This window comes from Bos mutus, chromosome 18 (assembly GCF_027580195.1).
Source record: "Bos mutus isolate GX-2022 chromosome 18, NWIPB_WYAK_1.1, whole genome shotgun sequence".
Lineage (NCBI taxonomy): Eukaryota > Metazoa > Chordata > Mammalia > Artiodactyla > Bovidae > Bos > Bos mutus.
The window spans coordinates 61,974,890-62,046,978 of NC_091634.1; the positions used below are offsets into that span (position 1 = coordinate 61,974,890).

General features: G+C 39.7%; 1 pseudogene; it reads right to left on the minus strand.

The window, feature by feature from the left end:
• Positions 1 to 39,420: 39,420 nt before the first annotated feature.
• Positions 39,421 to 40,446, minus strand: LOC102284914 (COP9 signalosome complex subunit 3-like; annotated as a pseudogene).
• Positions 40,447 to 72,089: the final 31,643 nt, after the last annotated feature.

Genomic DNA, 72,089 nt, shown 5'->3' on the forward strand with positions numbered 1-72,089 from the left:
ATTTATCAGTTGCTGCTAAAAGGCAAGAGTCACTGTTACAGATGCTTGCTGACAATTTCAAATTCTATGAGGTCCCCACAAAAAATCTTATTGTTTGCATCACCAACAGCCTTTCTTTCTTTTGAAGATTAAAGGCCTCTTTTTGGAGGCTGATTATAAGATTTGTCTGCAGTGAATCTCAAGGCCACAGCCACAGAGGCCTTTAGAAAAAACCTGGGACCTTGCCAGACTCAAAGGCCAGATAGTCTCAAGGGTAGTTAATTAGGAGAACAGATGTGGAAGTGCAGACAGGCAGAGTGCCAGCACTGAACTACATTACTATCCTCTTACCCCTACTCTCTGTTGCCTCGCCTCTCGCTCCTCCCTAGGCTCCAACTGTTATTAACATTCAGATTTTGGAGGTAATGGTCTAATTAAACTACTATGTTGTTTACTACTGTTTTGGAAATTTGCTAATTAATCTTTATGTAATTGTTTTATAATGGTTGTACAGCAAAAGTTCTTAAATTCTAAGTTGAAGTTCTCACAGAGAATCCAATTTCTAATCAGATTCCCATTAATAAGAAACAATTGTGAGGAAAAATTCACCATTTAAATTTCCTGAAGATAGAGGTTGTCTATCTTCAGCATGTAAGGCTGACTGTGCTGTGGAGAGCCCCATATTGACCTCTTCATTTTGATGGTGCTGATGGACTTGCTGATGTCCATATATGAAGACAATGGTCCTTCCTCTACCTTAATTAGGGGTCCCCAGGTGGCTCAGTGGCAAGGAATCCACCTGCCAATGCAAGAGACATAGGAGATGCAGGTTTGATCCTTGGATCAGGGAGATCTCCTAGAGAAGGAAATGACAATCACTCCAGTATTCTTATAGGAATAGTCCCATGCACAGAGGAGGCTGGTGGGCCTCAGTCCATGGGGTCACAAAGAGTCAGACATGACTGAGTATGCTTGCATGCACTACCTTAATTAACATTAAAAGACAATGTTATGTATATGTAGAGACTATTTCTGTGAAATGTTTATTCCTTAAAGATACCTAAGGCCATCCTTTGTAAAATGCTAGGCTTCCTCTCCTACTAGAGAAAGTTTGCAAAAGGTCTGTGGGAATCACATCTACTGAACTTTGGAAACAGTGAGAGACTTTATTTTCTTGGGCTCCAAAATCACTGCAGATGGTAACTGCAGCCATGAGATTAAAAGATGCTTGTTCCTTGGAAGAAAAGCTATGATAGACCTAGACAACATATTAAAAAGCAGAGACATTACTTTGCCAACAAAGCTCTGTATAGTCAAAGCTATGGTTTTTCCAGTATTCATGTATGGATGTGAGAGTTGGACCGTAGACAAAGCTGTGTGCCAAATAATTAATGATTTTGAACAGTGGTGTTGGAGAAGATGCTTGAGAGTCCCTTGGACTTCAAGATCAAACCAGTCAATCTTAAAAGAAATCAGTCATGAATATTCGTTGGAAAGACTGATGTTGAAGCTAAAACTCCAATACTTTGGCCCCCTGATGCGAAGAATTGACTCATTAGAAAAGACCCTGACTCTGGGCAAGATTGAAGGCAGGAGGAGAAGGGGATGACAGGGGATGAGTTGATTGGATGGCATCACAGACTCAATGGACATGAGTTTGAGCAAGCTCCGGGAGTTGGTGATGGACAGGGAATCCTGGCATGCTGTGGTCCACGGGGTCACATGAATGAGCAACTGAACTGAACTGAACTTTGAAAATGAGCGAAAAGCTGTTGAACGATATCTCAGAGTATCCCTCAATATGTGATGTGAAGTGTGGAACATTTTTCAAGGATATTAGAGGTAGTTGGTTTTTTTAATTTCTAAAATAAGAACCAAGAACTTCCAGATGTACAAGCTGGATTTAGAAAAAGCATAGAAACAGGAGATCAAATTGTCAACAGTCACTGAATCATAGAAAAAGCAAAAGAATTCCAGAAAAAACATCTACTTCTTCTTCATTGACTATGCTAAAGCCTTTGACTGAGTGTATCATAACACAGTGGAAAACTCTTAAAGAGACAGGAACACTAGACTGCCTTACCTGACTCGTAAGAAACCTCTACGCTGCTCAAGAAGCAGCACTTAGAACCAGACATGGAAAACAGACTGGTTTAAAATTGGGAAAGGAGTATGTCAAGGTTGTATATTGTCACCCTACTTATTTAACTTCTATGCAGAGTACATCATGTGAAATGCCAGGTTGGATGAAGCGCATGCTGGAATCAAGATTTCTGGGAGAAATATCAACAACTTCAGATATGCAGCTGATACCACCCTAATGTCAGAAAGTGAAGAGGAACTAAAGAACCTCTTGATGAAGGTGAAAGGGCAGAGTGAAAAAGCTGGCTTGAACCCCAACATTCAAATTGCTAACATCATGGCATCTGGTCCCATCACTTCATAGTAAATAGAAGGCGAAACAATGAAAACAGTGACAGACTCTATTTTCTTGCGCTCCAAAATCACTGTGGACAGTGACTGCATCATGAAATTAAAAGATGCTTGTTCCTTGGAAGAAAAGCTATGACCAACCTAGGCATCATATTAAAAAGCAGATACATTACTTTGCCAGCAAAGGTCCATATGGTCATACTATGGTTTTTCTGGTAGTCATGTATGGATGTGAGAGTTGGACCATAAAGAAAGCTGAGCACTGAAGAATTGATGCTTTTGAACTGTGGTGTTGGAGAAAACTCTTGAAAGTCCCTTGGACTGCAAGATCAAACTGGTCAATCCTAAAGAAAATTCACCCTGAATATTCATTGGAAGGACTGATGCTGAAGCTCCTGTACATTAGCTACCTGGTGTGAAGAGCTCTCTCATTGGAAAAGACTCTGATGCTGGCAAAGATTGAGGGCAGGAGGAGAAAAGAGCAACAGAGGATAAGATGGTTGGATGCCATTTTAGAATCAAAGGAAATGAGTTTGAGAAACCTCCAGGAGATAACGAAGGACAGGAAAACCTGGCGTGCTGCAGTCCATGGGGTTGTAAAGAGTCGGACACGATTGAGTGACTGAACAACAACAAGAATGCTTTCTTAGGAGATGTGTCCCAGCAAGATAAGTAAGGGATAAAAGAAAGTAAAGCACAAGGAGAGACAGGAAATAAAAGATGGTAGGTTACCAAACGGAACAGTTTCTCAAGAACTCCAGCAGGTTGCACAGTCTCATGGAATGTCTCCCAGAGGGCATGTGAAAACACTGTGTCAAAACAGCCCATGTTGAGGGGAGTTTGGAGGAGAATGAATACATGTATATGTAGGGCTAAGTCACTTTGTTGGGCACCTGAAATTAACACAACATTGTTATTCAGCTATACTCTACTATAAAATTTTTTAAAAAGAAGAGAAAGAGCAGGCTATTTTAGGGGAGAAGGTCACACAATTTATCTTCTAGTCTCTTTCCATTTCCTGTCTCTTATTGCTCAAAATCCACCTCACAGGTCTTCAATGTCTCCACATATCCAGGTTGTGATAACTAACCCCCTTGTATCTGGACAGCCACTGAAGAAATCAAAGCCTCCAATAATCCAGTGGAGTTGAACTATGGTACTCAAACTGCTCTAGCTCCTGCCACAGCAAGTGCAATGGGGACCATGCATAGCCCGGTACACTCCTCAGGAGAGGCTGCACCCAATAGAGTGTGCAGGAATGCTGTGACAGGCAGAGGCCTGGCAAGTGGCCAGAACTCAGGAAGCTGAAATTGTTGAGAGGATCTGGGTAGCTCATAGACTGTCTACAGTGCAATTGGCATGTGGTATAAAAAACCCTTTTGACAATCAGAGTTTGGCTGAGAAACAACTTGGTATTAAAGTCTGTCTCATTTCTTTCTCATTTTCATCTCCCATTCCTATTTCCCTAACTTTTTGTTGCAGTGCAGGTATCACACCTGCCCAGAGTATACAGTGCACTCTTAAGTCCTCACCCCAGGCCTTGCAAAGTCATAGATCCACACAAAGAAGCACAGCATGGCCAGTGGTTCCGGCATTTAGAGACTCTGGTGCTGACATCCAAGCTCTCTCTCTGCTTCATCTCTTACTCTATCACTACGCTCTAGTCAACAAGCTTCTACCTGCTATGTCCTGCCCACTTTTTAGGCCTTATCTCATGCCCATCTGCGTGTCACCTAATGCTATCTGGCCACTCTGTCCTTTTTCAGCTGTCAGAAAAGAATAATTTCTGTACATTATTCCTTCCCTTCTGGGAAGACATATCTATGCCTCTTTGCTTGGCTAACTCCTGCTCATCCTATAGAATGAGCTTCAGAAAGAGCTTCCTGGGCCCCCAAATAAAAAATAGGTCTCTGTTGTACATCCCATTCTCATAACCTTTCTCCATCTATGGCAAAATATTTATTAGGGTTATTTTTGGATTCACTTCTATGTCTTCCACTAGGCTATAAACCCCAATAAGACAAGGGTTAGGATTGTTCTGGGTTGTAATAGATTTTACACACAGTCACAAACAAAAGGAGAAATGAATGAGTTGGTGAGCAACCATATCTTTTGATTTTTTGACCCTTTGTCTCAATGAGTCTTGAAACTGACAATCTAATAATTCCCACAGGATGAATGGGGCCTGCTATCATTTTCTTTAATCATCATGATGGCCTTTCAGAAAGTAATTGACTTAATTATGCCCTAAGCTGACCTTTAGGATGGAACTGAAAGATAACTGAAGAGAGAAAAATGAATCAGAATGACTCTGTTGGGTACAATAATCAGTAAAGAAAGTGATTGAGAATTAGATCTAGTTTATCCAGGGCTCCTCAGCATGAACCATACTGTCTATTCATCCTGCCTGTCCCATGCCTTATCTGTGCTTTTGGGAAGCTGTCTGCCTGCTATTCACGCCTATTTATTTACCTTCCATGAAAGGGCTTGTAGGAAAAGATTCAGAGCTTAGGAAATACACTGGGAATTCTAGGACCCAGAGTTTATACAAATGAGAGCGCTTAACCCTCTATAAGTGACAAAATATACACTTCTCTGGGTTTTAGAGTTTAGGAGTTACTGGAGGATCCTTGATTATGGGGTCAAAGTTCTCCTCTGAGGATGTCAGTTAGAGAGTTAATTCTTAGGTAGGTTGATAAGAGTCCAAGGCACCTGAGGAGGAGAAAGGGGCCTGGGACTCTCAAGGAGGAGAAAAGGACAAACTTCTTTTTTCTACATTCCTTCATCTTAGTCACATAAGATTTTTTTTTCTTAAACTCTGAGTTGTTATGAAAACAATCTTTAAGAGTAACTTTAAGGCCAGAATTAATGATTATACAACAAAACAACTCATCTTGCTCAAGTGTATGTTTTTTCTTAAGCTCTGTACTAATGATTATATAACAACAATGTATCTTGCTTGAGGACATGCTTCTCCTTCTTAACAGGAAACTTCTAGTAACAAACTAATCTTGCTATCTTAAGACATATGTTGTGGGAGTGGGTCTGGTAAGAGTTTTCTATTGTTAGTAAGCAATTGAAAAAGTATGTAAGGAATGATAAGACTAGTGAGTGGGACACTCTGTCCCCTTCTGATGTCTATGTCAGAAATTTTCTCTGTCCCTTTTTCACTGTAATGAAACTTTTGAAACACAAAACTCTGAGTGACTGAAGCTGAGTCTGGTCCCGAAGCGAAATTCTCTCCCTCAGAGATCACGAATCTGACACCATTCACTGTAAGCGATCATCTTGGGGGCTCGTCAGGGATCTTCAGGACAAGGTAAGGACACTCAGAGCCCTAGCTTCTCTGCCTTCTCAGTATACACGCTTTCTGCTTTACTTTACTGACTCTATGATGTGCTTGTGTGTGCTTGATTGAAAGCCTGAGATACATCCTGTGCAAAGTGAGTGTTGAGCTCGGCTTTGTGGTTCCATGGTGCCTTGTAATGGCTGAGTGCAGCCACGCAAGGGGAGCCTGTTGGAGGTTTATATCGACCTGCCAATGCCAAGAGACACCCAACGTCCCTGTGAGGAGAGTGGCCAGAAATGGGCAAAGGGTGTGGACTGAACTTTCCTCTCTTGGTCACCTTTTCCTAGTCTCTTTGACCATTTCATAACTGCCTGGGCAATTAGGACTACTAACCTAATCTGTCAGATCATAGACTTTCAAGGGACTTGTGATCCATGATATTACTGTGTGCTTTTACTTAGACCCCAAACTTGGAATTGTCACAAGGCGCCCAGCCTTACTACATACAGGAACTAAGTGGAGTTCTAGCTCTAGGAGCACGTTCAAGGTTGAGGTGGAGCTCTAACTCCAGGAATGTCTCTCTTTTGGCTGTTTCCATATGGCAACCCACTCCAGTACTCTTGTCTAGAAAATCCCATGGATGGAGGAGCCTGGTCCATGGGGTTGCAAAGAGTCGGACATGACTGAGTGACTTCACTTACTTACTTACTTATACGGGACCAGAGCCTCAGAAGCAAGACCTTGCCATAGCTGTGCCTCTGAACTATATGGATGAAAGCACTGCTAGCAAGTATGAGGTTTCCAAGAACATAGGCTAGGTTTCCCAAATTGGAAGTACAGTGGGCTTCTTCCTTCTTCCTCTTAGCAGACCAGATAAAGCTCCCCAGTGGCTTCTGTCTCAACTCCCTAGATATTCCTTTCGTGGAATCTGTGTAAATGAACTGGGATGATTTGCCTTAGTAGCTAGAGGACAAAAATCACTTTTTTTCTCACTGGAAAACACTCTACCACCTCTTTTGCTATCACATATACTGGCATGGTGACACAGAGAAGAGATATTTTGTGTTTTTTTTGTTTGCCCTTTTATGACTCATCATTTCTACTGTGTCAGGACTACACTAATACACTATGCGCATAGGCACATAGAAAATGGATGCTTTCCCTAGTGGTCCTAGCTTGGGAAACATTCTGGAAAGCTACTCTCCTCCACCCTGGCTGGTGCAAAGGAAGAGTGAAAATCAAGCCAAGGTCTTAATGGTGAGGAACTGGAAATCAATTTGGGATGCCATCAGGTCTACCCCTGGTGCATCTCCACCCCACTTTGGTGGTAGAATGAGGAGGGCTGAAGATGACTGCATTGGTAAAGGACAAACTAAGGGCAACCAGGGAAGGAAAGCTTCTGGTGGAAAATCTGTCTCCACCCCCATCTAGAGCAGGGATGGATGACTTTGGTAGAAAAAAGCCACAGCTGTGGATGCTGATTTTTGTTCTCTTACAGATAGGAGCTAGCAGTTCCAGAACTACCCTTTTAAAATGTGTTTTGAAAAACTGGGGTAAGTTCGATCCCCAAAGCTTAACCTTACTTGGAGAGATGTAATGTATATCATAAGACAGATGCTGACTTCTGACTCAAAAAAACTCAAGTTTTGGGGGAAGTTACTACTTCTGGAGATGAATGGCTTGAAGATGAGGCAAGGGGAAAGAGGGAACATAGAATAGCCCACCTCCCTACACAAGCCAAGCAGTCCCCATAACAGAGCCACTCTGCTGGATATATTCTTGAAGGACTCGAGTGAGCCCATGCTAAGACTTTAAACTATGCTAAGTTGGCTGACATAGAAAAGGAGAAGAAGGAAGCTCCTGGTAAATTCCTAGATAGACTATGGGAGGCTCTCCACAAGTTAATGACATTGATCCAGAAAGTACAGATGGAAAAATGATCTTAAAACATAGATTTCTCACTCAGTCAGCTCCAGACATCATAAGCTACTAAAACAGGTGTATGGACCAAGCCAAATTTTAGGCTATTACAGCTGGCTTAGACATTTTATTACAGAAGAGGATACAAGGAGGAAAAAAATAAAACCCAACAATATGTTGAGGCTCAAACAATGGCTATTATATCCGCTTTGAAACAGCCTGAGGAGAAAAATGCCCAGAGGGATCCAAGTATCAGGGGATGGGCTTACTATTACTGTAGAAAGGTGGAGCACCTCAAGCAGAATTGCTCTCAGGTGTCTAAGCCACTCCTGGCTCCATGTCTGATCTCTAAAGGACCACACTGGAGGAGAGATTGCCCTCAGAGGTGTAGGGCCCAGGGGTCAGACTCTCAAGACAATCAGGACTTAAGGTCCCCAGGGGTCCCCACACAAGCCGCCATCCTAATAACATCTGAGGAACCCTGGGTAATAATAACTGTGGGAGGCCAATCAGTCAGTTTCCTTTTAGACACTAAGGCAAATTACTCTGCGCTTACTGAAGCCCCTGGCTCACTTTCCACCCAATCCACTACTGTAACGGGGCTGTCTGGATGAGCCAAACATTATTTCAGTCACCCTCTAAGCTGCAACTGGGACTCTGTTCTATTTTCTCATGAGTATCATGACTAGTTGTGCCAGAGTCTCCCTCACCCCTTCTGGGGAGAAATACAGTGAGGAAGGTCCAAGCCTCTGTTTTCATAAATATGGAAACCACTCTTTCTCTTTCATTAGTTAAACAAAATGTAAATCCTAGAGTGTGGGTTGATGGAAAAACTGTGAGTCAAGCAGAAAATGCTGCTCCTGTCTTTATCAAGCTCAAAGACCCTCACCATTTTCCACATCAAAAGCAGTATCCACTAAAGCCTGAGGTTAAGGAAAGGGTAAAACACATCACTGAAAATTTAAAGGAACAAGGGCTATTAACTCCCTGTAACAGACCATGCTGCACTCTTATTTTGGGTGTAAAAAAGTCAAATAATAAATGTTGGAGAGGGTGTGGAGAAAAGGGAACCCTCTTACACTGTTGGTGGGAATGCAAACTAGTACAGCCACTATGGAGAACAGTGTGGAGATTCCTTAAAAAACTGGAAATAGAACTGCCTTATGATCCAGCAATCCCACTGCTGGGCATACACACTGAGGAAACCAGAAGGGAAAGAGACACGTGTACCCCAGTGTTCATCGCAGCACTGTTTATAATAGCCAGGACATGGAAGCAACCTAGATGTCCATTAGCAGATGAATGGATAAGAAAGCTGTGGTACATATACACAATGGAGTATTACTCAGCCCTTAAAAAGAATTCATTTGAATCAGTTCTAATGAGGTGGATGAAACTGGAGCCTATTATACAGAGTGAAGTAAGCCAGAAGGAAAAACACCAATACAGTATACTAACGCATATATATGGAATTTAGAAAGATGGTAACAATAACCCTGTGTATGAGACAGCAAAAGAGACACTGATGTGTGGAACAGTCTTATGGACTCTGTGGGAGAAGGAGAGGGTGGGAAGATTTGGGAGAATGGCATTGAAACATGTAAAATATCATGTATGAAACGAGATGCCAGTCCAGGTTCAATGCACGATACTGGATGCTTGGGGCTAGTGCACTGGGACGACCCAGAGGGATGGTATGGGGAGGGAGGAGGGAGGAGGGTTCAGGATGGGGAGCACATGTATACCTGTGATGGATTCATTTTGATATTTGGCAAAACTAATACAATTATGTAAAGTTTAAAAATAAAATAAAATTAAAAAAAATAAGTTAAAAAAAAAGTCAAATGGTAAATGGAGATTAGTTCAAGATTTATGAAAAATAGAAGAGGCTGTGGTTCCTTTACACCCCATGGTGCCTAATCCTTGTACTTTTTTGCCTGAAATTCCAGAATGAGCTAAATATTTTTCAGTCATTGATTTGAAGTATGCTTTCTAGACTTAAACCTCTACTAAATCATCCTCTACCTATGCCTTTAAGACAATTGATAGTATTCTTGGGCATTACAGGATATTGCCACATTTAGATTCTGGGTTATGGGGGACTTTCCCAGGCTTCATATAAAAGGGCAAGACTGACAAGCTGGTTTGGTCTCCAGAGACTCAAAAGGCTTGTAAGACTTCAAACTGCTCTCCTGTAGGCTCCTGCTTTAAGCCTGCCCACAGGGTCAGAATTTAATCTGTTTGTTACTAAAGAAAAAAACAAAGAATGGCCTTGGTGGTGATGACACAACCCCAAGGGCCTCACCAACAACCTGTGGCTATATTGCTTTGCTAGTGCCTGAAGCTCTTAAGTTTACCAATGGGAGAAATCTCATTGTACTGACTTCTCATAATGTGAGCAGAATCTTAAACTCTAAAGTTCAGAGTGACAATGACTCTGCCTTTAAAGCTGCTGTAACTCAAGGGTGTCAAAAGCTCTAGGGATAGAATATCACTTACACTGTTCCTAGAAACCCCAGTCTTCAGGAGAGGTTGAAAAGGCTAATGACATTTTTAAGTGGCACCTGTGTAAGCTAACTCAGGAAACACAAGACAGTTGTTTTAAAGTTTTATCCATAGCTTTACTGAGGGCTCAAACTGTCCCTAAGAAGAAGGGGCTGTCTCCTTTTGAATTGTCTCTATGGCAGACCATTTTTTGCACACAGACATTGTCATAGATCCTGAAGTCTTAAAATTAGCTATGCAACTCAGTTTTCAGCTTTTCAACAGACATTACAGGAACTCTGGGAGGTGACTCCTGACCCAGCCTCTGACTCAGACAAGCCATTGTTTGAGCTAGGAACAGAAGTCCTGATAAAGACATTGGAGTCTGGAGGACAATCTCCAGAGCCCTTCTGTGAAAGCCCCTACCAGGTTATTGCTTCTTCTCTTACAGCTGTCAAAGTGCCAGGAACTTATTTGTGGATGGGCCACACTCGAATTAAAAGCTTGCTCCCTAAATGAGACTGATGTCATTTTTATGTCTTTAGTCTCTATGCTTTTACTTTTTACTTTTCAGATGGGCCTGATAACTTATGAGGGCTTTCTTCTGCTGAGTCCTAAAATCCTGAGTCTTCCATGTGACACTCAGGACCCTCAGGACACTACCTTCCTGTCCCAGGCTCACTCCTACACTGCATTCCACAATTGGTCTAATTGCTGGGTCTGCAACTGCTTCCCTTCTTCCTCAGTTGGAGGCTTCCCAAGGTGGATTTCTCCACTTCAACGAAAGGACTTTCTTCAACTCTGTGAATACCTTCATCAACAACAATCATATGTGATGCCTCTTCTTGATCTGATGACATCTAACGATCCTAAGATGGACTGGTGTAACACTTTGTACATTAACTATAAACATAATGTGACCTTTAATTTTAAGTTACAAATGATTGTTCATGCCCCTATGTTTTTTTACCACCTCCTCAAACTATTATTTGGGGCCCCTGGATTAGAGACTCTCAATATGAGGGTAAGGAGAATATACTGCCTCAACAATTTAGGTTCTGTGCCCCTGGCCAGCAGGAAGTAGCTACAGAATGAGAGGTACACCCCTTTTCCTTTGGCAGCCATATTTTCCAAAAAGAAAAGGGGGAATGAGAGAGTTAATTATTAGGTAGGCTGATTAGGAGTCTGGGGCCCTTGAGGAGGAAAACAGGGTCCAAGGACCTCATGGAGGAGAAAGGTGTCCAAGGACCTCATGGAGGAGAAAGGTGTCCAGGGACCTCAAGGAGGAGAAAAGGACAAACTTATTCTTCATTCCTTCATCTTAGTCCCATAAGATGATTTTTCCTTAAACTCTGAGTTGTTATGACAACAGTCTTTAATACTAACTTTCTTTAAGGCCAGAGCTAATGATTACACAACAAAATAACTCATCTTGCTCAAGCTATGTTTTTCCTTAAGCTCTGTACTAATGATTATATAACAACAATGTATCTTGCTTGAGGACATGTTTCTCCTTCTTAACAGGAACCTTCTGACTAATCTTATCTTAAGATGTATGCTGTGGGAATGGGTCTGTTAAGACCTTTCTATTGTTAGTAAGCAATTGAAAAAGTATATAAGGCCTTATAAGACTAGCCAGCAGGCACTCTGCCCCCTTTTGATGTCTGTGTCAGAAGATTTCTCTGTCCCTTTTTCACTGCAATGAAAGTTTTGCCACATGAAACTCTGAGTGACTTAAGCTGAGTCTCTGGCCTCAAAGCAAAATTCTCCTTCAGAATTCACGAATCCAACACCATTCATAAGCTTTCATAAGTATGGTCTGCATAGGAAAAAATGGAGAAATGGTCATAATGGTCCAAGAGTGACTCAAGGGACAGAACCAAGTGTGGATACAGTATCATCTCTTTGACTGCTAGATAGCAATGAGAGTCCCTACAGCATGGGGTTGTAATTAGTGCCTGTAGAGGGAAATAGATATATTTTTTGGTGAATGTTGCCTTAGTCAGATGACTCTGGGTTCAGAGCTTCATGGGAAGCTTCAAGTCTATACCCACAAAGGGCAGTTTAACTGTCTGGAACTTTAGGCTGGTTGTGCTTTCTGTTTCTTACTCATCAGGTTCCATGCATCCAGCTCTGTCTGTTTTGCAAGGAGCACTCTGTTCTTTCTCTCAAACTATATGGGACTCTAGGGCAAGCTTGCTGTATTCTTACTTTATTCCTCTGGTCAAAGAAACCTCAGTAGTTGGTTCAGATGCCTGAGTCACTTTGCTATGAGCACCAGAAGTTCCAATAAGATCTACTCTCCCCATTCCTCCCTCCAAACGCTGTCTTTAGCTTGAACTCAGGAAAGTTGGAAGCTGTGTATGTTCCCTTGCATGATTCCAATGGGTGTGCAGAGTGGTGGTTGTTCTGTTCAGTTTTGTTTTTTAAATGCTAGGGAAGATTGATACCTGTCATTTTCTCTGCTTTAAAGTGGGCTGTCCTTTGCACTCTTTTTAGGAAAAATCCCTTTACAAAGAATCCTCAGGAGAATGTCCTAAATCTCTGCCCACTTTCACCATTACTATTCAACATAGTTTTGGAAGTTTTGGCCACAGCAATCAGAGCAGAAAAAGAAATAAAAGGAATCCAAATTGGAAAAGAAGAAGTAAAACTCTCACTGTTTGCAGATGACATGATCCTCTACATAGAAAACCCTAAAGACTCCACCAGAAAATTACTAGAACTAATCAATGATTATAGTAAAGTTGCAGGATATAAAATCAACACACAGAAATCTCTTGCATTCCTATACACTAATAATGAGAAAACAGAAAGAGAAATTAAGGAAACAATTCCATTCACCATTGCAACGGAAAGAATAAAATACTTAGGAATATATGTACCTAAAGAAACTGAAGACCTATATATAGAAAACTATAAAACACTGGTGAAAGAAATCAAAGAGGACACTAACAGATGGAGAAATATACCATGTTCATGGATTGGAAGAATCAATATAGTGAAAATGAGTATACTACCCAAAGCAATTTATAGATTCAATGCAATCCCTATCAAGCTACCAACGGTATTCTTCACAGAGCTAGAACAAATAATTTCACAATTTGTATGGAAATACAAAAAACCTCAAATGGCCAAAGCAATCTTGAGAAAGAAGAATGGAACTGGAGGAATCAACCTGCCTGACTTTAGGCTCTATTACAAAGCCACAGTCATCAAGACAGTATGGTACTGGCACAAAGACAGAAATATAGATCAATGGAACTAAATAGAAAGCCCAGAGATAAATCCACACACATATGGACACCTTATCTTTGACAAAGGAGGCAAGAATATACAATGGATTAAAGACAATCTCTTTAACAAGTGGTGCTGGGAAAACTGGTCAACCACTTGTAAAAGAATGAAACTAGAGCACTTTCTAACACCATACACAAAAATAAACTCAAAATGGATTAAATCTCAATGTAAGACCAGAAACTATAAAACTCCTAGAGCAGAACATAGGCAAAACACTCTCTGACATACATCACAGCAGGATCCTCTATGACCCACCTTCCAGAATATTGGAAATAAAAGCAAAAATAAACAAATGGGACCTAATTAAACTTAAAAGCTTCTGCACAACAAAGGAAACTATAAGCAAGGTGAAAAGACAGCCTTCAGAATGGGAGAAAATAATAGCAAATGAAGCAACTGACAAACAACTAATCTCAAAAATATATAAGCAACTCCTACAGCTCAACTCCAGAAAAATAAACAACCCAATCAAAAAATGGGCCAAAGAACTAAATAGACATTTCTCCAAAGAAGACATACAGATGGCTAACAAACACATGAGAAGATGTTCAACATTACTCATTATCAGAGAAATGCAAATCAAAACCACAATGAGGTACTATTTCATACCAGTCAGAATGGCTGCAATCCAAAAGTCTACAAGCAATAAATGCTGGAGAGGGTGTGGGGAAAAGGAACCCTCTTACACTGTTGGTGAGAATGCAAACTAGTACAGCCACTATGGAGAACAGTGTGGAGATTCCTTAAAAAACTGGAAATAGAACTGCCTTATGACCCAGCAATCCCACTGCTGGGCATACACACTGAAGAAACCAGAATGGAAAGAGACACGTGTATCCCAATGTTCATCACAGCACTGTTTATAATAGCCAGGACATGGAAGCAACCTAGATGTCCATCAACAGATGAATGGATAAGAAAGCTGTGGTACATATACACAATGGAGTATTACTCAGCCATTAAAAAGAATACATTTGAATCAGTTCTAATGAGGTGGATGAAACTGGAGCCTATTATACAGAGTGAAGTAAGCCAGAAAGAAAAATACCAATACAGTATACTAACACATATATATGTAATTTAGAAAGATGGTAACAATAACCCTGTATATGAGACAGTAAAAGAGACACTGATGTATAGAACAGTCTTTTGGACTCTGTGGGAGAGGGAGAGGGTGGGATGATTTGGGAGAATGGCATTGAAATACATATAATATCATATATGGAACGAGTCGCCAGTCCAGGTTTGATGCACGATACTGGATGCTTGGGGCTGGTGCACTGGGACGACCCAGAGGGATGGTATGGAGAGGGAAGAGGGAGGAGGGTTCAGGATGGGGGACACATGTATACCTGTGGCGGATTCATTTCGATATTTGGCAAAACCAATACAATATTATAAAGTTTAAAAATAAAATAAAATAAAAAGCAAGAAATTAACTGAATCATACATCAAAAAAAAAAAAAAAAACAGTTTTGAAAAGGTAAGAAGATATTTCAGTTTCAGTTTCAGTTCAGTCACTCAGTCGTGTCCGACTCTTTGCGATCCCATGAATCGCAGCACGCCAGGCCTCCCTGTCCATCACCAACTCCCGGAGTTCACCCAGACTCATGTCCATCAAGTCAGTGATGCCATCCAGCCATCTCATCCTCTGTCATCCCCTTCTCCTCCTGCCCCCAATCCCTCCCAGCATCAGAGTCTTTTCCAATGAGTCAACTCTTCGCATGAGGTAGCCAAAGTATTGGAGTTTCAGCTTTAGCAACATTCCTTCCAAAGAACACCCAGGACTGATTTCCTTTAGAATGGACTGGTTGGATCTCCTTGCAGTCCAAGAGACTTTCAAGAGTCTTCTCCAACACCACAGTTCAAAAGCATCAATTCTTCGGCGCTCAGCTTTCTTCACAGTCCACCTCCCACATCCATATATGACTACTGGAAAAACCATAGCCTTGACTAGACAGACCTTTGTTGGCAACAGTAATGTCTCTGCTTTTGAATATGCTCTCTAGCTTGGTCATAACTTTCCTTCCAAGGAGTAAACGTCTTTTAATTTCATGGCTGCAATCACCAACTGCAGTGATTTTGGAGCCCCCAAAAATAAAGTCTGACACTTACCTTAATGTAAAAGAAAGTGTGATTGACAGAGATCCTGTAAAGACAATATATCTGAGATTTAGAATTAATAGAGTATAATTTTTCCCCTCAGTTTTTGAGAAAGGATTCCTTACCTACAGAGGATTCTGTGCCTAAGAACATCTCCAAGGAGATGACAGTGAATAGACTCACAAATTTATCCTTGTCCTTTGGGGAAGGAGGTGTACCATAACATTTTCATGCTATTAACAAGTTCCCCAGATTACATAAGAGATATAATAAACCTCACATGTACAAATCAGTTAACTTCAATGCTATTGATGAATGGCCAACTTTATTTCACCTCTGTACCAATCTACATCCCATACAGTGTCACAGACCATTCTGAAGCAACTCTAGATTTCTGTCACTTTATCTATAAATATTCCAGTCTATTTCTACAGGTTCTAAAAGACTTGTTTTGATCATTACAACCAAAATATACCTACAGAAGATGAGAGGATGAGCTCATTGGATGGCATCACAGACTCAATGGACATGAGTTTGCGCAAACTTTGGGAGTTGGTGATGGACTGGGAGGCCTGACATGCTGCAGTCCATGGGGTCACAAAGAGTCGGATATGAGTGAGCAACTGAACTGAACTGAATAGCATCAAACAAGTCAGTGTTTACATTTCCTCAATTGTATTGTGAATGTTTTTAAAGTTTTAAAATAGTTTGAATATGAATCCAAAACTGCTTCAGACATTGTGATTGACTGGTATATCTTTTATATTTCTTTTGTCTTCTCCCTCTGTCTATGTTTCCTTTCTTATATTTTTTTTGGGTGGTGGTTATTTTTATTGATATTACTTTTGTTGGAGAAACTGGCTGTTTTGTCCTTGGAAAGGCCCAACAACCTAGATTTTGTGATTAATACCCTCATGGCATAATTTTTAGCATGCTAATTTGTCCTATGCATTTTCTATATATTGGTAGTTAAATCTATCAATAGATGCTTGGTCAGATTCAGATTTGGTGTTTTTTGGTAAGATTGCTTCAGATTTGATGTTTTTTTTGGTAAAATAGTATCACCAGGAAGCTATAATATCTTCTTGCTTCCCTTCATGTGATGTTAGTAGCCACTGATGATCATGCCAAGATCTCCTACTTCATAGGAGGTTACAAAGGGAGATATTCTAATGTATCATTTACTTGTTAGCTGGAAGATGTTTATAAAGAGAACTTTTCTCATTAACTCTGCGGTTACACTGAAAAGCTGTTCATGTAGAAAAGGAAAAAAAATAGAGATATCTTTAAAAACTACATGGAATAATCTGCAGGATATACATAAGAGATTAAAATAACAGAAAGTAATGTGGATAGTATCCTACCATTTACTCCAAAAAATTTGGGAACTATATAGCGTAATTTTTCCTTTATTAAAAAGAGAACTGCAACTCTTCATCCTTGCTTCTTCCTTTGTGTTCTCTCTTGAAACCAGTTACTTAAACCAGTTTTCTCTTCCTTCTTAGTCTAAGTAGAAGGCCAGACAGGACCGCCAGCTTTATCTTTTTCCATAGGATATATGATTTTCCCAATACCACTTTTACTAATTTCATCATACTCCACTAATTTGAGTTGTTGCTTTTATTATATACTAAAGTTCATTAATCGTTAGGTGCATTTCTGAAATTTTGATTTTGTGATAAAATTCTTTTAAATTTTGTATGGAGATAAGATGTATTGCAATAAATTTGAGTCCTTATCATCAAGATGTTGATTATCCAGAGAGAAAAAAATAAATCAGATATGCTCAAAGATGCCATCCAAAGTCTAGAGCTCTCAATACTCCAATATATATTTAACTAACACAGAATTATCCATTAGTAACATCACTTGTACAAAGGAAGTGTGAAAGTTGGAGTCAAAGCTCTTTAAACAGTGTCTATAGGTGATAGTCAGGAGGATACTAGGATATTGTAGTAGCTGTTATCTTTTGAGAGCCTCTACATAATACTCAGAAGGGATTCCCTAGAATGAATTGAGGTATAAGAACTTTCTGGATTTCAGTTCATTTTTGTGAAACTAAAACATTATCTGCTCATAGAATCTTCAGATCAGCTCTCACAACCATGCTTCAGGGGTGTGACATTTGCACACCCAAAAGTCATTTAGTAATGCCTTTATAGCTGGAAAGAGTTTTTTTTTTTTTTTTACTTTTTATTTTATATTGGAGTATAGTTGATTAACAATGTTGTGCTAGGTTTTAGATGTACAATAAAGTGATTCAGTTATACATATATATGTATCTATTCTTTTTCAAATCTTTTCCCATTTAAGTTGTTACATAATATTGAGAAGAGTTCCCTGTGCTATACAGTAGGTCTTTGTTGATTATGCAGTTTAAATATAGCATTGTGTACATGTCAATCCCAAATTTCCTAACTATGCTTCACCTATCAACATTCCCCTTTGGAAAGGATAAGTTCATTCTCCAAGTCTGTGAATTGTTTTTGTTTTGTTAATAAGTTCATTTGTATTATATTTTTATATTCTGCATATCAGCAATATATTATATTTACCTTTCTCTGTCTGATTTACCTCACTCAGTATGACAAACTTTAGATCCATTCATGTTGCTGCAAGTGGCATTATTTCATTTATTTTAATGGCCGAATAATATTCCTTTCTGCAGCTATTTTATGAAAAACTGAGGAAAGAGGAGAAGTGAAAGGCAGTATAGATAGGGAAAGATATACCCAACTGAATGCAGAGTTCCAGCAAATACCAAGGAGAGATAAGAAGGCCCTCTTAAATGAACAATGCAAAGAAACAGAGAAAAATAATAGAATGAGAAAGATTAGTTATCTATTCAAAAAAACTGGCAATATCAAAGTAATATTTCATGCAAAGATGGACACAATAAAGAACAGACACTGTAAGGACATAACTGAAGCAGAAAAGATTGAGAAGAGGTGGCAAGAACACAGGAGAACTATACAGAAAAAGTCTTAATGACCACGATAACAAAAATGATGTGATCACTCACCTAGAGCTGAACATCCTGGAGTTTGAAGTCAAGTGGACCTTAGGAAACATTAATACAAACAAAGCTAGTAGAGGTGATAGAATTCTAGCTGAGTTATTACAAACCCTAAAAGATGATGCTATTAAAGTGCTGCAATCAATATGTCAACAAATTTGGAAAACTCAACAATGTTGGAAAAGGTCAGTTTTCATTCCAGTCTCAAGGAAATACAAGGCCAAAGAATGTTCCAAGTATTATACAATTATGCTTATCTCACATGCTAACAAGGTTATGCTCAAAACCCTTCAAGCTAGGCTTCAGCATTATATAAACTGAGAAATTCCAGATGTACAAGTGATCACATCAAACTGTGGAAAATTCTTAAAGATATAGAAGTACCATTGTGCTGAGAAACCTGTATGCAGGTCAAGAAGCATCAGTTAGAACCAGACATGAAACAACTGATTGGTTCAAAGTTGGTAAAGGAATACAAGTCTGTATGTAGTCACTCTGCTTATTTAACTTATATGCAGAATGAAAATGAAAGTCGTTCAGTTGTGTCCGACTCTTTGCAACCCCATGGACTATTCAGTCCGTGGAATTCTGCAGGCTAGAATATTGGAGTCGGTAGCCTTTCCCTTCTCCAGGGGTTTTTCCCAATCCAGGGATCGAACCCAGGTCTCCTGAATTGCAGGCGGATTCTTTACCAGCAGAGCCACAAGTAGCCAAGAAGCCCGAGAATACTGGAGTGGGTAGCTTATTCCTTCTCCAGCAGATCTTCCTGACCCAGGAGTTGAACCAGGGCCTCCTGCTTTGCAGGCAGATTCTTTACAAACTGAACTATCAGTGAATCAGCTTTTAATTTCATTGAACTTTGCTTTTGTTTTCTTTGTGTCTATTTCATTCATTTCTGTTCTGATCTTTATGATTTCTTCTACTAAGTTTGGACTTTGTTCTTCTTTCTCTAGTTGCTTTAGGTGTAGTTTAGGTTGTTTATTTGAGATTTTTCTTCTTTCTTTAGGTAAGATTGTGTTGCTACAAACTCCCTTCTTAGAATTACTTTCGCTGCATCTAACAGTTTTGGGTCATTGTGGTTTTTTTAAATTTGTCTCTAAGCATTTTTAAATTCTCATTGAGTTCTTCAGTGATCCATTGCTATTTAGAAGCATGTTGCTTAGCCTTCATGTGTTTGTTATTTGTACAGTTTTTTTCCCCCTTTAGTTTTATTTCTAATCTCACAGCATTGTGATCAGAAAAGATGCCGGATATGATTTCAATTTTCTTAAATTTAGCAAGGCTGTCTTTAAGGCCCAACGTTGTGGTCAGTCTTAGAGAATGTTGCATGTGCACATGAGAAGAATATGTATTCTACTGCTTTTGAGTGGAATGCTCTTTAAATATAGATTGTCCATCTGGTCTAATGTGTCATTTAAGACTTGTGTTTTCTTACTGGATTTCTGTCTGGATGATTTCTCCATTTGCCCATGAAACGGGTGTTAAGCCCCCACTATTAATGTGTTACTGTTGATTCCTCCCTTTAAGGCTCTCAGCATTTTCTCTATATACTGAGGTGCTCCTTTGTTGGGTTTATATAAATGTATACTTTCTATATCTTTTTCTTGGATTTATCCCCTGATCATTATGCAAAGTCCTTCTTTATATCTTATAGCCATTTTTATTTTAAAGCCATTTTGTCTGATGTGAATATTGCTACTCCAACTTAAAAAACAATTTTTCCATTTGCGTGAAGTGCCTTTTTTCCATCCACTCACTCTGTATGTGTCCCTAGATCTGAAGTGGGTCTCTTGTATCTTTTCAGGCAGTCTTTGTCTTTTGGATAGAACATTTAATCCATTTATCCACTACATTTAAGGTGACTACTTACATGTTCTTATTGCTATTTTTTAAGTTGTTTTGGTTTGTTTTATAGGTCATTTAAAAAATTAATTAATTAATTTTAATTGGAGGATAATTACTTTACAATATTGTGATGGTTTCTGCCATACGTCAACATGAATCAGGCATGTGTACACATGCATACCCCATGGTGAAACCCCTACCCACCTTCCTCCCCACTTCATCCCTCTGGGTTGTCCCAGAGCACCGGTTTTGGGTGCCCAGCTTCATGCATTGAACTTGAACTGGTGATCTATTTAACATATGGTAATATACATGTTTCAATGCTATTCCCAGCCTTGTCTTCTCCCACAGAGTCCAAAAGTCTGTTCTTTACATCTGTGTCTCTCTAAATTCCATATATATGCATTAATATACAGTACTGGTGCTTCTCTTTCTAACTTGCTTCACTCCAGTTTCATCCACCTCATTAGAACTGACTCAAATGCATTCCTTTTTATAGCCAAGTTATTCTATTGTGTATATGTACCACAACTTCCTTATCCATTCGTCTGCCAATGGACATCTAGGTTCCTTCCATGTCCTAGATATTGTAAACAGTGCTGCAGTGAACGTCAGGGTACATGTGTCTCTTTCAATTCTGGTTTCCTCAGTGTGTATGCCCGGCAGTGGGATTGCTGGGTCTTATGGCAGTTCTATTTCCAGGTTTTTAAGGAATTTCCACACTGTTTGTTCCCCATAGTGGTTGCACCAGTTTGCATTCCCACCAACAGTATAAGAGGGTTCCATTTTCTCCACACCCTCTCCAACATTTATTTTTCTTTCCTTCCTCTTTTGTCCTCTTATCTTGTGGTTTAATGACTATGTATAGTGCTGTGTTTGGGTTGCTTTTTCTTTTTGTATGCATGTATATGTATTATAGATTTGGGGTTTGCTATTCCCATGAGGTTTTTATATAGTCGTCTATATATGTACAAGATTGTTTTTAGTTGCTGGTGTCTTTCCCACATAGAGAAGTTCCTTTAGCATTTTTTGCGAAGCTAATCTGGTGGTGCTGAATTCTCTTACCTTTTGCTTATCTGTAAAACTTGATTTTCTGTCAAATCTGGATGAGAGCTTGCTGTGTAGTATTCTTGTAGGTTCTTGTCATTCATCATTTTAAATATATCACGCCACTTCCTTCAGACTGTTACCAAGTCCAAGCTCTCCCTGCTCATGGCTTGACAGGCCAATGACTCTGAGAGATAAGGTGTTGAGGCAAGGAATACTTTACTCAAAAAGCTGGGCTGACCAAGAATATGGCAAACTAAACTCAGAGAAACCATCTTGTCTGGTTCTGGATGCCAGGCTCTTTCATAGAGTCAGAGAGAGAGATGCGATGAGGAACTAAAGTCAAAAGGCAGAATAGAGAGGGAGAGGCAGTAGGAAAATAAAGTGAAAGGGAGGGCGAGGCAATGAGAAAGTAAGGTGAAAGGGTCTTTAGCCTTGTAAAACGTCTCCAGAATGGCCAGCCTTTGGAAGGGGTGTGATAATCTCTTTTTTTGTTGTTGTAGCTATTCACAGGGGAGCAGGTCAGATTATCTCTTTATGAGCTGAACAAAGGCACTTTAGTTTACAGTCAGGCAGAGAGGCAGTGTCCTCTAAGGCAGGTTATTATGTATAATTATAATAACAAATGGCTTCCTGGGTAGCTCAGCTAGTAAGAATTCACCTGCAATGCAGGAGACCCCAGTATGATTCCTGGGTCAGGAAGATCCCCTGGAGAAGGGATAGCCTACCCACTCCAGTATTCTTGGACTTCCCTGTTGGCTTAGCTGGCAAAGAATCTGCCTGCAATGCAGGAGACCTGGATTTGACCCCTGGGTTGGGAAGATCCCCCTGGAGGAGGGCATGGCAACCCACTCCAGTATTACTGGGTGGAGAATCCCCATGGCCAGAGGAACCTTGTGGACTACAGTCCATGGGGTCACAAAGAGTTGGACACAACTGAACAATCAAGCACAAGCACATAATAATAAAAGTATTGAAAAGCAAGTGAAAGAAACATTTTCCAACATGGAGTCAGAATTGGCTTCTTCTCTGATAGAATTCCAGTTGAGCCATTTCAAATCCTGAAAGATGATGCTCTGAAAGTGCTGCACTCAATATGTCAGGAAATTTGGAAAACTCAGCAGTGGCCACAAGACTGGAAAAGGTCAGTTTTCATTCCAGTCCCAAAGAAAGGCAATGCCAAAGAGTGCTCAAACTACTGCACAATTGCACTCATCTCACATGCTAGTAAAGTAATGCTCAAAATTCTCCAAGCCAGGCTTCAGCAATACATGAACCGTGAACTTCCAGATGTTCAAGCTGGTTTTAGAAAAGACAGAGGAACCAGAAATCAAATTGCCAACATCTGCTGGATCATGGAAAAAGCAAGAGAGTTCCAGAAAAACATCTATTTCTGCTTTATTGACTATGCCCAAGCCTTTGACTATGTGGATCACAAGAAACTGTGGAAAATTCTGAAAGAGATGGGAATACCAGACCACCTGACCTGCCTCTTGAGAAAGCTGTATGCAGATCAGGAAGTTAGAACTGGGCATGGAACAACAGACTGGTTCCAAATTGGAAAAGGTGTACGTCAGCCTGTATATTGTCACCCTGCTTATTTAACTTCTATGAAGGGTACATCACGAGAAACTCTGGGCTGGAAGAAGTACAAGCTGGAATCAAGATTGCCGGGAGAAATATCAATAACCTCAGATATGCAGATGACACCACCCTTATGGCAGAAAGCGAAGAGGAATTAAAAAGCTTCTTGATGAAAGTGAAAGAGGAGAGTGAAAAAGTTGGCTTCCAGTCTTTAAATTTCCCCTGATCCCACCTCCATCCCTGTGCTCTCTACTATCTTCTTTTTCATTTTTTTCTCTTTCTCCTATATAGCAATTCGGCTCTATCCCATCTTTTCCACTCCTGTGTCCATATCTATAACCTGCTCAGGAGAAGGTCCTCCATGACACAGTTCACCTTACTAGGCAGGCAGCTGGGGATGGTAAATTACACATTTGCATGAGTTTTCCTTTCTTTTATTCTACTGTGTTGTCACAATGTGTGGCACTGAAACCCTAACAATGATTAGGAATCAGATCATGTCTGGAAATTGCTTTCCCTCTGCTGAGTTTTGCAGATAGCTTTCAGTCATTACTTAGTTTCCTATTATGTTTTTAACATTCATCATCATTTGTGCTTGTAAGAAACCACTCTAGAAAGATAGGCTTTATCATTTGTATCCAGCAGAAGAGGACTTAGAACTGTGAGATGTGACTTCTACAACTTCCTTAGGGTTTTCTATGTAAACATTAGTATCAACTGTATATAATACAATTTTATGTCTTCTGTAAGTCTTCTAATTTGATACTGAATAATAGTTGAGAGATGAAAAAAAAAATCTCACAGAGAATCCACAATCCCTCATATTTAAAGAAAAGCATTTTTCTTCTGCAACAGAAAACTCAAAGCCATTCAAGAGAATTTTAAGTGAGGAAAAAGGGAAGCTTTTGTTTTCTTCAGTTATATACTCAGGGGTGAAATTGCTAGATCATATGGCAGTTCTATTTTTAGTTCTTTGCTGAACTTCCATACTGTTTTCAGTTGTGGCTGCACTAATTTACATTCCCACAGTAGTACACGAGAGCTCATTTTTCTCTACATCCTTGCCAACGTTTGTTATTTGTAGCCTTTGATGATAGCCTTTCTAATAGGAATGAGGTGGTATCTCTCTTTGGTTTTGATTTGTGTTTCTTTGATGATCACCAATGTTGAACATCTTTAATGTGCATGTTGGCCATCTGTATGTCTTCTTAAGGAGGGAAAAGTCTATTCAGGTCATTTGCCATTTTTTTTGGTGTCCACTTTTAAATTGTTTTTTAATATTAATTTGTATGAGTTATTTACACATTTGGGATACTAACCCCTTATTAGTTATATCATTTGCACATATATTCTCCCATTCAGTAGTCTGTCTTTTCATTTTGTCAATGGTTTCCTTTATTGTGAAAAATCTTTTAAGTTTCATCTCTATTTGTTTATATTTGCTTTGGTTCCTTTTGCCTCTGGAGACATATAAAACAAATGGCACTTCAATTTATGTCAGAATGTTCTGCCTATATTCTCTTCTAGTATTTTTATGGTTTCAGGTCTTACATTAATACTTTTGGAGATTTTTAGTTTAGTTTTGCATATTGTTGCTGTTATTTGGTCACTCAGTCTTGTCCAACTCTTCACAACTTCATGGACGGCAACACACCAGGCTTCCCTATCCTTCATTATCTCCCAGAATTTGCTCAAATTCATGTCCTTTGAGTCAGTGATGCCAGCCAACCATCTCATCCTCTGTCACTCCCTTCTGCTCCTGCCTTTAATCTTTCACAGCATCAGGGTCTTTTCCAATGGGTCAGCTCTTAGCGTGAGGTGGCCAAAGTATTGGAGCTTCTGCTTCAAGATTAGTCCTTTTTTTTTTTTAAATTTTATTTTATTTTTAAACTTTACAATATTGTATTAGTTTTGCCAAATATCGAAATGAATCCGCCACAGGTTTTGATGAATATTCAGGGTTGATTTCCTTTAGGATTGACTGATTTTATCTCCTTGAAGTCCAAGGGATGCTCAAGAATCTTCTTCAGCACCATAGTTCAAAAGCATAAATTCTTTGGTGCTCAGCCTTCTTTATGGTCCAACTCTCACATCCATACATGACTACTGCAAAACCCATAGCTTTGACTATATGGACTTTTGTAGCCAAAGTGATATCTCTGCTTTTTAATATGCTGTCTAGGTTTGTCATAGCTTTTCTTCCAAGGAGCAGACATCTTTTAATTTCATGACCGCAGTCACCATCCACAGTGATTCTGGAGCTCAAGAAAATAAATTCTGTCACTGTTTCCATTTTCCCTGCCATTTATTTTCCATTGAGTGATGGGACCAGATTCCATGATCTTTGTTTTTTGAATGTTGAGTTTTAAGCCAGCTTTTTCACTCTCTTCTTTCACCTTCATCAAGAGGCTCTTTAGTTCCTCTTCATTTTCTGCCACTGGGGTGGTATCATCTCTGTATCTGAGGTTATTGATATTTCTCCCAGCTATCTTGATTCTGTCTAGTCAAAGCTATTTTTTTTTTAGTAGTTATGTATGGATGTGAGAGTTGGATCATAAAGAAAGCTGAGTGCCAGAGAATTGGTGCTTTAAAACTGTGGTGTTGGAGAAGACTCTTGAGGGTCTCTTGGACTGCAAGGAGATGAAGCCAGTCAGTGTTAAGGAAATCATTCCTGAATAGTCATTGGAAGGACTAGTGCTGAATCTGAAACTCCAATACTTTGGCCACCTGTTGCAAAGAACTGACTTACTGGAAAAGACATTGATGATGTGTAAGATTAAAGGCTGGAGGAGAAAGGGATGACAGAGGATGAGATGGTTTGATGGTATCATCTGCTTGATGGATATGCATTTGAGCAGGATCTGGGAGTTGCTGATGGACAGAGAAGCCTGGCGTGCTGCAGTCCATGGTGTCACAAAGAGTTGGACACGACTGAGCAACTGAACTGAACTGATCTTGATTCTAGCTTGTAATTCATCCAGTCTAGCATTTAGCATGATGTATCCATACTAAATAAGCAGAGTGACAATATACAGCCTTGACATATGCCTTTCCCAATTTTGAACCAGTACATTGTTCTGTGTCCTATTCTAACTGTTGCTTCTTGGCTTGCATACAGATTTCTCAGGAGGCAGGTAAGGTAGTCTGGTATTCTCATCTCTTTAAAAAAATTTTCCAGTTTTCTGTGAGCTACACAGTTAAAGGTTTTAGCATAGTCACTGAGACAGATATTTTTCTGGGATTCCCTTTCTTTTTCCATGATCCAATGGATGTTGTAAATTGATCTCTTGTACCTGTGCATTTTCTAAATGCAGCTTGCACACCTGGAAGTTCTTAGTTCAGTACCGTTGAAGCCTAGCTTGAAGGGTTGTATGTGCTGTGAGAAAATGTTCTAATTTCATTTTTTACGTGTAGCTGTCCAGTTTTCCCAGCACCATTTAAAGAGAATGTCTTCTCCATTGTATATTCTTGCCTTTCTTTTTCATAGATTAATTGGTTGTAGGTGTGTGGGATTTTTTTTTCTGGGCACTCTATTCTGTTCCATTGACCTGTGTGTTTATTTTTTGTGCCAGTACATGCTGTTTTGATTACTGCAGCTCTGAAATATAGCCTGAAGTCAAGGAGCATGAGATATTCTTTCTTCTCAAAATTGCATTAGCAATTAAGCAGTTTTTTGGTTCTATATATATTTTAGGATTATTTGTTCTAGTTTGGTAAAATATGTCATGTGCATTTTGATAGGAATTACATTAAATCTGTAGCTTGCTTTGAGTAGTATAAACATTTAAACAGTACTAAGTCTTCCAACCTATGAACACAGGATATCTTTCCATTTCTTTGTATGATCTTCAATTGCCTTCATCAACATAATTAAAAGAGATATATGCACCCCCCTCTGTTTGTAGCAACATTATTTAAAGTAGTCATCCATTATATAGATGTTGTAGATAAGATTTATTACATTGAGAAAGTTTCTTGCTAAAATATTAAATCATACACAGCTCTTGAATATTATAAATGTTTTTAATAAGTATTGAAATTATTGTGTGTATATATGTGCCCATATACATTTAAATATGCTTATTATATAATTTGAATGTACATAATTGTCAAAATTTTGAAGAATGTCAGAGTTTTACCCTGTTTGCCTGTTGCTGATTCAGAGATGACAGCAGAAGACAAGATACCTTTGAGTCAGTGGCAAACAGCTTTCTCAAGGCAGAGCAGGCAGTGTGAGTATCAACAAGTCTGTGCTGGTTCTCCTTGCTCCCAAGCCCCACACGGTGATGTGAGGGGGCTCACAATCCTAAGAACACCATGGGTTTGTGTCACAGTTTAAGAATGTAGGGTGGGAGCTCAGCAAGTTTTAATAGAAGAGCAAACACTGTAGTAAAAGCCAAAACCAACCGATTCTTCTGCCACATATGGTGAGCAGTTACAAAGTAGTCATGCTATTAAAAAAAATAGACAGGATATGGAAGGAAACTGTGTCCATGAACAGATGAATGAATAAATGTAGATATTACCTGGCCATAAAAAGAATGAAATTCTGCCTTTTGCAACAACATAGATGAACCTGGAGGGCATTATGCTAGTAAAATAAGTCTGACAGAGAAACAAATTCTCTGTTATCACCTATATGTGGAATCTAAAAGATAAAACAAATAAATGATTGCAACACAACAGAAACAGGTACAGAGATATAGAGAACAAACTAGTGATTCCCAGTGGGGAGAGGGAAGTGGGGAAGAGTAAGACAGGGATAGGCAATAAAGAGATGCAAATTATTAAAAGTAAAATATATAGGCAACAAGGATATATTACATAACACAGGGAATATAACCAATATTTTGCAATACAATCTATAAAACATTTTATCACTATGTTGTACACCTGAAACTAATATAATACTGCAGATCAACTATACTTCAAAAAAAAAAAAAAAAAAGTAGGGACGTTTTCATCACCAAACTGATCATCTTCTCCTTGTTGGAAGCATTTAGAACTTGGTGAAACTTGTGCCACCTTGCTCTGAAGCAAGACCACTTCAGTAAAACCTCCTGTAAATGCCCAGCCTCATGTTGAGGAAAATAACAGAACTTTCTTGTGAATCTTTCCTTCCCCACCCACAACCAACATAACTCGAAGAAAATAAACTTTCTGTTCTGAGTGTGGAACTTGGAGCCAGCTATGGTGGTGGGCCGAGGAGGCCAGCCCACTGAATATCCAGCCAGCACACTGGTTCACCTCACAATATCTGCAGTGTCTCTCCTTCTGCTGATGGGAGATAAATAGGGCTCTCCACCCAGGGTAGGAACTCCCCAGGTCTGTAGGTGCCCAATATGCTACTGGAGATCACTGGAGAAATAACTCCAGAAAGAATGAAGGGATGGAGCCAAAGCAAAAAAAAAAAAACACAAAGCTGTGGATGTGACTGGTGATAGAAGCAAGGTCTGATGCTGTAAAGAGCAGTATTGCATAGGAACCTGGAATGTTAGGTCCATGAATCAAGGCAAATTGGAAGTGGTCAAACAGGAGATGGCAACAGTGAACATCGACATGCTAGGAATCAGCGAACTAAAATGGACTGGAATTGGTGTATTTAACTCAGATGACCATTATATCTACTACTGTGGGCAGGAATCCCTCAGAAGAAATGGAGTAGCCATCATGGTCAACAAAAGAGTCTGAAATGCAGTACTTGGATGCAATCTCAAAAATGACAGAATGATCTCTGTTCGTTTCCAAGGCAAATCATTCAATATCACAGTAATTCAAGTCTATACCCCAACCAATAACACTGAAGAAGCTGAAGTTGAACGGTTCTATGAAGACCTACAAGACCTTTTAGAACTAACACCCAAAAAAGATGTCCTTTTCATTATAGGGGACTGGAATGCAAAAGTAGGAAGTCAAGAAACACCTAGAGTAACAGGCGAATTTGGCCTTGGAATACGGAATGAAGAAGGGCAAAGGCTAATAGAGTTTTGCCAAGAGAATGCACTGGTCATAGCAAACACCCTCTTCCAACAACACAAGAGAAGACTCTACACATGGACATCACCAGATGGTCAACACCGAAATCAGATTGATTATATTCTTTGCAGCCAAAGATGGACAAGCTCTATACAGTCAGCAAAAAAAGACTGGGAGCTGACTGTGGTTCAGATCATGAACTCTTTATTGTCAAATTCAGACTCAAATTGGAGAAGTAGAGAAAACCACTAGACCATTCAGGTATGACCTAAATCAGATTCCTTATGATTATACAGTGGAAGTGAGAAATAGACTTAAGGGCCTAGATCTGATAGATAGAGTGCCTGATGAACTATGGACTGAGGTTCATGACATTGTACAGGAGACAGGGATCAAGACCATCCCCATGGAAAAGAAATGCAAAAAATCAAAATGACTGTCTGAGGAGGCCTACAAATAGCTGGGAAAAGAAGAGAAGCAAAAAGCAAAGGAGAAAAGGAAAGATATAAACATCTGAATGCAGAGTTCCAAAGAAGAGGAAGGAGAGATAAGAAAGCCTTCCTTAGTGATCAATGCAAATAAATAGAGGAAAACAACAGAATGGGAAAGACTAGAGATCTCTTCAAGAAAATTAGAGATACCAAGGGAACATTTCATGCAAAGATGGGCTTGATAAAGGACAGAAATTGTATGGACCTAACAGAAGCAGAAGATATTAAGAAGAGGTGGCAAGAATGCACAGAAGAACTGTACAAAAAAGAACTTCATGACCCAGATAATCATGATGGTGTGATCACTCACCTAGAGCCAGACATCCTGGAATGTGAAGTCAAATGGGCCTTAGAAAGCATCACTGTGAACAACGCTACTGAAGGTGATGGAATTCCAGTTGAGCTGTTTCATATCCTGGAAGATGATGCTGTGAAAGTGCTTCACTCAATATGCCATAAAATTTGAAAAACTCAGCAGTGGCCACAGGACTGGAAAAGGTCAGTTTTCATTCCAATCCCAAAGAAAGGCAATGCCAAAGAATGCTCAAACTACCGCACAATTGCAATCATTTCACATGCTAGTAAAGTAATGCTCAAGATTCTCCAAGCCAGGCTTCAGCAGTACGTGAACCATGAACTTCCTGATGTTCAAGCTGGTTTTAGAAAAGGCAGAGGAACCAGAGATCAAATTGTCAACATCTGATGGATCATGGAAAAGGAAGAAAGTTCCAGAAAAACATCTATTTCTGCTTTATTGACTATGCCAAAGCCTTTGACTGTGTGGATCACAATAAACTATGGAAAATTCTGAAAGAGATGGGAATACCAGACCATCTGACCTGCCTCTTGAGAAACCTATATGCAGATCAGGAAAAACAGTTAGAACTGGACATGGAATAACAGACTGGTTCCAAATAGGAAAAGGAGTATGTCAGGGCTGCCTATTATCACCCTGCTTATTTAACCTCTATGTAGAGTACATCATGAGGAACGCTGGGCTGGAAGAAGCACAAGCTGGAATCAAGATTGCTGGGAGAAATATCAATAACCTCAGATATGCAGATGATACCACCCTTATAGCAGAAAATGAAGAGGAACTAAAAAGCCTCTTGATGCAAGTGAAAGAGGAGAGTGAAAAAGTTGGCTTAAAGCTCAACATTCGAAAACGAAGATCATGGCATCTGGTCCCATCACTTCATGGAAAATAGATGGGGAAATAGTGGAAACAGAGTCAGATTTAATTATCTTGGGTTCCAAAATCACTGCAGATTGTGATTGCAGCCATGAAATTCAAAGACGCTTACTCCTTGGAAGGAAAGTTATGACCAACCTAGATAGCATATTGAAAAGCACAGACATTACTTTGCCAACAAAGGTCTGTCTAGTCAAGGCTATGGTTTTTCCAGTGGTCGTGTATGGATGTGAGTTGGACTGTGAAGAAAGCTGAGTGCCGAAGAATTTATACTTTTGAACTATGGTGTTGGAGAAGACTCTTGAGAGTCCCTTGAACTGCAAGGAGATCCAACCAGTCCATTCTAAAGGAGATCAGTCCTTGATGTTCTTTGGAATACTGATGCTAAAGCTGTAACTCCAATACTTTGTCCACCTCATGCGAAGAGTTGTCTCATTGGAAAAGACTCTGATGCTGGGAGGGATTGTGGGCAGGAGGAGAAGGGGACGACAGAGAATGAGATTGCTGGATGGCATCACCAACTCGAGGGACATGAGTTTGGGTGAACTTCAGGAGTTGGTGATGGACAGGGAGGCCTGGCTTGCTGCAATTCATGGGGTAGCAAATAGTTGGACACGACTGAGCAACTGAACTGAGCTGAACTGACCCAGGGTATTGTTCAGGTTCAGTCACAGGTTTGTCTGACAGTGCTGGGGATGAGCAAAGAAGCTCCTCATCAGTGATAAAGAGCCAATCAGTGTTCCATTGTTCTGTCATTTATTGGTGATAATGCAGGAGATAGATAGGTTCTAGGTTAGGCATTTATAAGTAGCTGCCTGTTTACATTTCATGGGGCAAGAAAAAGGCTGGCTTCAGGCCAGACACTTATAACTATCCTCCTGTTAGCATAGACTGAGGCAGGAGATAGGTGGGCTCCAGGTTAATCAATTTACAGTTTACAATCAGCCTCCTCTCTACTCTCCCAAATGGAACAATAGGGAAAGGGTAAATAACCAGGCTTTGTTTCTTGGGGACACCTTAAAATTACACTCATAGCAGAAATGAAGAGGAGCTAGCCCCTGTAAACCATTAAGAGGACACACATTTCCCTTCCTTGGGAGGGAGATGCTGCACGTGCATAGAAACTCTCCTCAGGGTCAAAAGGCAGGGAATGTCAGAGCATAATGAGTCTTGCTTCTCCCAATGCCTTTGCATTGAAATCTATATTGGCTGAGGGGTGCACGCACACCTAGGGGAGGATCCTGAGGCAAATTAGCCTGAAGGAGCAAAACAAGATTAGCCAGAGGGAAGACAAAGACCTGGAAAATGAATTTAAACTTCCTAAAGACACAACTCTTGTTACTGACACCAAGTTCACCTGTGCATCTTTCCTCATGTACTCTGCTTTTTTAATAAATTCTTTAAATTTCTCTTTACTTTTCATCTCCTCATCAGAATTTATTCTTTTCAAGGCAGGCAAGGACTGAGGACTTAGGCTATAGTGGTTGGCCTCTGTGGTCTAGTGGTTAGAACTGCTGATCAGGGAACTAAGGCCTCGTTTTCAGCTACTGTTCACTGCTGCAGGCATCCAAAATTGGAGCGCTCGTCTCTCCTTTTCTCTTCCTCTTAACTAGTACATCCCATCACAACATCAGAGTCTCAGTGAGAGAGATTATTCCTGCCAGACACTCTCTTTCTCATCACCACAACCAGGGTACAGTTTCCAATTTGGAGGGGCCAGAAACACAGCGCCACCAGGCTGCCCTGTGGGAGAAGGACGAGGTCGAGGCTTTGGTCCTGATCCACGTGAGAGGCTTCATTATAGCCTTCCCAGTCTTCAAGGACTCACCTTCTACTTTTTGGTGCAATTTCTGTACAGTTCAAGGGAGCAGTTTAAAGGGTCATGTCAAGTAGTCAGTTAATAGAGTTTCAGTCTAACTTCCAGTAATTAGGTTTCCCATCTTCCTAGACCAGGTTTCTCAACATTAGCACTAGTATCCAGCACTATTTTAGGCTGGATAATTCATGTTTTAACCAAAGACTGTACATATTTAATATTTACCTTTTTCTAAAAAGACTTTTTAAAGGGCATTCTTAAGTACACAGAAAAATTGAGAGGAAGATACAGAATTTCCTGTATAGCCCCTGCTCTCACACGTGTGTTCAGTTCAGTTCAGTTGCTCAGTCGTGTCTGACTCTTTCTGACCCCATGAACTGCAGCAGGCCAGGCCTCCCTGTCTATTACCAACTCCCAGAGTCCACCCAAACCCATGTCCATTGAGTTGGTGATGCCATCCAGCCATCTCATCCTCTGTTGTCCCCTTCTCCTCCTGCCCTCAATCTTTCCCAGCATCAGGGTCTTTTCAAATGAGTCAGCTCTTCACATCAGGTGGCCAAAGTATTGGAGCTTCAGCTTCACATCAGTCCTTCCAATGAACACCCAGGACTGATCTCCTTTAGAATGGACTGGTTGGATCTCCTTTCAGTCCAAGGGACTCTCAAGAGTCTTCTCCAACATCAAAGTTCAAAAGCATCAATTCTTTGGTGCTCAGCTTTCTTTGTAGTCCAACTTTCACATCCATACATGACCACTGGAAAAATCATAGCCTTGACTAGGACGGATCTTTGTTGACAAAGTAATGTCTGCTTTTCAATATGCTATCTAGGTTGGTCATAACTTTCCTTCCAAGGAGTAAGTGTATTTTAGTTTCATGGCTGCAGTCACCATCTGCAGTGATTTTGGAGCCCAGAAAAATAAAGTCTGACACTGTTTCCACTGTTCCCTCATCTATTTCCCATGAAGTGATGGGACTAGATGCCATGATCTTCGTTTTCTGAATGTTGAGCTTTAAGCCAACTTTTTCACTCTCCTCTTTCACTTTCATCAAGACGCTCTTTAGTTCTTCACTTTCTGCCACAAGGGTTGTGTAGCCTTCCCATTATCAATATCCTCCATCACTGTAGCACATTTGTTACAATTGATAAACCTACTTTGACGCATCATTATCACCCAAAGGCCATAGTTTATGTTAGGGTTCACCCCTGGGGTTCTACATTCAATGGATTCGGACACATGTATAGTCACATTTATCCATCATCTTAATATCATGCAGGGCATTTTCACTGCCCTAAAAATTCTCTGTGCTCTACCTATTCATCCCTTTCCTCCTATCCCTACCCCTAGCAACTACTTGTCTTTTAAATGTCTCCAGAGTTTGGATTTTCTAGAATGTCATATATTTAGAATAATGTAGCATGTAGCCTTTTCAGATTGGCATCTTTCACTAGAGAAATTTAAATTTTCTCTATCTTTTCATGACTTGATAACTCATTTCTTTTTACTGCTTCATTATATTCCATATTCTGGGTGCACTGCTATATATTTATCCATTCACCTACTGAAGGAAATCTTGATTACATCCACTTTGGGGCAATTATGAGTAAAACTGCAATAAATATCTGTGAGCAGACTTTTGTGCAGACACAAGTATCCAATTTCTTTGAAGTAAGTACCAGGGAGTGCCATTGCTATCATATGTTAAAAGTATGTTTAGTTTTATAAGAAATTACCAAATCATCTTCCAAAGTGAAAGTGAAAGTTGTTCAGTCATGTCCAACTCTTTGCAACCCTGTGGGCTATACAGTCCATGGAATTCTCCAGGCCAGAATAGTGGAGTGGGTAGCCTTTCCCTTCTCCAGGGGATCTTCCAGACCCAGAAATTGAACCCGGGTCTCCTGCATTGCAGGAAGATTCTTTACCAACTGAGCTATCAGGGAAGCCCAAGTTTTATATGAAATTACCAAATCATCCTCCAAAGTGTCTGCTATATTTTGTACATATATCAGCAATGATTGAGTTCTGCAGTTCCACATACTTTCCAGTATTTGATGTTATTAATGTTCTAGATTTTGGCCAACTAATAGGTGTGTGTGTATATGTGTTAGTCGCTCACTCATGTCCAATCTTTACCATCTGATGGACTATATAGCCTGCCAAGTTCCTCAGTCCATGAGATTTCCCAGGCAAGAATACTGAAGTGGGTTGCCATTCCCTTCTTCAGATCTTCCCAATCCAGGGATCAAACCCAGGTAACCTGCATTGTAGGCAGACTCTATCAACTGAGTCACCAGGGAAGCCCCTAATAAATGTGTAGTAGTGGTATAATCTTGGTGAGTTTTGATATATGCTTACATTCATAATACAATCACCACAATCAAGATACTAAACTTATCTATTCACTCCAAAACTTTCCTTGGGTTCTCCTGTAGTTTTCTTGGTGTGATAAGTACACTTAAAATGAGATTTCTCCTATTAACATATTTTTAATTTATCTATTTTTAATTCAAGGATAATTGTTTTACAATATTTTGTTGGTGTCAGCCATACACCAACATGAATCAGCAATAGGTATACATATGTCCCCTCCCTCTTGAGCCTCCCCCACACCTCCTACTCCATCCCTTTAGGTAGTCACAGAGCCCCAGTATGGTTTCCCTGAGTCACACAGGAAATTCTCTGTTTTACATATGGTAAAGGACTGTAGAAGATTGTGAAAGTCACTCAGTCAAGTCCGACTCTTTTTGACCCCATGAACTATACAGTCCAGGGAATTTTCCAGGCCAGAGTACTGGAGTGGGTAGCCGTTCCCTTCTCCAAGGGATCTTCCCAAACCAGGGATCAAACCCAGGTCTCCTGCATTGCAGGCGGATTTTTTACCAGCTGAGCCATTAGGGAAGCCCTAGGATACTGGAGTGTGTAGTCTACCCCTTCTCCAGTAGATCTTCCCGACCCAGGAATCAAACCAGGGTCTACTGCATTGCATGAGGATTCTTTACCAACTGAGCTATCAGAGAAGCCTCTTACATGTGCTAGAATATATGTTTCCTTGCTACTTTCTCCATTCATCCTACCCTCACCTTCCTCTGCCCTTCCATGTCCATAAGTCTGTTCTCTACATCTGTGTCTCCATTGCTGCCTTCCAAATACATTCATCAGTACCATCTTTCTAGATTCCATATATATGTGTTAACATATGATACTTGTTTTTTCTCTTTCTGACTTACTCTCTCTGCTTAACAGGCTCTAGGTTCCATCTCATTAATACTGATTCAAATGCTGAGTATTTTATGGCTGAGTACAATTCCACTGTGTATACGTAATACAACTTCTTTATCCATTCATCTATCAATGGACATCTAAGATGCTTCCATGTCCTAACTATTATAAACAGGTATGCAGTGAACATTGGAGTACATGTGTCTTTTTAAATTATGGTTTTCTCAGGCTATATGCCTAATAGTGGGATTGTTGGGTCATATGTTGGATAGCTTTATTCTTAGTTTTTAAGGAATCTCCATACAGTCTTCCATAGTGGCTTCATCAATTTACATTCCCACCAACAGTGCAAGAGGGTTCATTTTTCTCCACATCCTCTCTGGCATATTTATTCTTTGTAGATTTTTTGATGATGGCCATTCTGACCAGTGTGAGGTGATATCTGATTATAGTTTTGATTTGCATTTCTCTAATAGTGAGTGATGTTGATCATCTTTTCATGTGTTTGTTAGCCATCTGTATGTCTTCTTTGGAGAAATGTCTGCTTAGGTCTTTTGCTCATTTTTTGATTGAGTTGTTTGCTTTTCTGGTATTGAGTTGCATGAGCTGCTTGTATATTTTGAAAATTAATCCTTTGTCAGTTGTTTCATTTGCTATTATTTTCTCCCATTCTGACGGTTTGTTTTTTCACCTTGTTTATAGATTCCTTTGTTGTCCAAAAGTCTTTAAATTAAATTAGGTCCCAATTGTTTATTTTTGTTTTTATTTCCATTACTCTAGGAGGTGGGTCTTGCTGTGATTTATGTCATACAGTGTTCTGCATATGCTTTCCTTTAAGAGTTTTATAATTTCTTGTCTTACATTTAGGTATTTAATCCAGTTGGAATATATCTTTGGGTATGGAGTTAGGAAATGTTCTAATTTCATTATTTTGCATGTAACTGTCCAGTCCTCCCAGCACCATTTATTGAAGAGATTATCTTTGCTCCATTGTATATTCTTGCCTCCTTTGTTGATGATAAGGTGCCCATAGGTGCTTGGGTTTATCTTTGAGCTTTTCATCTTGTTCCATTGGTCTACATTTCTATTTTTGTGACAGTACCATACTGTCTTGATGATTGTAGCTTTGTAGTTAGTCTGAAGTCAGGCAGTTTGATTCCTTCATCTCCATTCTTTCTACTTGGGGTCTTTTGTGTTTCCATACAAATTGTGATTTTTTTTTGTTTTGTTCTAGTTCTGTGAAAAATTCCATTGGTCATTTGATAGGGATCACTTTAAATCTTTCGACTGCATTTGGTGGAATAGTCATTTTCACAATATTGATTCTTCCAACCCAGGTACATGGAATATCTCTTCATCTGTTTATGTCATCTTTGATTTCTTTCATCAGTGTCTCATAGTTTTGTGTATACAGCTCTTTTGTCTCCTTAAGATGTTTATTCCTAGGCAGTTTATTCATTCTGTTTTAATGGTAAATGGGACTGATTCCTTACTTTTTGTTTCTGATTTTTATTGTTATTGTATAGGGCTGCAAGTGATTTCTGTGTATTGATTTTGCATCTTGAAACTTTATTAAATTCACTGATTGGCTCTATTAATTTTCTGGTAGTATCTTTAGGAGTTTTTTAAGGTACAGTATCATGTCATCTGAAAACAGTGAGAGTTTTACTTCTTCTTTTCTAATCTGAATTCCTTTTATTTCTTTTACTTCTCTGATTGCTGTGGCTATGACTTCCAAAATTATATTGAATAATAGTGATGAGAGTGGCCCATTTATCTTATTTATGATCTTAGAGGGAATGGCTTCAGTTTTTCAAGATTAATAATGATGTTTGCTGTGGGTTTATCATGGCTTTTATTATGCTGAAGTAGGCTCCTTCTATGCCCTTTTTTAAAAGAATTTTTATTATAAACTGGTGCTCAATTTTGTTGAAAGTTTTTTCTGGATCTATTGAGATTATCATATGGTTTTATCTTTCAGTTTGTTGATATGGTGTAGCACATTGATTAATTTGTGTAGATTGAAGAATCCTTGCATCCTTGGGTAAACTCAATTTGATTATGGTGTATCATCTTTTTAATGTGTTATTGAATTTTGTTTGCTAGAATTTTGTTGAGGATTTTTGCATCTATGTTCATCAGTGATATTGTCCTGTAAGTTTCTTTTTTGTGATGTCTTTATCTGGTTTTGGTATCAGGGTGATGGTTGCCTCATACATTAAGTTTGGAAGTATTCCTTCCTCTGCAATTTTTCAAAAGCGTTTCAGAAAGATAGGCATTAGTTCTCTCTAAATGTTTGATAGAATTCCCCTGTGATACTATATGGCCCTGGGCTTTTGTGTTTTGGGAGATTTTTGATCACGGTTTCTATTTCAGTGCTTATAATTGACTTATTCATAGTTTCTGTTTCTTCCTGGTTCAGTCTTAGTACCTTAAACTTTTCTAAGAATCTGTCCACTTCTTCCATGTTGTTCATTTTATCAGCATACAGTTGCCCATAATAGTCTCTTTTCATCCTTTGTATTTCTGCATTGTCTGTTGTAACCTCTTCTTTTTCATTTCTAATTTTGTTGATTTGACTCTTCTCCCTTTTTGTCTTAATGAGTTTGGCTAATGGCTTGTCAGTTTTGTTCATCTTCTCAAAAACAAAAACAAAAACAAAAACAAAAAACCCAACAACAGTTTTTAGTTGTATTAATCTTTAATATTGTTTCCTTCACTTCTTTCTCATTTATTTATGCTCTAATCTTTTTGATTTCTTTCCTTCTGCTAACTTTGGGGTTTTTTTGTTTTTCTTTTCCCAATTGCTTTATGTAAAGTTAGGTTGTCTATTCAATGTTTTTCTTGTTTCTTGAGGCAGGATTGTATTGCTATAAATTTCCTTCTGAGAACTGCTTTTGCTGCATCCCATAAGTTTTGGGTCATAGTGTTTTCATTGTCTCTAGGAATTTTTTATTTCCTTTTTTATTTTTTCAGTGACCTGTTTGTTATTTAGAAATGTATTGTTTAATTGCCATAATCACCATGTACTTTTGTTTCTTACAGTTTTTCTTTCTGTCACTGATATCAAGTCTCATAGCATTTTGGTCAGAAACACGCTTGATATGATTTCAATTTTTGTAATTCTACTAAGGCTTTATTTATGACCCAAGATGTGGTCTATCCTGGAGAATGTTCCATGTGCACTTGAGAAGAAAGTGTATTCTGCATTTGGATGGAATGTCCTGAATATATCAATTAGGTCCATCTGGTCTAATGTGTCATTTAAGGCTTGTGTTTTGTTATTAATTTTCTGTTTTGATGATCTGTCCTTTGGTGTAAGTGGGGTGTTAAAATCCCCTACTATTATAGTGTTATTGTCAGTTTCTTCTTTTATGTCTGTTAGTGTTTGTCTTATGCACCTATGTTGGATGCACAAATATTTACGATTGTTACATCTACTTCTTGGACTGGTCCATTGATTGTTATGTAGTGTCCTTCTTTATTTCTGCAATATTCCTTATTTGATGGTCTACTTTGTCTGATATAAGAATTGCTACTCCAGCTTTCCTTTGATTTCCACTTGCATGTAATATATTTTTCCATCCTTTCACTTTCACTCTGTATATGTCTCTAGGTCTGAAGTAGACCTCTTGTAGACACATATATACATGTCTTGTTTATATATCAATTTGATCAGTTTGTGTCTTTTGGTTGGGCAATTTAATCTGTTTACATTTAAAGTAATTATTGATATGTATGCTTATGGTCGATGTGAAGCATGGCAGGGTTGTATTTTTCAGGGTTATTGTGGAAACTGACCATCCTATCCTTCTGATTAATACTTGTGAAAATCTCATCACCTTCTGTCATGTACAGGACATAGTTTTCTGCCTCCTGAAGCTTAGATAACTGCAAACAAATTGTAATATCTTGTAATGACAGTGTTAAAAAGGTCTTGGTGTGCCTGTGAACAGGCACTGCTCCACCAGCCTCTGTTGTGGTTTCATGTAAAGGTCTTGCTGTGCTTGGTCACCAGGCTGTGGAGCTCAGAGGGGTTGTTGATGGAGTACACTTTTGCTAACTTGTGGTATGTATTAAGCGAAGAGGCTTAATGAATCTATCCATGATTTGAGACATTTATTTCAGCAGCTGCTGTAAGTATTTTCCCCAGAAGGATCAAAGAAATCAGAACATATTTTTTATAAGACTCCAGCATGATGTGACTGACAGCCATAGTGGGCGTGGTGATGGCCTGCTCATAGAAGTAAAGCACCTGCTTGACGTTCTTCAGCCTGGTGTAAACCATCCTGCTGTAGTAATAGCAGCCCAGGAAGTGCTTCACAACATAGGGCCTATTCTCTTTGCAGATGTCCACCATGTCCATGTCCAGGTACAGTAGGGCTGGCTTAGACCATTTTGCCAGCAAACTGCTGGCAAAGGTAGGTGTGCACAGAGGTCACCTGGTTTGTGTTCATTTATATCTTGTTGATGGCCTGCCTAAGGATGCCAATTATATGCAGGGGCTGTTTTCTATCCACAATTGCATCTGTTAGCTGATGGCAAAGTCTAGTAACTAGACACAACAATAGCAAAATATTGGAGAAATAAATGACTACAGGGTGGAACACATGCCCTGGAGAAGATGAAAACCAAATTGCCCTAACAGGTGTCTATTTCATAGCAGATGTGCTCCCTGTTATAAGTGCTGATAAAGAACTGAACATGGGAGAAGAACCTCTTGAAGTTGGGAATGCTGGGCATAGAAAACTTCACAAACCTTGGGTGGAGAGTTGGTTGACACTGTTAACAAACTGCTCCAGGGCTGATGCCATGTTCCTAGCTGTCAAGTGGTGGAGACAGCACATGCCTCCTAACACATTTTAAAGTTCACAATACTATATTGTTAGCTGTAGGTGCTATGTTGTGCAGCAGATATCTAGAATTCATTCATGTTGAAAAACTGAAAATTTAAGCCTATCAAACAATAACTTCCCTTTTCCCTCACCCTCCATCTCTTGGCAGCCACCATTCTATTCTTTGCTTCTCTGAGTTTGACTACTTTAGATGCCTTATGTAGGTAGAATCAGGCAGTATTTGCTTGTCTGTGACTGGTTTATTTCACTTAGCATAATATTCTTTAGGTTCAGCTATGTTGTCATAAATGGTTGGATTTCACTTTTTAAGCCTAAATAATATTCCATTGAATGTCTGTACCACATATTCTTTATCCATTTATCTGTTGATGGGCATTTGAGTTGTTCCAGTACCTTGCCTATTATGAACAATGTTATAATACACATGTGGTGATATAAGATCCTGACTTCATTTCTTTTGACTGTTTACCCAAAAGTGGAAATGCTCGATCATATAATAGTTTTATTTTTAGTTCTTTGAGGAACCTCCATACTGTTTCCAACCTTTCTATATTACAACCAACAATGTATAAGCATTCTATTTTCTCCACATTCTTGCCAACACATATTTACATTTTGTTTTGTAAAATTATAATTTTACAAAATTATAATTAGTGTGGTAATTATAGCCACACTAACAGTTGTGAGGTGATAGATCATTGTAGATTTGACTTGCATTTTCCTGTTGATTGGAGATGTTGAACACCTTTTTGTATACTTGGTGGTCATTTGTATGTCTTCTTTGGGCCTGATAATTCTTTATTGTGGGGACTGTCCTGTGCATTATAGTGTATTTAACAGTATGCCCAGAGCCCACCCCCTAGATGCAATAGCACTCATACCCCCTTAACAGTTACGACAACCAAAAATGCCTCTAGATATTGCCAAGTATCTCCTAGGAAAATATGTCTCCTGATAAGGAACCACTGACATTGATGGCCACCTCCTGATCTGTCTGGACGATATTCTTTTGCTTAATCACTATTATTACAACAGCAGCAGCAACAATGCCCCCACGGCTTTTATCATTAGCATCACCATTATTACCATCAGCAATAGCATTTTCATTAGTCATCATCATTAACAACTAACATTTATTCATGATGATTTAGGATCTCATTAATGGACTTTACTGACCCCCAAGTGCCTGGCTTTTTCTAGGAAATGTTTATGGAATAACCTATATCTCAAAACTCTGAGGTAAATATTAATAACTATTTTATTCCAATTTTGAAGATGAAAAAACTTATGGTCAAGGATTTTAATTTTTCTCAGTGAGGCAGAACACAACCGTGCATCTGTCTGATGTAAGCTTTTATTATATCAGAGCTTTTATTCATTACCTTAGTCTGCCATGTAATTCTTTTTTGTCTCATTATTTGCATCTCCTCTAGCTCCTAGCAAAGGTCAAGCACAAGTTTAGCTTTCAAATAAATCTTTGTAAACCACAAAAATCAAATCACTCCGCTTAATTCAAATTAATTTGCAACTTGTCTGTTGAGGCAATGAAAAATTGCTTTGCAATACAGGACTAAACCTAGAATTCTGGCTCCAACATTGACCAGCTGTGTGAGCTTAGACAAGCCACTTGACCTTTCTAAGCCTCTGATACTTCATCTGTAAATGAATTAATACGTGTAATGTGGTAAGAGATAAAAGCCACACCTGGATACTGTTAGCACCCAATAAAAGCAGGATGTTTCTATTCCAAATTCTTTATTCTGCTTTTCCTATCTCATCAGTTCAGGATAGATTTAAATCTTTTTGTTCCCTGGGTAAGAGTGATTGGAAAGTTGCTGTGTATGCTTAGGAGACATGAGAACCAAAAATGTCAGGTCAGACAAGAAGATAACTGGCTTCTCTCAACTTCTCTCCTGAGAAATGGCAGCCTCTCTTGAATAGAGCCCTCCCTGGGCATCAGAGACTCTGAAGTGGGGACTGGAGAATTGTGTACACTGTCAGGGCTCCAGTTTCATCATCTGCATGTTAGTTTAGATAATCTCAAGTTTCTTAGATCAACATGTGATCTAACAATTTGTATGACCTATTTTCATAATTTATATCAAGATACTGGAATCATATGTTTCATCTTTGAGTAAGCTCCTTCATAGGAGCTGGGTATATACATAGATAATATTTCTCTTTCTCTCTTTCTTTCTTTTCCTCTGAGACAAATTCTTTAAACCAGTTGTGATCTCCACATATACCTCTGTCAAGCATGCTTTTCTTAGGTGGTAAGCAGGACATGCAATTAGAGTTCACAAAGAGCTAATGAAACCTCATAGACATATCTGAAGTGTTGATTAAATGGACAACATGTCCATTTAAATACATGCCTGCTTCCCCTGTTAACCTGAACATTGATCCTACTGAGAAGAAGGGCGGGATGGCTAGTCAATATCTCTTTCTAAGAAGCTTTTGACTTGAATTAGTTGTCCTCACAGAGCCCTGGATTAGACTAAAGGACAAGTTATAAGGCATTAATGAAAGTGTTGGGGTAAGCCAGTAAAAGATAATCAGCCTGCAGGGAGCAGAACGGCTTGAGAAATAAACAGACAAAATGTCAATGTCCTCAGTTCAGTTCAGTCATTCAATCGTGTCCGACTCTTTGCAACCCCATGAATCACAGCAAATCAGGCCTCCTTGTCCATCACAAACTCCTGGAGTCCACCTAAACCCATGTCTATTGAGTCGGTGATGTCACCCAACCATCTCATCCTCTGTTGTCCCCTTCTCCTCCTGCCCTCAATCTTTCCCAGCATCAGGGTATTTTCAAATGAGTCAGCTCTTTGCATCAGGTGGCCAAAGTATTGGAGTTTCAGCTTCAGCATCAGACCTTTCAATGAATATTCAGGACTGATTTCCTTTAGAATGGACCGGTTGGATATCCTTGAAGTCCAAGGGACTCTCAAGAGTCTTCTCCAACACCACATTTCAAAAGCATCAATTCTTCGGCCCTCAGCTTTCTTTATAGTCCAACTCTAACATCCATACATGACCACTGGAAAAACCATAGCCTTGACTAGATGGACGTTTGTTGACAAAGTAATGTCTCTGCTTTTAATATGCTGTCTAGGTTGGTCATAACTTTCCTTCCAAGGAGTAAGTGTCTTTTAATTTCATGGCTGAAATCACCATCTGTAGTGATTTTGGGGCCCCCCAAAAATAAAGTCAGCCACTGTTTCCACTATTTCCCCATCTATTTGCCATGAAGTGATGGGACCGGACGCCATGATCTTCATTTTCTGAATGTTGAGCTTTAAGCCAACTTTTTCACTCTCCTTTTTCATTTTCATCAAGAAGCTTTTTAGTTCCTCTTCATTTTCTGCCATAAGGGTGGTGTCATCTGCGTATCTGAGGTTATTGATATTTCTTCCAGCAATCTTGATTCCAGCTTGTGCTTCTTCCAGCCCAGCATTTCTCATGATGTACTCTGCATAGAAGTTAAATAAGCAAGGTGATAATATACAGCCTTGGTGTACTCCTTTTCCAATTTGGAACCAGTCTGTTCCATGTCCAGGTCTAACTTTTGCTTTCTGACCTGCATACAGATTTCTCAAGAGGCAGGTCAGGTGGTCTGGTATTCCCATCTCTTTCAGAATTTTCCACAGTTTATTGTGATCCACACAGTCAAAGGCTTTGGCATACTCAGAAAAGCAGAAATAGATATTTTTCTGGAACTATCTTGCCTTCTTTATGATCCATCGGATGTTGGCAATTTGATCTCTGGTTCCTCTGCCTTTTCTAAAACCAGCTTGAACATCTGAAAGTTCACGGTTCACATATTGCTGAAGCCTGGCTTGGAGAATTTTAAGCAGTACTTTATTAGCATGTGAGATGAGTGCAATTGTGCAGTAGTTTGAGCATTATTAGCCATTGCCTTTCTATGGGATTGGAATGAAAACTGACCTTTTCCAGTCCTGTGGCCACTGATATTTCCAAATATATGGCCACTGCTGAGTTTTCCAGATTTACTGGCATATTGAGTGTAGCACTTTCACAGCATCATCTTTCAGAATTTGAAGTAGCTCAACTGGAATTCAATCACCTCCACTAGCTTTGTTCGTAGTGCTGCTTCCTAAGGCCCACTTGACTTCACATTCCAGGATGTCTGATTCTAGGTTACTGATCACACCATCGTGATTATCTATGTTGTGAAGATCTTTTTTGTACAGTTCTTCTTTGCATTCTTGCCACCTCTTCTTAATATTTTCTGCTTCTGTTAGGTCCATACCATTTCTGTCCTTATTGAGCCCATCTTTGCAAGAAATGTCCCAGTGGTCTCTCTAATTTTCTTGAAGAGATCTCTAGTCTTTCTCATTCTATTATTTTCCTCTCTTTCTTTGCATTGACCGCTGAGGAAGGCTTTCTTATCTCTCCTTGCTATTCTTTGGAACTCTGCATTCAAATGGATATATCTTCCCTTTTTTCCTTTGCTTTTCGCGTCCCTTCTTTTCACAGCTATTAGTAAAGCCTCCTCAGACAGCCACTTTGCTTTTCTGCATTTCTTTTTCTTGAGGATGGTCTTGATTCCTGTCTCCTGTACAGTGTCATGAACCTCCGTCCATAGTTTATCAGGCACTCTGTCTATCAGATCTATACCCTTAAATCTATTTCTCACTTCCACTGTATAGTCATAAGGGTTTGATTTAGGTCATACCTGAATGGTCTAGTGGTTTCTCCACTTTCTTCAATTTCAGTGAATTTGGCAATAAGGAGTTCATGATCTGAGCCACAGTCAGCTCCCAGTCTTGTTTTTGCTGACTGTATAGAGCTTCTCCATATTTGGCTGCAAAGAATATAATCATTGTGATTTTGGTGTCAACCATCTGGTGATGTCCATGTGTAGTCTTCTGCTGTGTCGTTGAAAGAGGGTATTTGCTATGACCAGTGCGTTCTCCTGGGAAAACTCTATTAGCCTTTGCCCTGCTTAATTCTGTACTCCAAGGCCAAATTTGCCTGTTACCCCAGGTGTTTCTTGACTTCCTACTTTTGCATTCCAGCGCCCTATAATGGAAAGGACATCTTTTTTGGGTGTTAGTTCTAGAAGGTCTTGTAAATCTTCATAGAACTGTTCAACTTCAGCTTATTCAGTGTTACTGGTTGGGGTATAGACTTGAATTATTGTGATATTGAATGATTTGCCTTGGAAACGAACAGAGATCATTCTGTCATTTTTGATATTGTATCCAAGTACTGCATTTAGTACTCTTTTGTTGACCATGATGGCTACTCCATTTCTTCTAAGGGATTCCTGCCCACAGTAGTAGATATAATGTCCTGGATAGCAGCAAAGGGAAGATTGTCTGTCTATCCATCTATCTGTCTCTATTATCTATCCATCTTCAGCACTGCCTTTTTAAGTGATTCTGGAAGGAACTTAATGATCTTCATTTCAAAGGCACAGTGTGAGAACAAGATTAAGATGGCAGAGTAGAAGGACATGTGCTCATCTTTTGCCAGAGCATCAAAATTGCAGCCAGCTGTTGAACAATCATTGACAAGAAGACACTGGAACCCACCAAAAATGATACCTTACATCCAAGGACAAAGAAGAAGCCACAACAAAATGGTAGGAGAAACACAATTATGAAAAAAGCAAATTCTTACCTGCCAGGTGGGCAACTCACAAACTGGAGAACAATAATACCAAAGAAGTTCTTGCACTGTTGTGAAGGTTCAAGGCCCCACATTAGGCTCCCCAGTCTGGAGATCTGGCCAAGTGACTGGGAATTCCCAGGGAATCTGACTTTTAAGGCCAGTGGAATTTGATTTCAGAGCTACCATACGACTTGAAGAAACAGAGACTCTTGGAGGGCAATAAAAGGTCTTGTGCACCAGGATCCAGGAGAAAGGAGCAATGAGCCCACAGGAAACTGAGCCAGACCTACCTTTGAGTTTTTGAGGGTCTCCTGCAGAGGTGTGGGTTGTCAGTAGCCTGACACAGGGATGGGGGCATTGACAGCATTAGTCCTGAGAAATGCATCTCTACATAAGTTCTATTGGAGGTTACCAATAGTCCTACTATAGAAGTCTATAGACTCTAGGACTGAGTTCAGTTCAGTTCAGTCCCTCAGTCGTGTCTGACTCTGCAACCTCATGAATCGCAGCACGCCAGGCCTCCCTGTCCATTACCAACTCCAGAGTTCACTCAGGCTCACGTCCATCAGGTCAGTGATGCCATCCAGCCATCTCATCCTCTGTCGTCCCTTTCTCCTCCTGCCCCCAATCCCCCCCCAGCATCAGAGTCTTTTCCAATGAGTCAACTCTTTGCATGAGGTGGCCAAAGTACTGGAGTTTCAGCTTTAGCATCATTCCTTCCAAAGAAATCCCAGGGCTGATCTCCTTCAGAATGGACTTGTTGGATCTTCTTGCAGTCCAAGGGACTCTCATGAGTCTTCTCCAACACCACAGTTCAAAAGCATCAATTTTTTGGTGCTCAGCCTTCCTCACAGTCCAACTCTCACATCCATACACGACCACTGGAAAAACCATAGCCTTGACTAGATGGACCTTTGTTGGCAAAGTAACGTCTCTGCTTTTTAATATGCTATCCAGGTTGGTCATAACTTTCCTTCCAAGGAGTAAGCGTCTTTTAATTTTGGCATGAGGACTGAGTTGCCTCATGCGAAACAACTAACAGGGAGGGAGCACAGCCCCACCCATCAGCAGACAATTGGATTAAAGTTGCTGAGTATGGCCTTACCTACCAGAGCAGGACCCAGTTTTCCCCACAGCCAGTCCCTCCCATCAGGAAGCTTGCACAATCGTCTAATCCTCATCCAGAGGGTAGACAGAAGAAATAAGAACTGCAATCTCATCAGCCTCCAGAACTAATACTTCAATCACAGAAAATGAAAAGAAATAGGTTTATGTCATAGATGAAGGAACAAGATAAATCTTCAGAAAAACAATTAAATGAAGTGGATATAGCCAACCTCCAAGAAAAAGAATTCAGAAAGAATAATGATAGTGAAGATGATTCAGGATCTTGGAGAAAGGATGGAGGCAAAGCTTGAGAAGATGCAAGAAATGCTTACCAAGGACCTAGAAGAACTAAAGAACAAACAAACTAGTCCAGAATACTGGAGTGGGTAGCTATCTCCTTCTCCAGAGGATCTTCCCAACCCAGGGATTGAACCCAGGTCTCCCACATTGTAGGCAGATTCTTTACCAGCGGAGGCACCAGGAAAGCCCAAGAAAACTGGAACGGATAGCCTATCCCTTCTCCTGTGGATTTTCCCAACCCAGGAATAGAACAGGATCTCCTGCATTGCAGGCAGATTCTTTACAAGCTGAGCTATGAAGGAAGCCTGAACAATACTCTAGAAGGAATAAATAGCAGAATAACTGAGGCAGAACAGATGGGTGACTTGGGAGACAGAATGGTGGAAATTAATCCTGCAAAAAAATAAAAAAATAAAAAAAGAATGAAAAGAAATGAAAGTAGTCTAACAGACCTTTGGAGAACATTAAATGCACCAATATTCACATTATAGGAATCCCAGAGGGAGGAGAGAGAGAAAGTGCCTGAGAAAATATTTGAAGAGATAAAATCCAAAAACTTCCCCAATATGAGAAAGGAAATAGTCAACCATGTCCAGGAAGCACAGAGAGTCCCAGACAGTATAAACCCAAAGAGGAACACATCAAGACACATGGTAATCAAACTGACAAAAATTAAAGACAAAGATAAATTATTAAAAGCAACAAGGGAAATGGAAAACCTGCAAGATTATCAGTCAATTTCTCAACAGAAACTCTACAAGCCAGAAGAGAATGCCATTATATATTCCAAGGGATGAAAGGGAAGAATCTACAACCAAGAATACTTTACCCACCAAGGCTCTTATTAAGATTTGATGGAGAAATAAAAAACTTTGCCAATAAGCAAAAGTTAACAGAATTCGGCACCAAGAACCAGTTTTACAACAATGCTAAAGGAACTTCTCTAGGCAGAAAGCACAAGAGAAGGAAAAGATCTACAAAAAATAAACCCAAAACAATGAACAAAATGGTAATAGGATCATACATACATATATATCACTTAAATATAAATGGATTAAATTCACCAAGAAAAAGACATAGAGTGACTGGGTGGATACACAAACAAGACACACACACACTGTTGCTACTGCTACTGCTAAGTCACTTCAGTTGTGTCCAACTCTGTGTGACCCCATAGTTGGGCAGCCCACTAGGCTCCTCTGTCCCTGGGATTCTCCAGGCAAGAATACTGGAGTGGGTTGCCATTTCCATCTCCGATGCATGAAAGTGAAAAGTGAAAGTGAAGTCACTCAGTCGTGCTCGACTCTTAGCAACCCCATGGACTGCAGCCTACCAGACTCCTCTGCCCATGGGATTTTCCAGGCAAGAGTATTGGAGTGGGTTGCCACACACACACATATATATTGTTTACAAGAGACCCACTTCGTAACTATGGACCCTTACAGACAGAATGTAAGTGAATGGGAGAAAGTATTCATGCAGATGGGAATCATAAGAAACCTGGAGTAGCAATACTTGTATCAGACAAAATAGGCTTTAAAACAAAGACTGTTATAAGAGACAAAGGACACTATGTAATGATCAAGTGTTTAATCCAAGATGGAGATGTAACAATTATAAATATATATGTACCCAACATAGGATCACCTTAATATGTAAGGGAAATACTAACAAATATAAAGGGAGAAATCAACAGTAACACAATAATAGTGGGAGACTTTAATACTCCAATTGCATCAATGGACAGATCATCCAGACAGAAAATCAATAAGGAAATGCAAGCCTGAAATCACATTTTAGACAAGTTGGACTTCAGTTCAGTTCAGTTGCTCAGTCGTGTCCAACTCTTTGCCACCCCATGAATTGCAGCATACCAGGCCTCCCTGTCCATCACCAACTCCCGGAGTCTACCCAAACCCATGTCCATCGAGTCGGTGATGCCAACCAGCCATCTCATCCTCTGTCGTCCCCTTCTCCTCCTGCCCCCAATCCCTCCCAACATCAGGGACTTTTCCAATGAGTCAACTCTTCGCATGAGGTGGCCAAAATATTGGAGTTTCAGCTTTAGCATCAGTCCTTCCAATGAACACCCAGGACTGATCTCCTTTAGTATGTACTAGTTGGATCTTCTTGCAGTCCAAGGGACTCTCAAGAGTCTTCTCCAACACCATAGTTCAAAAGCATCAATTCTTCAGTGCTCAGCTTCCTTTATAGTCCAAATCTCACATGCATACATGAATACTGGAAAAACCATAGCCTTGACTAGACAGACCTTTGTTGGCAAAGTAATGTCTGTGCTTTTCAATATGCTATCTAAGTTGGTCATAACTTTCCTTCCAAGTTGGACTTAATTGATATGTATAGAACATTCCATTCAAAAGCAGCAGATTACACATTTTTCTCAAGTGTACATGGAACATTCTCCAGGATTGACCATATGTTGAGTCACAAGATGAGCCTTGGTAAATTTAAAAAAATCAAAATCACATCAAGCGTCTTTTCTGATCACAATGCTATAGGATTAGAAATAAACTACAAGGAAAAAACTCTAAGAAACACAAATATGTGGTGGCTAAACAATAAGCGACTAAACAATCATTGGATCACTGAAGAATTCAAAGAAGAAATTTTAAAAAATTCCCAGAGAAACAAATAAAAATGAAAGCACAGTGGTCCAAAACTTATGGGATACAAAGAAAGTGGTTCTAAGAAGGAAGTTTATAGCAATACAATCTTACCCCAAGAAACAAGAAAAATCTCAAATAAACAACCAGAGAAAGAAGAACAAACAAAACCTAAAGTCAGTAGGAGGAAGGAAATCACAAAGATCAGAGCAGAAATAAATGAAATAGGGACAAAGAATCACAAAGATTGATGAAACTGAAAGCTTGCTATTTTAAAAGATAAACAGGATTATAAAACTTTTAGCCAGATTCATCAAGAAAAAAGAGAGAGGACTCAAATCAGTAAAATTGGAAATTTTACAACTGACTCCAAAGAAATAGCAAGAATCATAAGAGACTACTGTGAATAACTGTATGCCAATACAATGGACAACCTGGAAGAAATGGACAAATTCTTAGAAAGGTACAGTCTCCCTAGACTGAACCAGGAAGAAAAGGAAAATATGAACAGACCAATTACAAGCACTGAAATTGAAACTGTGATTAAAAGCCTCCCAACAGACAAAAGTCCAGGACCTGATGGCTTCACAGGGGAATTTTATCAAACAGTCAGAGAAGAGTTAAAACCTGTCCTTTTGAAAATGTTCCAAAAGACACAAAGGAAGGAAAAATTCCCACTTATTTTAAGAAGCCACCATCACCCTGATACCAAAATCAGACAAAGATACCACAAAAAAAGAAAATCACAGGCTAATACCACTGGTGAACATAGGTGTAAAATCCTCAGCAAAATACTAGCAATTTGTTTCCAACAATACATTAAAAAGATTATACACCATGATCAAGTGAGGTTCATCCCAGGGATGCAAAGATTTTTTTGACATTCTCAAGTCAATCATTGTGGTTTATCATATCAACAAATTGAAGAAAGAAACCATATGATCTTTTCAATACATGCAGTAAAGCTTTTGACAAAATTTATCACCCATTTATGATAAAAACTCTCTAGAAAGTGGGAGTAGAGTGTAGATACTTTGACATAATAAAGGCTGTGTATGACAAATCTACAGCTAGCATCATACTCAATGGTGAAAAGGTGAAAGCATTCCCTCTAAGATCAGAAACAAGACAAGGATTTCCATTCTCACCACTTTTATTCAACACAGTTTTGGAAGTCCTAGCCACAGCAATCAGAGAAGAAAAAGAAGTAAAGGGAATCCAAATTCAAACAGTTAAACTCTCACTGTTTGCAGATGACATGATACTATACATAGAAGATCCTAAAGATGTTAACAGAAAGTTACTAGAACTCATCAATGAATTTTGTAATGCTGAAGGTTACAAAATTAATACACAGAAGTCTGCTGCATTTCTATACAGTACCAGTGAAAGATCAGAAAGAGAAATTCAAGAAGCAATTTCCTTTACCGTTATATCAACAAGAATAAAATATCTAGGTATAAACCTACCTAAGGAGGCAAATAAACCATCCCTGGAGAAGGGCATGGCAACCCACTCCAGTATTCTGGCATGGAGAATCCCATGGAGAGAAGAGCCTGGAGGGCCACAAAGAGTCAGACATGACTGAAGCAACAGCACAACACAAGGAGACCAAAGATCTGTACTTAGAAAACTGTAAGATGCTGATGAAAGAAATTAAAGAAGACATATACAGATGAAATGATATACCATGCTCGTGGACTGGAAGAATCAATATTGTCAAAATGACTATACTATTCAAGGCAATCTACAGATTCAATGAAATCCCTATCAAATTACTAATGGCATTTTTCACAGAACCAGAACAACAACAACAAAAATCTCAAAATTTGTATGGAGACACAAAAGACCCCAAATAACCAAAGCAACCTTGAAAAAGAAAAATGGAGCTGGGGGAATCAGACTGCCTAACATCAGACTATACTACAAAGCTACAGTCATCATAACAGTATGATTCTGGCACAAAAATGTAGAAAAGTGTAGAAAACCCAGAAATAAGTCCATGCACCTATAGTCAATTAATCTATGACAAAGGCAAGACTATACAATGTTGGAAAGGCAAACATCTACATATAGTTCTGGGAAAACTGGAGAGCCACAAGTTAAAAAAGCAAATGAAATTAGATAACTCCATACACAGAAATATGTTCAAAATGGATTAAAGGCCTAAATGTTAGACCAGACACTATAAAACTCTTAGAGAAAAATATAAGTGTAACACTCTCTGACATAAACCACAGCAACATCTTTCTTAACCTGTCTCCCAGAATGAGGGAAATAAAAGCAAAGATAAGCGAATGGGACCTACTTAAACCCAAAAGCTTTTGCACAGCAAAGGAAACATTCAGCAAAATAGGAGCGGAAGAAGATGTAAGAGTGTAACATGGGGAGATCGCCAGCCTCCCCACAAATACAACAAAAACTCATCAAGGTATGGAGCAACTCCTACAAAGCAACCTCTAGTTGCCAGCAGGAGACCCCAGGCCTCCGGGGGGTGGTGGAGGGAGGCTCAGTTCCCTGGAGTGAGGTAGGAGAGAGGATGGAAACATAAAAAGGGAAAAGACTGAGAACTTCTGGATGGGAGCTTGTACCCCAAGGGAGGGAAGAGTCCAGAAACAGGAAGAGTTTCTGTGAACTGGGAAGTTCCCTCAGAGGTGGGTCCAAAGGGGAGCTGCAGAATCTCAGAAAGCCAGGCAAATCAGGGACTTAAAGGGCAGAAAACAGAGAAAGCTGCACTTCTCAATCTGTAAACAGCTCATGGACGGTGACCTCAACAAGACGGCAGACTTGGGGAATTGAGAGAAGCCCTGCAGTGCACAGGGCGGGCCCAGGGTGCCAAAAGAGGGACAGCATACAAGCCTCTCCAATGCACACAACCCTTGCAATGCAGAGGGCAGGCCTAGGTAGCGGAGAGCGGTGCAGCATACAAACCTCTCCAGAGCACACAACCCACGCTGCACAGAGGGCGGGCTTGGGGTTCTGAGAGAGGCATGGGATACAAACCTCTGCAGTGCACACAAGCCTTGGGATGCAGAGGGTAGGTCCAGGGAATCAGAAGAACACATAAGCTCTGAGACATAGAGGGCAGGTCGGTGAGTCAAGACAAGTGCACACGAGCACTGCGATGCAGAGGGCTGCCCAGTGAGCTAAGTGCAAACAAGCTCTGCAACACAGAAGGAGGGCCTGGGGAGCTGAGACAAATGCACACAAGCCCCACAATGTACAGGGTGGGCCAGTGAGCCAAAACAAGAGAACACAAGCCCTGCGACATAGAAGGTGGACCTGGTGAGCCAAGACAAGTGCACACAAGCCCCACAATATACAGGGAGAGCTCAGGGGGCCGGGGGAAGCCCACGCAAGTCTTGGCAATGCAGAGAGCATGGCCAGGGAGCTGAGAAAAGATCCACACAAGCCCCTACCTAGCAAGCTTCAGCCTTCAGTGCAGGGCAGGACTGGGGAATAGAAGCACTGGCAAAGATTCCAGGGACAAGTAGGGGGCTGGCAGCAGTGAAGATATTCTGAGAGGGCCATTTTGAAGTGGCTGTAGAAAGACATGCCCAACACTACCAAAGCCAGAAGGACTGCCCAAAGATACAACGAACCCATAGACACCCCAAAATCTACTACTCGGAGAGACAAGATCCAGCTCCACCAAGCAGAACACAGGCACAAGCTCCTCCAACCAGGAAAACATCACAGGACACTAATCCAAGCCCATCCATGGAGGCAGACCCCACAACCAAGAACAACTACGACCTTGAGAATTTTTTTTTTCATATAAATCACAGTTTATTCCTCGTACATATTTTACTTTTACATTAGTGTCTTGCAGTACTGTAAAATTTTCCTTTGTTTTTATTGTTTAAAAAATTTTCATTTTAAGATTTTTTTCTTTTTTACGTCCCCCCCCCTGCTTTTTTGCTGATTTTTCTGATTTTGTTTTTGATACATTGGACTGCTTTCCTTATACTTCTTTACCAGCTGTAGCTCTTCCTGAATATATATCAATCTTTTTCACATGCATCTATTTATCTTTGCTTTTCTATTTTTTCTTTTCATTTTCTTTTTTTAACCCTCTTTTCCATCTCTTCCTTTTCTCTCCCTTCTCTCTTGTTTTCACCTTTTTTCTTCTTTTTTTCATTAACTCTTTCTTTTTTCACCAAGTAAGTTAAATTGTTGAACTCTCTTTGCTGTATTCCCCAGTTGGCACTCTGCTCAGGCTTAATTTTCCAGATTGAGCTTTAGTTAGCTCTGCTTTTCATTGATTGATATCACTTTTGGTTTCTCTTTTTCATCAAGTCAATCTCCTGTACTCTTTTCTTTAGAATACTTTGGTTATAGCTGTGTGTGGAGGTATGTGTATATGTCCCATTACTTCTGTAATTACCTGCTTGACCTGCTTGATCTCCTCCCACTAGAACACAGGCACAAGTCACCTGGACAAGAGGTTAACACAAACCACTCATCCAACCTTGTTCTCCAAGGGCAAAAACCAAAAGGAAGAAGGAATACAACCCTAAAGCCTGAGAAAATGAGATCCCAAGTGGAGCAAGTTGGGAAAAAAAGTGAAAAGAGAGAGAAATACAATGCATGAAAGGACAAGGTATAAACTCACAACACCAAATAAACAAAGGAAATAAACAATCTACTGAAAGAGAATTCAGAATAATGATAGTAAAAATGTTCCAAAGACATGAACATAGAATGGAGAAAATGCAAGAAACAATTAACAGAGTTATTACAGTCACCAAGGACATAGAAGAAATAAATAATAAGCAAACAGAGAGGAATAACAAAATTACTGAAATTAAAAATACTCTAAAAGGAACCAATATTAAAATAAATGAGCAGAAGAACAAATAAGTGAGTTGGAAGATAGAATGGTGGAAATAACTGTTGAAGAGCAGAATAAAGAGAATTGAGGATAAACCAAGAGACCTTTGGGACAATATTAAGTACACAAGCATTCAGGTTATAGGGGTTCCAGAGGAAGAAGGAAAAAAGGTATTGAGAAAATTTTTGAAGAAATTGTAGTTGCAAATTGCCCTAACAAGGGAAAATAAATAGTTAATCAAGTCCAAGAAGCACAGAGAATCCTTTACATGATAAACAAAAAGAAACACAATGAGAGACATATTAATCAAACTAACAGAGATTAAGCACAAAGAAAGAATATTAAAAGCAGCAAGGGAAAAACAAGAAGCAACATATAAGGGAAAACCCATAGGTTAACAGCAGATCTTTCAGCAGAAACTCTGCACACCAGAAGGGACTGACAGGATATATTTAAAGTATAGAAAGAAAAAAAAAAAAAACTATATCCAAGATTACTATACTTGATAATTCAAAAGGTATTAGTATACCTTTTGAAGATCTCATTCAAAATTGATGGAGAAATCAAAAGCTTTACAGACAAGGAAAAGTTAAGAGAATTTAGCACCACTGAACCACCGTACAACAAATACTAAAGGAACTTACATAGCCAGTGTTGACTAAAACAGAAGCACAACCTGAGAGTTGTGTTTTAAATTTTATTTGGGGAAAAATGAGGACTGCAGCCCATGAGGCAGAACCTCAGATAGCTCTGAGATACTGCTCCAAAGAAGCAGTGAAGGAAGGTCAGTATATAAGGTATATTGGTACAAGGTATAGGCTATGGTTTTTCCTGTGGTCATGTACGGATGTGACAGTTGGACTGTGAAGAAGGCTGAGCACTGAAGAATTGATGCTTTTGAACTGTGGTGTTGGAGAAGACTCTTGAGAGTCCCTTGGACTGCAAGGAGATCCAACCAGTCCATTCTGAAGGAGATCAGCCCTGGGATTTCTTTGGAAGGAATGATGCTAAAGCTGAAACTCCAGTACTTTGGCCACCTCATGCGAAGAGTTGACTCATTGGAAAAGACTCTGATGCTGGGAGGGATTGGGGGCAGGAGGAGAAGGGGACGACAGAGGATGAGATGGCTGGATGGCATCACTGACTCGATGGACGTGAGTTTGAGTGAACTCCTGGAGTTGGTGATGGACAGGGAGGCCTGGCGTGCTGTGATTCATGGGGTCGCAAAAAGTCGGACACGACTGAGCGACTGATCTGATCTGATCTGATATATAAGGTATAAAGTTTTGGTGAAGGGGGAGTTAAATCCCATGAAGCACTCATTTTACAAAAGATTCTTTTGTCATGATGATCTGATGTCACCATGAAGGGACTTAGTGCTTCTCTAGATATGAGGAGATGCAAGGATTGGGATAAAAACTTTGTCCCCCAAAACATCCAACTATCTATAGACCTGTCCCACCAGATTCTGTGGAGCACAGAGTGCCTCACTCCACCCTGAACTTCATCAGGGGCTGTTGAAGGTCAACAGCTATAGCAGCATAGGGTTCAATCTCCGTAGAGGCAGATGGCAGATGCCATTGTTATTGTCATTGGCAACACTCTTGGTAAGTGCAAATTTGTAGTTGATACCAGTAAATACAAAAGAAAGGGAAGACCTACAAAAACAAACCCATAACAATTAAGAAAATGCTAATAGGAATGTATATATCAAATATTACCTTAAATGTGAAGTAATTAAATGCATCAACCAAAAGATACAGACTGACTGAGTGGACACAAAAACAAGAGACATATATATGCTGCCTACAAGAAAAGCACTTCAGACCTAGAGACACATATAGACTGAAAGTAAAAGGATAGAAAAAGGTATCCCATGCTAATGCAAACTAAAAGAAAGCCAGAGTGGCAATCCTTATTTCATATAGAATAGACTTTAAAATACGGAATATTATAAGAGAAAGAGAAGGATTCTACATAATAAACAAGGGATCAATCCAAGAAGAAGACATTACAATTGTAAATATCTATGCACCCAACATAGGAGCACCCCAATGCATAAAGCAAACACTAACAGATATAAGAGGGGAAATCAACAGTAGCATAACAATAGTAGGATACTTTAACACCCCCACTTAAACCAATGAGCAGATCATCAAAAGAGGATCAGTAATAAAAAACACAAACCTTAAATGAAACATTAGAAAAATTGGACCTAATTGATATCTTCAGGACTTTCCATCCAAATGCAGAAGAATACACTTTCTTAAGTACACACAGAATGTTCTCCAGGATAGGCCACATCTTGGGCCACAAATCAGTAAGTTTAAGAAAATTGAACTTGTATCAGGTATATTCTCTGACCACAACACTATGAGACTAGATATAAGGAAGAACAACAACAACAAAAAGCTGCAAAAAAACCCAAACTCATGGAGATTAAATAGTACATTACTAAGTAATGGAGAGGTTACTGAAGAAATAAGAAGGGAAATAAAAAGATTCTAGAAGCAAATGACAAGGAAAATACAATGACCCAAAACCTATGGGATTCAGCAAAAGCAGTTCTAAGAGGGAAGTTTAGAGCAAAAAATACTACCTCAAGAAACAAGAAAAGCATCAAATAGACAGCCTAACTCTACATCTAAATCATCTGAAAAAAGAAGAACAAAAACCACCAAAGTCACAAGAAAGAATGAACTCATAAAGATCAATGCAGAAAGAAATGAAGGAAACAGTAACAAAGATTAATAAAACTAATACTGTTTCTTTGAGAAGATAAACAAAATTGTCAAACCATTAGCCAGACTCATCAAGGAAAAAAGGGAGAAAAATCATATCAACATAATTAGAAATGAAAAAAGGAGATGTTACAAAAAACAACACAGAAATACAAAGGATCATAAGAGAATATTATGAGCAACTATATGCTAATAAAATGGACAACATAGAGGAAATGGACAGATTCTTAGAAAAGTTCAATCTCCCAAGTCTTAATCAGGAAGAAATAGGCCAATTACAAACACTGAAATGGAAACTATGATAAAAAATCTCCCGGAAAACAAAGGCCAGGGCCTGATGACTTCACAGGGAAATTCTATCAAACATGTAGAGAAGAGCTAATGCCTATTTTTATGAAACTCTTCCAAAACACTGCAGAGGAAGGAACACTTCCAAACTCATTCTATTATGCCATCATCACCCTGATACCAAAACAGACAAAGACAACACACAGAAAAAAGAAAATTAAAGGCCAATATCACTAACAAACATAGATGCAAAAATCCTCAACAAAATTCTAGCAAACAGAATTCAACAACACAATAAAAAGCTCATACACCATGATCAAGTAGGGTTTATTCCAGGGTGCAAGGATTCTTCAATATACCCAAATCAATGTAATACACCATATTAACAAATTGAAAGATAAAAACCATATGATCATCTCAATAGGTGCATAAAAATCTTTTGACAAAATTCAGCACCCATTTATGATAAAAACTCTTCAAAAAATGGGCATAGAAGGGACCTATATCAACTTAGTAAAGGCCATATATGACAAGCCCACAGCAAACATTATTCTCAATGGTGAAAAACTAAAAGTATTCCCTCTAAGATCAGAAAGAAGACAAGGGTGTCTACTCTCACCACTATTATTCAACATAGTTTTGGAAGTCCTAGCTACAGCAATTAGAGAAGAAAATGAAATAAAAAGAATTCAAATTGGAAAAGAAATAAAACTCTCACTGTTTGCAGATGACATGATACTATACATAGAAAACCCAAAGTAAACTATCAGAAAATTACTAGAGCTAATCAGTGAATTCAGCACAGTCATGGAATACAAGGTCAATACACAGAAATCACTTGCATTCTTATCTACTAACAATGAAAAATCAGAAAGACAAATTAAGGAATAAACCCCATTCACCATTACAACAAAAAGAATAAAATATCTAGGAATGAACCTACCTAAGGAGGCAAAAGAACTTTATACAGGAAATTATGACACTGATGAAAGAAATCAAAGGCAGCATAAACAGATTGAGAGATATTCCATGTCCCTAGGTAGGAAAAATCAATATTGTGAAAATGACTATACTACCAAGTTCAACCTACAGATTCAGTGTGATCCCTATCAAATCACCAATGATATTTTTTACAGAACTAGAACAAAAAAAATTTCACAATTCATATGCAAACACAAAAGACCCTAAATAGCCAAAGAGTCTTGAGAAAGAAGAATGGAGCTGGAGGAATCAACCTTCCTGTCTTCAGACTAACTACAAAACTACAGTCATCATGAGAGTACAGTACTGTACTGGCATAAAAACAGAATTACTGACCAATGAAATAAGATAGAGTCCAGAGAAAAACCCATGCATCTATGGTCATCTTAATTTTGACAAAGGAAGCAAGAATATACAACGGGGGCAAAGATAGCCTCTTCAATAAGTGGTGCTGGAAAACTGGACAGCTACATGCAAAAAATGAAAGTAGAACATTTCACAATGCCATACACAAAGATAAACTCAAAATGAATTAAATACCTTAACGTAAGACCAGAAACTATAAAACTGTTTGAGAAAAACATAGCCAGAACACTCGATGACATAAATCAAAGGAAGATTCTTCTATGACTCACCTCCTAAAATAATGGAAATTAAAAAAAAAACTAAAACAAGTGGGACCTATTCACCTTAAAAGCTTTTGCACAGCAATAGAAACTACAAACAAGGTGAAAAGAAAACCCTCAGAATGAGAGAAAATAATAACAAATGAAACAACTGACAAAGGATTAATTTCCAAAATATATAAGCAGCTCATACAACTCAATAGTAGAAAAACAAACATCCCAGTCAAAAAGTGGGGAAAATAGCTAAACAGACATGTCTCCAAAGAAGACATACAGAGGGATAACAAACACATGAAAAGGTGCTTAACATTGCTCATTATTAGAGAAATGCAAATAAGAACTTCAATGAGATATCACTTCACATCAGTCAGAATGGCCATCATCAAACAGTTTACAAACAATAAAAGCTGGAAAGCATGTTGGGAAAGGGGAACCCTCTTGCACTGCTAGTGGGAATGCAAATTGATACAGCCACTATGGAAGACAGTATGGGGATTTCTTAAAAAAAAAAAAAAAAACTAGGACTAAAACCACCAATGATCAGCAATCCCACTCCTAGGCATATACCCTGAGGAAACCAAAATTGAGAAAGACACATGTACTCCGATGTTCATTGCAGCACTATTTACAATAGCTAGAACATGGAAGCAACCTACATGTCCATCGACAGGTGCATGGATGGAGAAGCTGTGGTACATATATACAATGGAATATTACTCATCCATAAAAAGGAATGCATTCAAGTCAGTTCTAATGAGGTGGATCAGTGCTAGGGTCTTTTCAAATGAGTCAGCTCTTTGCATCAGGTGGCCAAAGTATTGGAGTTTCAGCTTCAACATCAGTCCTACCAATGAACACCCCAGACTGATCTCCTTTAGGATGGACTGGTTGGATCTCTTTGCAGTCCAAGGGACTCTCAAGAGTCTTCTCCAACACCACAGTTCAAAAGCATCAACTTTTTGGCACTCAGCTTTCTTTATAGTCTCTTTACAGCATCAAACCTTGCTTCTATCACCAGTCCCATCCACAACTGGGTATTGTTTTTGCTTTGGCTGCATCCCTTCATTCTTTCTGGAGTTATATCTCCACTGATCACCAGTAGCATATTGGGCACCTACTGACCTGGGGAGTTCATCTTTCAGTGTCATAGCTTTTTGCCTTTTCATATTGTTCATGGCATTCTCAAGGCGAGAATACTGAAGTGGTTTGCCATTCCCTTCTCCAATGGACCACATTCTGTCAGACCTCTCCACCATGACCCGTCCATCTTGGGTGGCCCCATAAGGCATGACTTAGTTTCATTGAGTTAGACAAGGCTGTGGTCCATGTGATCAGATTGGCTAGTTGTCTGTGATTGTGGTTTCAGTCTGTCTGCCCTCTGATGGCCTCTCTTAGTGCCTACCGTCTTACTTGGGTTTCTCTTACCTTGGATATGGGATATCTCTTCACAGCTGCTCCAGCAAAGTGCAGCCGCTGCTCCTTATCTTGGACATGGGGTAGCTCCTCTAGGCCGCACTTCTGCGCCATTGAACCTAGGCATATACAGAGTGAAATAAGTCAGAAAGAGAAATATAAATATCATATACTGACAAATATATATGGAATCTAGACAGATGGTACTGATGAATTTATCTGTAGGGCAGCAATGGAAAAACAGACATAGAGAACAGACCTATGGACATAGGGGGAGGGTAGGAGGGAGAGAGTGAGATGTATGGAGAGTAACATGGAAACTTGCAATACCATATATAAAATAGACAGCCAAAAGGAATTTGCTCTATGACTCAGGGAACTCAAATAGGGGCTCTGTGACAATCTAGAAGGGTAGAATGGTGAGGGAGATGGGAGGGAGGCTCAGGAGGGAGGGGACATGGGTATACTTATGACTGATCCTTGTTGATGTTTGACAGAAAACAACAAAATTCTGTAAAGTAATTATCCTTCATTTTTAAAATAAATAAAATGGTAAAAAAGGAAGCAAACAAAACAAAAAAGAACCCACAGATTTGGAGAAGATATTTGCAAATGATGTGATTGATAAGGTATTAGTCTCCAAAATTTACAAACAACTTATGACACTTAATAGCATCAAAGCAAACAATGCACTCAAAAAATAGGCAGAAGACCTGAATAGATATTTCTCTAAAGAGGACGTGCAAATATCCTGGAAAATAGGCACAGGAAAAGATGCTCAACATTGCTAGCTGTTAGAGAAATGCAAATCAAAACCACAATGAGATATCACCTCACACCAGTCAGAATGACTAACAAAAAAATCCACAAGCAACAAATGCTGGAGGGAGTGTGGAGAGAAGGGAACCCTTCTGCACCATTGGTGGGTTTGTAAATTGGTATGGACACTATAGAGAACAGTATGGAGAACGCTTATAAAACTAAAAATAGAGCTACCATACAACTCTGCAATCCCACTCCTGGGCATATATCCAAAGAAAAACATGGCCCGAAAAGATACATACACTTCAGTGCTCATTGCAGCACTGTTTACAAGAGTCCAAGACAGGGAAACAACCTAAATGTTAATCAACAGAGAAATAGATAAAGAAGATGTGGTATACATAAATATATATAATGGAATAGTACTCAGCAATTGCAAAGAATGAAACAAGGTCATTTGCAGCAACATGGATGGATCTAGAGAGTGTCATACTGAATGAAGTAAGTCAGAGAAGAAGAGATATTCTATGATATCCCTTATATGTGGAAACCAAAAATAAATGATACAAATGAACATACTTACAAAACAGAAAGATACTCGTAGACTTAGAAAACAAACTCATGGTTGCCAAAGGGGGAAGGGATAGTTAAGGACTTTGGGAAAGTCATGTCCATACTGCTATATTTAAAATGGATAACCAACAAAAACCTATTGTTTAGAACATGGAACTCTGCTCAATGTTATGTGCCAGCCTGGATGGGAGGGAAGTTTAGGGGAGAAAGGATACACATAAATGTATGGTTGAGTCCCTTCACTCTTCACCTGAAACTGTCACAACATTGGCTATACCCCAGTCCAAAATGTTTTTGGTGTCAAAAACAAAATAAAAATAAAGTTTAAAAAATAAAGAGCACAGTGTTATTGGAAAGAGCATAGGCTTTACAATCACACAAACATGTTTCCTGCTCCAGGTCCTCCTCTCACTGACTTTTGTTTGCTTCTCTGGTAAATAGGGATGAGTTCTTGCCTCAAAAGGGAGCTATTTAGCTCTATTCCACAGGGTCTAGGGATGGGCAGGGCAATAGTGAAGGCTGAGTAACATCTCAGGGCCACACAGAAGCCCAGCCTGGGGCCTGGGCTCATCTCAGAGCTCCCCAAGGCAGTGTGCTTACACAGTGGATCAGAAGAGGCTAACTAGGAGCTTCACAGGTCATATGGGTCTCCCCAGCCAGCTGGCTTTGTGCCTGAGAGTAGGGGGTCTTTGAGATCAGACAACCACAAACAAGCTCTGCTTGCCTCTTGGAACTTATGGGGAATATCTATTAAATGCATAAGCACATAACTGAAAACTTGTTTATACAACCTGATAATGCCATGAATAAAAATTAGACTATTTATTAGCAACAATAAGCCAGACTAAAATGTCAGGTAAACTTTCTCTGAGGAAGTGCATGCATGCATGCTTAGTCACTCTGTCATGTCCAACTCTTTGTGACCCCATGGACTAAAGCCCACCAGGGTCCTCTGGCCATGGGGATTCTCCAGGCAAGAACACTGGAGTGGGCTGACATGCTGTCCTCCAGGGGATCTTCCCAACCAGGGATCAAACCCTGGCCTCCTGCATTGCAGGTGGATTCTTTACTGTGTGAGCCACCAGGGAAGCCCAAGAACATTGGAATGGGTAGCCTATCCCTTTTCCAGGGGATCTTCCTGACCCTGGAATCAAACCGGAGTCTCCTGCATTGCAGGTGGATTCTTTACCAGCTAAGGTAACAGGGAAGCCCCTGAGGAAGTGACCTTCAAGCAAAGATCTGAGACAGATGGGAAGTAAACAGGACAAGACTAGTTGGTTTGTTATTATATAATCACTCTGTCTTGTCCGACTCTTGGTGATGCCAGGGACTGCAGCACACCAGGCTTCCCTGTCCTTCACTATCTCCCATAGTTAACTCAGACTAATGTCCATTGAGTCTAGGATGCCATTCAACCATCTCATCCTCTGTCACCCACTTCTTCTCCTGCCCTCAATCTTCCCCAGCACCAGGGTCTTTTTCACTGAATCATCTCTTAGCATCAGGTAGCCAAATATTGGAGCTTCAGCTTCAACATCAGTCCTTCCAATGAGTATTCAATGTTGACTTCCTTTAGGATTGACTGGTTTGATTTCCTTGCTGTCCAAGGGACTCTCAAGAGTCTTCTCCAGCATCACAAGTCAAAAGCATCAATTCTCTGGTCCTTAGCCTTCTTGATCCAACCTTTTCATGTGTAGGTGACTACTGGAAAAACCGTAGCTTTGACTATACAAGCCTTATTTGGCAAAGCAATGTCTCTGAAAGAAGAGTTTCAAGGAGAGAGGAGTCTGTGAAAACCCCATATAGGGAAGAGTTTCCTGGTTAGCATGTTACAGGTGCCAAGGAACTTGCCAAGCGAGGTGGGAGGAGGGGGAATGGCAAGAAATGAAGTTGAGAACTAAGGAAGAAAGTGGGCATGGGAGGTGGTTATAAAATCAGTAAGAAGTTGACATCTAAACTGCAAGGAGAAGCTCTTCAGTTAGTTAAGTTCAATCTCTCAGTCGTGTCTGACTCTTTGTGACCCCATGAATCGCAGCACGCCAGGCCTCCCTGTCCATCATCGACTCCTGGAGTTCACTCAGACTCACATCCATCAGTTAAGTGATGCCATCTAGCCATCTCATCCTCTGTCATCCCCTTCTCCTCATGCCCCCAATCCCTCCCAGCATCACAGTCTTTTCCAGTGAGTCAGCTCTTCACATGAGGTGGCCAAAGTACTGGAGTTTAAGCTTTAGCATCATTCCTTCCAAAGAACATCCAGGGCTGATCTCCGTCAGAATGGACTGGTTGGTTCTCCTTATAGTCCAAGGGACTCTCAACAGTCTTCTCCAACACCACAGTTCAAAAGCATCAATTCTTCAGTGCTCAGCTTTCTTCACAGTCCAACTCTCACATCCATACATGAACACTGGAAAAACCATAGCCTTGACTAGATGGACCTTTGGTGGCAAAGTAATGTCTCTGCTTTTCAATATGCTATCTAGGTTGGTCATAACTTTTCTTCCAAGGAGTAAGTGTCTTTGAATTTCATGGCTGCAATCACAATCTGCAGTGATTTTGGAGCCCAGAAAAATAAAGTCTGACACTGTTTCCACTGTTTCCCCATCTATTTCCCATGAAGTGATGGGACCAGATGCCATGATCTTTGTTTTCTGAATGTTGAGCTTTAAGCCAACTTTTTCACTCTCCACTTTCACTTGCATCAAGAGGCTTTTTAGGCTTTTTCTTCACTTTCTGCCATAAGGGTGGTGTCATCTGCATATCTCAGGTTATTGATATGTCTCCTGGCAATCTTGATTCCAGCTTCTGCTTCTTCCAGCCCAGTGTTTCTCATGATGTACTGTGCATAGAAGTTAAATAAGCAGGGTGACAATATACAGCCTTGACGTACTCCTTTTCCTATTTGGAACCAGTCTGTTGTTCCATGTCCAGTTCTAACTGTTGCTTCCTGACCTGCATACAGGTTTCTCAAGAGTCAGGTCAGGTGGTCTGGTATTCCCATCTCTTTCAGGATTTTCCACAGTTTATTGTGATCCACACAGTCAAAGGCTTTGGCACAGTCAATGAAGCAGAAGTAGATGTTTTTCTCAAACTCTCTTACTTTTTTGATGATCCAGCGGATGTTGGCAATTTGATCTCTGGTTCCTCTGCCTTTTCTAAAACCAGCTTGAACATCTGGAAGTTCACAGTTCATGTATTGCTGAAGCCTGGCTTGGAGAATTTTGAGCATTACTTTACTAGCGTGTGAGATGAGTGCAATTGTGTGGTAGTTTGAGCATTCTTTGGCATTGCCTTTCTTTGCGATTGAAATGAAAACAGAACTTTTCCAGTCCTGTGGCCACTGCTGAGTTTTCCAAATTTGCTGGCATATTGAGTGAAGCACTTTCAAAGCATCATCTTTTAGGATTGAATTAACTCAACTGGAATTCCATCACCTCCACTAGCTTTGTTCATAGTGATGCTTTCTAAGGCCCACTTGACTTCACATTCCAGGATGTCTGGCTCTATGTGAGTGATCACACCATCATGATTATCTGGGTCGTGAATTTGTTTTTTGTACAGTTCTTCTGTGTATTCTTGCCACCTCTTAATATCTTCTGCTTCTCTTAGGTCCATACCATTTCTGTCCTTTATCGAGCCCATCTTTGCATGAAATGTTCCCTTGGTATCTCTAATTTTCTTGAAGTGATCTCTAGTCTTTTTTATTCTGTTGTTTTCCTCTATTTTTTTGCATTGATTGCTGAGGAAGTCTTTCTTATCTCTCTTTGCTATTCTTTGGAACTCTGGGCAGCTTAATTTAGCTGAAAATGAAGCATTAGCCAATTGACTTTGCACTTGAAACTCTTCCTACACATCTCTTAAGGACTGATATCACCTTTCTACTAAATGGTCTCTCACTCCTAATGCATTTTGCCTGAATTGCAAGGAATCAGAATTCAGACTGTCAAGGAGTAATAGAATGTTAGAAACAACAGATCACTTAGGGTTTAGAGATGAGTTAGTTCAATATGAAAGTTGAGATCTAGGAAGAAGTAATTATTTCCCCAAAACACCTGACAGGTTAAAGACAGAAATTGAACTAGGTATAAGGCCTTCTGACTGCAAGGCCAAGGTCTTTCCCTTCTGCCACCCTCATCAATATTAGTCAGGAAGTACATCTGTTACATTCTACAGATGCACATTCTTTATGTTCCAGGCCATATGCTAGGCATTGGAGATAAAATGATGAGGAAAACAGACCTGGAGTCAGTCCTCAAGGTACAGATAATTGCCTGTATTAAACTCTATCCAGAGTCCTGACTGTTTATTTAAAGTAGTAGTGTATTGGAAAAGCCATTTTTCTTTGAGTTTCTGTCTTGAGCTGAGACAAACTGAGAGGTTAGTGGCCTGAATCTTATTCATACAAGCATGTGAAACACCATCAGCACTGGACTCTCTACCTCTTGGTTAAAACCTAAATGAAACATTTCTAAATAAGTGGTTGGAATGATAACTAAAGTTATCATAAATGTAAGCTTTGACATAAGTAGTGACACAAAGATAGGTATACTATCTTCTTCTTAGGATGCTATTTAGTAGATTTGGAAGAATCTTTTATTCAATAAAAGATTTAGACCTATAGTGGAAAGGAGGCTTCAGTGTTAACCCGAGTCCAGCCTTGACAGACAATAAGGACTATGTTCTGAAGACTGGACAATCATGCCTCCCACTCCTCACCCACATGTTTCTATAGGTCCTGTGAGTCCCCTGCACCAACCAGTGCAGGCAGCCAGAGCCTTCCAAAGGGAAAGGTGACTAGTTACATCAAAGCAAAATAGTCCTTGGAAACCAAGAGTCTCAATTTGTAGGAAAGAGAAATTTTGTGTTTCTAAAGAATGGTGGTGGTGGTTTAGTCACCAAGTCATGTCTGACTCTTGAGACCTCGTGGACTGTAGCCCACCAGACTCCTCTGTACATGGGATTTTCCAGGTAAGAATACTGGAGTGGGTTGCCCTTTTCTTCTTCAGAGGATCTTCCCAATACAGGGATCAAACCCATGTCTCTTGCTTTAAAGGAGATCTCCTGCATTGCAGGCAGATTTTTTACTGCTAAGCCACCAGGGAAGCCTTTAAGTTCTTATAAATAAACTTTTGAGTTTACTACCATGAAGGATAGACTAAGAAAAATCAATAGACAAGGTTTTCAGGCAAAATAAAGTTCTTATACGTGATGAGGGTATGCAGTGAGGGAGGAGACATGATAAAAAGGGGCAGTTTGTAAGATCTTGGAGGGAAGGACCAAGGACCATATGGGCAGAAGGGTTAGTGCTGATGCTCTCCACATTCTTGCCTTCTACTGAGGGTAACCTCTCAACCTTGTCACAGACAGGGCTGGAAGACCTTCCAGGTATCATCCTAGCCAGTACAATACAGTGCTGTGCAGACTTGTTGCCTTCTTCCTAGACACAGCCCAAGAATGGACAGAACCTCTGTTACTGGGAGTTGTACATGCCCCAAGACTTCCTTCATGCCTGTAAAACATTTACTGTGTGAATCCTACTGTGTTTGGGAAAGACAGGTGAGCAATTGCTGTTGTTGGAGAGGCAAATAGTTAACCAGTAACATCACTCACTGGACCCTTTTATCAGCTTCTCTTACTTAGCCAATTCAATCCTTTGTCCATGACCTGATCTCACACACTTAGCATAGCAGTTTGGGTCTTCCCCTTCTGTTTGGGCACAGAGAAGATCATCTGGTGGGAGACAAAGTTTTGTCAAATGCTGTGATGTGAAATTCACATGTACAGTGAATATATCAGTTGATCCCACATGCTGGATACCATGGAGAAGGAAATGGGGTCACAAAGAGTTGGATATGACTTAGCAACTAAGCAGCAGCAGTTACTGCTGCATGCTGAATGGAACCTGAATGTGAGGAGACCAAGTAGGGCTGATAAGCTTATTGGATATCAAGCCAGATGTGGCCAGATTACTGGGAGAACATTCCATGCAGGGGCTGATGGTGATCATGGAGCATATGTATTCAGAAAAGAACCCAATGAAAAGTTTCATACACACAAGTTATGACATACTTCTTTCACTGATCAAGGGGTGATCTCAGCTGAGGTGAACCATGAAGATTCAGCTCTGGCCAGAATAATCAGGTATTGCATAGTATTTAGGAAGGACACATATTCATAGAGAAAAGGACTACAGAGGTAAAATGTAAAACTGATTCAGTTCAGTTCAGTTCAGTTCATTTCAGTTGCTCAGTCATGTCCAATCTTTGTGATCCCGTTGACTGAAGCACATCAGGCTTTCCTGTCCATCACCAGCTCCTGGAGTTTATTCAGACTCATGTACCTTAAGTCAGTGATGCCATCCAACTAGCTCATCCTCTGTCGTCCCCTTATCCTCCTGCCTTCAATCTTTCCCAGCAACAGGGTCTTTTCAAATGAGTCAGTTCTTTGCATCAGGTGGCCAAAGTGTTGGACTTTCAGCATCAACATCAGTCCTTCCAATCAATATTCAGGATTGATTTCCTTTAGAATGGACTGGTTGGATCTCCTTGCAGTTCAAGGGACTCTCAAGAGTCTTCTCCAACACCACAGTTCAGAAGCATCAATTCTTCAGTTTTCAGCTTTCTTTATGTTCCAACTCTTACATCCATATATGACTGCTGGAAAAACCATAGTTTTGACTAGATGGACTTTTTTGGCAAAGTAATGTCTCTGCTTTTTAATATGGTATCTACGTTGGTCATAACTTTTCTTCCAAGGAGCAAGCGTCTTTTAATTTCATGGCTACAGTCACCATCTGCAGTGATTATGGAGCCCAAGAAAATAAAGTCTATCACTGTTTCGACTGTTTCCCCATCTATTTGCCATAAAGTGATGGGACCGGATGCTGTGATCTTTTTTTTTATGTTGAGCTTTAAACCAGCTTTTCCATTCCCCTCTTTCACTTTCATCAAGAGACTCTTTAGTTCTTTGTTTTCTGCCATTGAGGTGGTGTCATCTCCATATCTTAGGTTATTGATATTTCTCCCCTCAAACTTGATTCCTGCTTGTGCTTCTTCCAGTCCAACATTTCTCATGATGTACTCCGCATATATGTTAAATAAGCAGGGTGACAATATACAACCTTGATGTACTCCTTTTCCAATTTGGAACCAGTCTATTGTTCCATATCCAGTTCTAATTGTTGCTTCTTGACCTGTATACAGATTTCTCAGAAGGCAGGTCAGGTGGTGTGGTATTTCCATCTTTTGAAGAATTTTCCTCAGTTTGTTGTGATCCACACAGTCAAAGGCTTTGGCATAGTCAATAAAGCAGAAGTAGATATTTTTCTGGAACTCTCTTGCTTTTTCAATAATCCAGTGGATCTTGGCTATTTGATCTCTGGTTCCTCTGCCTTTTCTAAAACCAGTTTGAACACCTGGAAGTTCATGGTGACTACTCCATCATTTATGTAGCAACTTAGTGATATTCATGTAGCAACTATAATGATGTTTTTAAAAGGGATGTCAGAGCATTGTATAACCATTTGTATACCCTTGAAGAATACCAGACCACCTGACCTGCCTCTTGAGAAACCTGTATGCAGTTCAGGAAGCAACAGTTAGAACTGGACATGGAACAACAGACTGGTTCCAAATAGGAAAAGGAGTACGTCAAGGCTGTATATTGTCACCCTGCTTATTTAACTTCTACGCACAGTACATCATGAGAAACGCTGGGCTGGAAGAAGCAGAAGCTGGAATCAAGATTGCCAGGAGACATATCAATAACCTGAGATATGCAGATGACACCACCCTTATGGCAGAAAGTGAAGAAAAAGCCTCTTGATGCAAGTGAAAGTGGAGAGTGAAAAAGTTGGCTTAAAGCTCAACATTCAGAAAACAAAGATCATGGCATCTGGTCCCATCACTTCATGGGAAATAGATGAGGAAACAGTGGAAACAGTGTCAGACTTTATTTTTCTGGGCTCCAAAATCACTGCAGATTGTGAGTGCAGCCATGAAATTAAAAGACGCTTACTTCTTGGAAGAAAAGTTATGACTAACATCGATAGCATATTGAAAAGCAGAGACATTACTTTGCCACCAAAGGTCCATCTAGTCAAGGCTATGGTTTTTCCAGTGTTCATGTATGGATGTGAGAGTTGGACTGTGAAGAAAGCTGAGCACTGAAGAATTGATGCTTTTGAACTGTGGTATTGGAGAATACTCTTGAGAGTCCCTTGGACTTCAAGGAGATCCAACCAGTCCATCCTAAATGACATCAGTCCTGGTTGTTCATTGGAAGGACTGATGCTGAAGCTGAAACTCCAATACTTTGGCCACCTCATGCAAAGAGTCACCTCATTGGAAAAGACCCTGATGATGGGAGGGATTGGGGGCAGGAGGAGAAGGGGACGACAGAGGATGAGATGGCTGGATGGCATCACTGACTCTATGGACATGAATTTAGGTAAACTCCGAGAGTTGGTGATGGACAGGGAGGCCTGGTGTGCTGCGATTCATGGGGTCACAAAGAGTTGGATACAAGTGAGTGACTGAACTGAACTGAAGTGGCCCAGAAATTAGGCTCCTTAAGATGTGGATCTAGAATGAGAAGGACTTTCTTGCCAAAATGGCCCAAGGGGTGGAATGGTTTAAATGGCTTTTTTTCTTCTGTGAGTTTCCCTATCATATAGGTGATAATTTATCAAGATTATTTTGAGTTAAATTCTTTTTCCTTGACCTATATTCCTAATAAAAATAAATAGCAGAGGAGAAGTTCAAGGAATTGTCCCATATCTTGTGAAGCCTCATTCTTTTTCTTATGCTTTGCAAGTGTGGTCTGAGGCCTCAATGAACTATAGATTTGCCTGATCATGTGGTATCTGCTCTATGGACTATAACTCAGGTGTGCATAAAAGAAGTGTAGGTTTACTTTTCTATAATTGAGCTTAGTTTCTGTTTCAACTTCCCATGCTTACAACAGGTGAAAATTAACTTAAGCCCCATAAAAGTAAACTCGATCATTTAATGGGTTTTCCCCTCCCCTTCTCAGTGGGTTGCAGCTAAGTTTCAGGAAACCAATGTAATATACAATGTAATGCAAAAAGGCAAAATGGTTGTCTGAAGAAGCCTTACAAATAGCTGAAAAAGAAAGAAGTGAAAAGCAAGAGAGAAAGGGAAACATAAACTCAACTGAAAGCAGAGTTCCAGAGAGTAGGAAGGAAAGAAAAGAAGACGTTCTTAAAAGAACAATGCAAATAAATAAATAAATAAATAAAGAGGAAAACAATAAAAATTGAAAATATCAGTGGAAAATTTTATGTAAGGATAAGGAGAGTGAAAAAGTTGGCTTAAAGTTCAACAATCAGAAAACAAAGATCATGGCATCTGACCCCATCACTTCATGAAAAATAGAAGGAGAAAGAGTGGCAGACTATTTCTTTGGGCTCCAAAATCACTGCAGATTGTGACTGTAGCCATAAGATAAAAGGACCCTGGCTCTTTGGAAGAAAAGTTATGACCAACCTAGATGGCATATTAAAAAGCAGAGACGTTACTTTGCCAACAAAGGTCCTTTCAGTCAAGGCTATGGTTTTTCCACTGGTCATGTATGGATGTGACAGTTTGACTGTAAAGAAAGCTGAGCACCAAAGAACTGATGCTTTTGAA